Raw genomic sequence first — 72,089 nt, 5'->3', positions numbered from 1 at the left:
AACTGGCCCAAAACAGACGCTACATGACACACCGCTAGCCATAAAGGGCCATGAGGAAGAAAAGTAGTCCTAAAACTTGTAATAGAGCACTGAATTTCTCTCTTAAGAGTCTGGAACAACCTGAAGCTGGAATTTTCTGAAGGAACAGATGAGTATGGATGACTCTGTGGATGTATGAACATCAACCGGTGAACGCTAATGAAAGTGAGTTTTCTGCTTTCACAGGCTCTGGCTATGCCAAAGTTTCTGTGTGTGTGAAAAATGGAAGACTTGTTAAGAATAGTGCAATGAGGGTTTATATGTGTCTAGGTGTTGTGTGTGTGTGTGTGTGTGTGTGTGTGTGTGTGTGTGTGTGTGTGTGTGTGTATGCATGTGTGTTTGTGTTGAGCTGTGTGCAACAGTAAAACTGTGACGGTGTTTGAAGTTGACAGATACTCTGATTAACGCGCTGACTTTCTTCTTCAAAGTTTCCGTCAAGTTCCATCGCTCAGGTACAAGCATCGCCAACATGAAAGGCTAAGTTCAATTAGCCAATCAGTGCATCTGAGGCATAGGCTTAAGGAGAAGAAAAAGTCCCTATTTGACAAGAATAAAAAAGGAATTGCAGAATACTTTTAAGAAGTTAAAGCTGTCCCCCTGTAAATTTCATGAGATAAAGTTCCCAAAGTTCATAAAATCCTTTTGACAGAGATAGATTCTTTCAGATTCAGTGCAGACACAGTTCAGAATGCCATCATTAGTTAAAAACAAACAACACAATATTCTCTTCAATAAGACTGACTTGTGATTTAAGTATATATCACTTTGCCCACAATTTTGGTCATTTTTAGACAAAGATTCAGTTAGTTTATGCAACAAGTATGCAGCATACTTTAACTTTAAAAACCCAATATTTCTCCAGTCTAAAAATAATTGGTCAAAATTCAAGATTTATTAAAAGTAATCTGCAGGAACAGTTTACTTGTTTAAATTAGCTTTTTTTTTTCTTCTAAGCACATATATATGCAGTGATAGCATTGTATTGTATAATGAGTTAAAAAAAATCTAATTAAAAACAAAGTATTTTTTATTTTTTTTGCTTTAAAGCAGCAGTTGCTGAATAAAATGGGCATTAAATATGCATGTAAAAATGTACAGTACTAAGGAAACGACAGTTTAACACCATAAAACAGCAATGTTCAAACTAAATTATGTAGCAAAATATATTTAAAGCACAACTGTACATAAATAAGAGCATCATGTCAGTTTCAGTAAGGTTTATATTCATAAGCCTGATTAAGCTGCTTACTTTACTTAATTCAGTTCCCTCCAATGTTAATTAATGATGACAGACCATACATACATATATATATATATATATATATATATATATATATATATATATATATGTATGTATATATGTATATATATATATATATATATATATATATATATATATATATATATATATGTATGTATATATATATATGTGTAATGTATATATATATATATATATATATATATATACATATATTTATATATATATATATACATACATATATATATATATATATATATATATATATAACTATATATATATATACATACATATATATATATATATATATATATATATTTTTTTTTTTTCACTTTCAATCGACAAGAATCTTACAAAGCATTATCTTGATGGGTGATGGTAAAGAATTTTGACATTAAGAAAAGTGAAAAAAAAAGACAAAAAATAATAATTCAGAGACAAATGAGAAAGAAGATTTTACAAAGACAGCCTAAAAACTTCTGTCAAACTCACATTAAAATATATGTATAATTTATATAATATACAATTTATTTTAGTTGCTTGGGAAGAAAAAAAGAAAGAAAAAGAAATCAAGCAAGAGACAAAATGTCATGCCACTTGTCATATCTAGTGGTTGTGGATTGTGAGGACAAATACTGATTTACATGGTAGGGATCACTGGACACTCCACTGTGTAAGATGTAAATAGATAAACTCTCTCTGAAGCAAATGCCACTCTAGACACAAAGGTACATACTCTTACATCAACTTCCTCTCTCTCAGCCATCCTGCTAGAGTGTATGTCCTCAGTGTATGTCCTCTTCAAATACAGACACACATACACAAGTCAAATACACACACACATAAGTCAAATATACACACAAATACACAAGTGTGCCTGAACACATAAAGGGACTATAATGTCCATTTATATACCCTTGAGGCACATCTGCAAAAATACTCTATTTTCATTAACTGTGAAAGGAGATCAAGCTTTTATTCAATTAAATACAAGAAACTAGTGTCTTTAAAATTTGGTTTATCTATTTAACAGCAAAATTCTCATTCTCCCACATAAAATATCCAATCAGATTACAGTGTTGATGACTTTACTTTTCTAAAACACAGAAAATTGGCATTATAAAACATTCAATTACATGCTTTTAAGAGTCCTCAAAAGTAATCTGTACAGGTTGAAGCATGTTATAATATAATTAATTATTTTTGGTTTACATTCCTGGCAAAAAACTATATAAATAATAATAATAATAAATTGATTGATGATGATGTTTTTTATTTTATTTTTCCAGAATGGTGCAGTTCTGAATAGTTCAAAACAGCAAGGGCACTGGAAGATCATGTTAACCAGCCAAACATTGAACTTTTGCTTTGAATCAAGAGTAAAATAGTGTAAAAACAACAACAAACAACAACAAAAAAACAATAAATAAATATATAAATATATACATATATATATATATATATATATATATATATATATATATATATATATATATATATATATATATATATATAATAAAAATAAAACTTCAGTGCATAGATCCATTCAAAATATGATAAAAAATATGAAAAGTTATGCTTTGGGGTGTGTGTATTTGAAGTGTAAGAGAAAACAGAGTCTAAGGAATTAATGTGTGTTTTCGAGGGTATTAATACCTGTGCATGTGGTGTGTGTGTGTGTGTTGAATGGGGTGTGGGGGGTGGTTACCCAACTCGCATTTTCTGCATCTTAATTAACTCCCGCTCTGGGGAAAACTTCAAGTAAACCATTTTATTTAGAGATTTTGTATTTTTGTTGTCTCCCAGCTAATACTTTCTCCAATCAGCACCTCAGAGAGCAATAACAAAATAGCAAAATAAATAAATAAAATACTAAGAATGCTTATGTGGTGAAAAAAGCCTTTGAGTAAATTTCAGTAAGCCACAAGGGAATATGTCCTCCAGAGAATTTCAAAAACTGTGTGAGCACTTGTGTACGCGTGCTTGCCTTTTCAAAGCATCCAAGCAGCCCAGAAAGTAATTACTCTCTCTGCAGAACAGAATGAGAACAGAAACGGTGTGTGTGTGTGTGTGTGTGTGTGTGTGTGTGTGTGTGCTTGTGTGTGTGTGTGTGTATCTGCTTTTCAAAGACACTGTTCCTATGCAGGCAGGCACACGCACACACCCCCACACACTTAGAGAGAACAGAGAGCTGATCTTTAAACTTTTAGCATACCTGAAGGTGATAAGGAATCATAATAGTTGTAAACTGCAATTTGTGTGTGAGAGAAAGAGAAGGAGGCAGCGCACAGGAGAAAGAGCAAAACTGTAAGTTTAAACCCATCATTCTAAACTGCAATATGTATCTGGAATTTAACGTGATTTGCTGTGATGTTCAACATTCACATTTGAATGTTGAGTACGACCTATTATTTTTGAAAGACAGCAGTATGCATACAGTGTGCAGTATACAAATTCTGGATGACCTACTATAGATACCACTGTACACTGCATGTAAAATTGTACCATACATTGCAATGTGCTTGACTTGACCTTCCATTTTCAATGTGACGAAATAAATTTAAAAAAAAAAATAAAAAAAAAAATCAGATTTTTAAAACGTACATTTTGACTCAAGTGATCAGACATATTTAAGCATACTGTATACTTCTCACAAACAAAGTAAAAAGTATAAATAATACAGTTAGCAGAAGCATGTATTCCAAAAAAACAAGCGAACAAACAAACAAACAAAATTTTTTAAAACTATTACAATTTATTTCCATGCTACTAGGACTTGCTGGAATTTGTGAAAGGAATTGGATAGTATATAAGGTATATCAAAATACTGTGTTAAACATTTAATTTTTGGTTAACTTTGACAGCCCAAACAAATGAACACATAAATAAATTTTGCAATTGCTTGCAAAGGTGCATATCTATCCAACATTGCTTTCAAAATCCTACAATAAATTAAAATAAATATTCTGAGGGGCACACAGTTTGAATGGGCATGATGCTTTAATACTATGATCAAGAATCTCTTTACTTCATACCGCTCACTGGGTGTCACTCCCTCACTCTCTCTCACATAATCCTCTTCTCTTCCTCTCTTTCAGTCACAGCTTTTTTTCCGAGTGACATCGAGTCTGCCTTCTGCTCGTGGCTTAGGTCTTTAAACTAACGCAAAACACACTCTTAGTGCTAACACATGCAATTTTTAAGTATACAAAATCAGCTCCTAAAAATATCCCAACATTAAGACAATTACTAAAGCATAAAGTATGTGGACTCACACCAATAAAAATATTCTCTGGGGGGAACAAGAATGTATTAAATTCTTCAGATGTCTGTTCTTTGGATGTGTGTGTGTGTGTGTGTGTGTGTGTGTGTGTTTGTGTGTGTGAGAGAGAGAGAGAGAGAGAGAGAGAGAGAGAGAGAGAGAGCGCGAGAGAGAGAGATGCTTTGACAGCACTCCATCTCTGCTTCTGACATCAGCAAATTTACTAGCTATACCCTTAGGGACAAGCTTTAAATATCCATAGGATCCTACATATACACTGTGACACACACATAAACTCTGATGGTTCCTGTGCTTTACTACAGCTGATTATACAGGAAAGATCAAAAGAACACTTAGAGTTTAATCTCTGTCAAAGTGTGAAGAAGGTGTCTGTCACTGTCAATCTCTCCCTCTCTCGGCACAAACTGTACAGTACATGCAGCCTACCATCACTTTTACATACAAAAATGTCTAAATGCATTATGTCAGCAATGACAATAATTATTCCCTGCATGAAAAGTTGACTTATTTACCCAGAAGCTAACTTTATTGCTCTGAGGTTGAGCTTTCACAGCTCAGGAGACTTTAGCCGCGTTTCCACCGCTAGAACGCTACCCGGGAACTAAGGACTTTGGCCTGGTACTCTGTGTGTTTCCACCATAAGAGCCAGGATCTAAATAAAGTTCTGGGTAAAAAAAAAAAATGCCCCTCAGAAAGTCCCTGCTGGCGAGGTAGTACTTTTTCAAGGTTCCGGAACTTTCTAGGGGGCGGGACTCGGGCACTAAACATGTTAATTGGTTAACAAAGACGATTTCAGAGACAGTCAGCTCCACTCGATTAGCAGGAGTATCCACCTATAGAGCAGTCTTAACTCGGCTAGTCCTTCTGACATTTGCAGCTGGCTCTGATGTCTCTTTAGTGGTTAAACATAAAATAACAGGTAATTTTTCATCTGTATTCAATTTATATATATATATATATATATATATATATATTGTGGCGGGGTGAAGAAGGACACGAGTAGGTACAGGTGTGTTCCCCGAAGGGTGGATTTTTATTGACAGCGAGTGGGCCCGAAGGCGGTGGCGTGAGGTGGTTTGGTGCAGGGTGCTCGGCTTCCTCTTCGGATCTGTGTGCTGTGGCGGTGTGGGTCCATTGTGCTCTCCCGTGTGCGGTGGGGCTGGCAGTCACACACTGCTCTCTGTAAGCAAGACGGATAGTTGGGATTAGCCGAGTCTCGTGGAGACATCTCTCACCTCTGTGTTCGTTTGCTGTGCTTAAGTAGGCAGCTCTTGATGGGGCGCAGGTGTGGCCGCTCAGCCCGTGACGAGCAGGAGCAGGTGTGACTGCTCGGTTTCCAGGGCGACGCTGATGAGAGCTCGGGACACGTGTCACACTCCCCCCCCCCCAAGCGTGAGAGGATTGCTGCCACCTTCTCTTGAGGTCTAATTAGGCTGCGACCCACCTGGTACCCCAGGTACTTAGCTTCAGAGAGGGCCAAGTGACATTTCTGGGGGTTGGCGGTCAGGCCAGCCCGGCGCAGTTCCGATAGCACCCTCCGCAGCCGCTCCAGGTGGCCCTCCCAAGTCTCAGAGTGTATGACGACGTCGATGTAGGCCGCCGCGTAGGCCTGGTGCGGCCGGAGGAGGACGTCCATCAGCTTCTGGAAGGTGGCCGGTGCTCCGTGGAGGCCAAAGGCAAGGACCCGGTATTGCCAGTGTCCATTTGGGGTCGAGAAGGCAGTCTTCGGCTTGGCCTGTTCCGACAGAGGGACTTGCCAGTAGCCCTTAGTGAGGTCGAGGGTTGATATAAACCGGGCCCTTCCCAGACGGTCCAACAACTCATCGACGCAGGGCATGGGGTAGCAGTCGAACTCGGAGACTTCGTTGAGGCGGCGGAAGTCGTTACAGAAGCGGAGGGTGCCGTCGGGCTTTGGAACCATGACGATGGGGCTGGACCATGGTCTGCGAGATGGTTCAATTACCCCTAACCTCAGCATCTCCTGTATCTCCTCCTCGATGGCGTGTCTCCGAGCCTCCGGGACACAGTAGGGCCGCTCCCGGACGATGGTTCCGGTGGCGTGCGGACGTCGTGTTCCAAGACCTGGGTTCGCCCAGGATGGGGGGAGAACACATCCGGAAACTGACTGACCAGGTGCTGCAGCTCGGTCTTCTGGGCGGCGGAGAGTTGAGAGTTCAGCAGCGGCCCCACTAAGTCCATCCCGATCCGCTCGAAGGGCACCTCAATGATGGGCAGCGGTATCAGCGGGCTGGGGGGAGGGGTCTGTGGTGAGGTCCGCTGGCAGGTTGGGCAGGCTTGGCAGAACCGCCGGACTTCGGCCTCCGGTTACGGAGGCGCTGGATGCCGTTCTGGACTCCTAGGTGTCCTGCCATAGGGTGTGCGTGGGCTATCTCCATCACCATTCCTGTCAGGCCATTTTTCACTATGAAGTGAGGGGTGCCAGTTGGATTTCTCTCCCGTCCACCACTCTTACTTGGCCCCAGCAGTGTTTTAATCGGTCGTCCGTGTGCTGCTCTTTGGAGACCCCTCCAGCCCCCCGTCACCTGTTGGTACAGATCATAGTAGAGGTTAGGAGTAGGAGGGGTGACTCACCATCTCTGGGGCTGTCCGAGGCCAGCAGCACGGGACCCCCGGCCAGTAACCAGTGCTGCGCGAGACAGGAGAGGTTGGCCGCTTGAGCTCGGGCCGGCTGCAGTGGATCGAAGGCCCATTCATTGAAGAGCTGGGCAGCACTGATCGGTGAGAGCCGCATCCGGCCCAGGATTTCCTTTTTCAACTCCTCATAAGACTCGTTGAGCGCTGGGGGAAGCATGAAGTAAGCCTGTTGTGCCTCTCCCGTCAGCACCGGGGCGATGATCCGGGCCCACTCCTCCTTGGGCCATGCCTCCCGGGTGGCCACGGTCTCAAACATCTGCAGTTAAGTGGTAACATCATCGTGGGATGTCATCCTCGGCAGCAGCTGTGTGGCCTGGACACGGGGGTCAGGCAGCGGAGTACGTGCGCCGGCAGCCATACGGAGCGCGGCGAGTTCCCGTTCGGTTTCCCCTTGCCGGGAGGCCATGTGCTCCATAATTTTTTGCTGGCGGATGCTCACCTCGGTGAGGTGCTTCAAGATTTCTTCCATCGCCGGGGGAGTAGCGCCACCTGGGGAAACCAGAGAAGACACGTGAGCCAACAGGGCGTGGGGCAAAAGAAAAACCACAAAAAACAACCAAATCAGTCCAACTGGGGAAACACCGCGTGGGAAGGGGTTGTCGGTGTCTTCTTCACTGTCCTGCCTGCATTCTCCACCAGTGTGGTGGGGTGAAGAAGGACATGACGAGTAGCTGCAGGTGTGTTCCCCGAAGGGTGGATTTTATTGACAGCGAGTGGGCCCGAAGGTGGTGGAGTGAGGTGGTTTGGTGCAGGGTGCTCGGCTTCCTCTTCGGATCTGTGTGCTGTGGCAGTCTGGGTCCGTTGTGCTCTCCCGTGTGCGGTGGGGCTGGCGGTCACACACTGCTCTCTGTAAGCAAGACAGATAGTTGGGATTAGCCGAGTCTCGTGGAGACATCTCTCACCTCTGTGTTCGTTTGCTGTGCTTAAGTAGGCAGCTCTTGATGGGGCGCAGGTGTGGCCGTTCAGCCCGTGACGAGCAGGAGCAGGTGTGACTGCTCGGTTTCCAGGGCGACACTGATGAGAGCTCGGGACACGTGTCACAATATATATATATATATATATATATATATATATATATATATATATATATATATATTTAAGAGGAAATTTATATAATGTTTCGTTTCATTATAATGGCTGTATATAAACATTTCCCTGAACAAATAAGATTTCTGCGGCTATAATTATGTTTAAATGAAAAACGAAATGACGCAGTGGTATTTCATGTCACAGAAAGCAACAGGTCTGGGGGGAAAATAGTTCCTGGGGAAAAACATTCCTGGTACAATTGTTCTGGGTAATTTCAATGGAAACGCAGCATTTCTGTCCTGAGCTGTCATTCTGTCATCATGTGCTCACACTGATGTTGTTTCAAACCTCTGTGACTTTCTTTATTTTGTGGAAAATGTAAGGTCCAAGCACTCGATCCAAGGAAGGTATCCAGTGCTGGCTGAAGGTTTATTGTGTGTTCAGTCTTTTCAGCACGCAAAGTTATTCAGTTCAATTCTGATCTGACTCTAATTCTAAACTGGTTGCTTGACTGTCTCTAATTATTAAAATTTTTATGACATTTTATTATTCTAGTTTACTCTTTAATTTATATTTACTCGTTCATTAGGAATCTATGTCGCACAGGTTGCCTCACGCTGGCCATTCTACGTGTGCTCCATGATCACAAACTTGCCAGTCTGATCATTAGTCAGAGGTTATGACTAATACTATTTAATAGGTCGCCCATGCTTACCATTCTTTAAATGGTAGATCTGTTTATTCCCCTACAGTTAAATTATAGTTACCCATGTACAACATAGTTAAAGCTCAAATCAATTATCAGCGGTTATGCTAGTACCATATACCTAGCCCCCAATAGTAATATAACTACATACCACTTAAAGGGATAGTTCACCAAAAATGAAAATTATGTCATTAATAACTCACCCTCATGTCGTTCCAAACCCATAAGACCTCCGTTCATCTTCAGAACACAGTTTAAGATATTTTAGATTTAGTCCGAGAGCTTTCTGTCCCTCCATTAAAAAAATTATGCACAGTTTACTGTCCATGTCCAGAAAGGTAATAAAAACATCATCAAAGTAGTCCATGTGACATCAGAGGGTCAGTTAGGATTTGTTGAAGAATCGAAAATACAATTTGGTCCAAAAATAGCCAAAACTACGACTTTATTTAGCATTGTCTTCTCTTCTGGGTCTGTTGTGAGCGCGTTCACTGCAGTGTAGTGATATCCGGTTCAGGAACGAATCACTCAATGTAACCGGATCTTCTTGAACCAGTTCACCAAATCGAACTGAATCGTTTGAAACAGTTCGCGTCTCCAATAAGCATTAATCCACAAATGACTTAAGATGTTAACTTTTGTAATGTGCACTATAAATGCAAATAGTATTCCTTACTATAAAAACACTAGTATGTTTACTTGATTTTAACCAAAATGTTGACTTTATTAAAAAAATATTATTGTTGCGGAAATATTAGAACATTTAGCTCACATAACTAATGTAATTTAAGTAAAATTACTCAAAATGTCTAAGACGTGCTGTTACGCATGCGTACTGGACCACAATTTCCCCTCCCCCTCACACAGCACAGGAGCACATTGAAGACTTGAGACGAACTACTTAAGATTAAGGTAAAATCTTTTCCTTTAAACTTCATTTTCAGATTTTTTTTTTTTTTTGCTAATCTTAATAATTGTTACATCTGCGCATTGTTAGTTGCATCCTGTTTTATGGAATTTATTAGCCAATGTTAAGAACTTGCACAAACACGTTTAGACCACTGCTCATTATCTGAAGCAATTTCTACTCCAATTAGTTATTATCTGCTTTATATCTGTAAAACCAGCTGTCTGGCTGCCTATTACTTAGTATTAATTCGTTAATTTGTGTGATGGGAAGGAGTTTTACAGTAATTGAGTAACGTTAATTTGAACTGACGATTGGTCATGACTCATGATTAAGCGAACGCGAATGTTTACAGAATTCGAAATTCAGTGACAATTCTACAAAACGTGTCACGTTGGGGCTTCGTTTTTAATGTTGTGATTGTTACAGAATGGGTTTTGATGGCGCTCAGCATATAACGTTACGCGCCACTTTCAAACGAGGCAGCTCAGAGACACATTGCTGCATTAACATTCGCGTGCAATCCGGCTAGAGTACAAATGGATGGAAAAGACTAGTACATCTTCAGACCAGTTATTTTAAAATAACTTGACACGATGCATTAAAAAAGCACAAGACGACGAGTGATGAACTCTAATCAAGTCGGTTGTTACGAATGTGTGCTTATTATAATAATGGCAATATGCAGGCAGCACAAAAAGAAGACCATTGTGAGGTGTTTTTCAATTAACGTTAAGTCTTTAGCATAACCCTTCACCACACCTCCTCAAGCAGAGTATTAACAACGTTGCAACTAATTTAAATATAAGTTGGCACGTAAACTTTAACAGTCTTATTTTTTAAATAATACCTTTATAAATGTTATGTTTCCATTTAACTCACTGGCCACCTGCTTTGCATGTGTCCCACAATAAAAAAAAAAAAAAAGAAACACTGGTCTATGTATCTGACTGTTTTTTGTTCATTAACTTTTGATTGACCTTTTTTTCTTTCTTTTTTAGAATACCAGAGCTGCTATGCAGTGGAAATGTAAGTTCTGCACTTACACATCAGAAAGAGGGCACCACTTCATAAGCACTACTGCATAAGCCATGGAACATATTCATCAATTGTTCCATTACCATGTCTTCATACTGAGTGTCCATGTACTTTTAAGTCATTCAATGCATTAAAAGTGCATTTATCAAAAATCCATTCCCAGCATAGAATTGCAGAGTCAAGTAGCTCTGGTCATGCTGTAGTTTGTGACAAGTTCCATGTTTGTGACTTAACTGAGCCATGTAGCAAGTCAGATTATTTTGACCATTTGCGTACTCATTTAAAGAATAACGAGAAAGTTCAGTGTCCTTTCAAAGACTGTTCATTTGAGATGAATGTGTACTCCACGTTTAATGCGCATAAAAGTAAGGCACACGAGCACCACTGCTATGAAGATTTTAAACTGGGGTTTGTGTTAAGTTCTCAACATAGTTACTCAGAAGAAGATGCAGCTTGTCCACCTGTTGACAGCTCAGGCAGTGAAGATGAATGTAATGTGACAGAAGAACAGGGCAATCTGGATGACACAAAATGAAAGTTGGAACACAATTTGGCATCACTTTTCCTAAAAACGCAAACAATTTTGCATATTTCTGATAGTTCTACGCAAGAAGTTATCCAAGAGTTAAATCAAATTCACTTATTGTCTGAGCCACTGTTATATAACACAATACAGCAGTCTGCTTCATGCTGAATCACACATGCACAGTTATCATCAGCTCCTCGGTTCTCGAATCGGACGCGTCCGACAAAAATGGTTCTTGACTTGAGAACAAGTCAATTTTTCGTTCGTTATCTGGCTCGGCTCGGTGTTCATCTTCAGTTCTCTCTTCACAGCAGTTCAGTCAGTGTACTGTTTGAGTACATGAATTACTCCGGGATACTGGTTTTAACTCAGAGGGAGTGTCAGCCATGTTAAAAAAGTTAACAGCTTAAGTGATTTGTGGATTAATGCTTATTGGAGACGCGAACCGTTTCAAACGATTCAGTTCAGTGTTTTGAACGCACTCAAAACAGACATGGAAGAGAAGACAATGCTGAATAAAGTCGTAGTTTTGGATATTTTTGGACCAAAATGTATTTTCGATGCTTCAAAAAATTCTGACTGACCCTCTGATGTCACATGGACTACTTTGATGATGTTTTTCTTACCTTTCTGGACATGGACAGTATACCATACACACAGTTTCAATGGAGGGACAGAAAGCTCTCGGACTAAATCTAAAATATCTTAAACTGTGTTCCGAAGATGAACGGAGGTCTTACGGGTTTGGAACGACATGAGGGTGAGTTATTAATGAAATAATTTTCCTTTTTCGGTGAACTAACTCTTTAACTAAAGTTGAGACAATATTCAGTGGTTATGCCAGTAATATGAAATATGTTTATCTAGCCCCCGATAGTTAAAAAATCTCACCTGATGTGCCCCATGCTCCATCTAACCTGAGATATAGTATGCACTTAACCTTGGATGCAGATTTGTAATCTACTTGAGAAAATTATTAAGTCAGAATAAACCAAATGTAACAATTCATTATCAGTCAGCAGTGTTGGGGAGTAACTAGTTACATGTAACGGCGTTACGTAATTTAATTACAAAGTTAATGTAACTGTAATTAGTTACAGTTACTAAGAAAAAATGAGTAATTAAATTACAGTTACTTATGAAATTTTTAACGATTACAAAGGGGATTACATTTGAATATTTACACACATCCACATACAGATTTAACTGATTTCTTTCCCAAATTGCACTGACTATTCTGAGACATACCGCCCTAATAATTTCCGGGAAGCGGAAATACAGTCTGGTTCGTAGAATCCAGTCATAAAAACGGAATGCCTAACGCGGACGGAATATGCCACATTTTGGATGACTAAATCAAAAGTAGGTCAGTACACTTGAATCAAAACATGATATGGACTAGTGTCTGTGAATATTAAGCCCCAAAAATGCAATATATGACTCCTACATGTCTGCGTGTCTGTGGAAATCAGGTGCGGACTGGACACCGGGAGAACCGGGACAATTCCCGGTGGCCTGGCAGCAAGCAAGCATGGTCAATTTTTGTAAGGAAAACATGACTCGTGTACAGTATTAGGATTTTTCTATAAAGATATTGTAGTATTGTAGAGTATTGTATTGTAAAGTATAGTTTTGTTCAATCTTGAGTATTAAAGTCATGAGAGAGATGGATAACAGGGCAAAATAAAGAGACTGAAGAGAAAAATGGAAGTGAAGGTGCAGTTCAGGAGAGAACTTTTAATTATTTAGCATGTCCCCAAATTAAAGATTTAAACCTTTTTTATGTCAGGTCCATACAAAAAATAGTTTTGTCCGTGAATTTGTTTGTATGAGTTTGAATTTTCCAGTCTGAATTTTTTTCCCAGTCTGCCCCTCCTGTAAATTAATGGCAAAGACATGGCTTCATTTACTACACATAGGCCTACTGAAGCTCGCAGTGTTTTCAACCCCTGCCGCCTCAATATAGGAGTACACGAGCACATAAACATAATTTCTAGAACTGTTCTGTGTCACTTCATGTGCATTTTACTTATTTTGAGAAAACTATCATCATATCATATACAAAGAGACAGCTGTTTAAAAAAACACCAATGTTTCAGGAGTTTATTACACAGAATACGACACATGCTTATTAGATAACTGTATTTGAGTTGATGTATATGCTTTTATTCATTATTCTTTAATTTTCACAAATTTAGAAAAGTAATCAAAAAGTACTCAAAAGTAATTAGTTACATTACTTTAATAAAGTAATTGAAAAAGGTACACTACTATTACATTTTAAACAGGGTAACTTGTAATCTGTAACCTATTACATTTCCAAAGTAACCTTCCCAACACTGTCAGTCAGGTAAGTATTATGCCAATGACATAGTCAATTCAGAGATATCAAATCAATACAAGACATCAAATTCTCAAAGATGAATCTAAGAGTAAAAGATGTAGAACATTATATTCTGCTATTGACCATTCTGAGTGAGCTGGGTGAAGGGAAGGATGGGTGAGGGGAAGGAAGGGGATTAGGGGGAACAAGTGTATATGTGAGAGGTGTTTTGTGAGATGTGGAAACAGATGTCTGTATGTTAATGCACCGTGTCTATTGTATGTCTCCAAAGATCAAAGTGTCTGAGGTTCTGTAATTCTTACAAACACAAAAGACACGTTTCATTTCCTTCGTGTATCAAAAACGAAGGAAATGATAATAGACCCACAAAGATTAGGTGATTATAGCCCAGTAATCATCTATGATAACATCATTGAGCAGGTGGATATCTATAAGTATCTAGGTGTGGTCATTGATCGTTCATTTACTTGGAAAGCCCACATTGATTACATTTGTTCAAAATTTCAACAACGCTTATATTTTTTGAGACGACTTAGGCTGTTTGGTGTAAATCAGAGAATTATGCAATTATTCTATTACGCTGTCTTAGGTAGTCTTTTGAATTATGGGATGCAAACTTGGTATGGCAATCTTTCGGTCCAATTAAAATCACAGCTTGCTCGTAAAAATTGCAATGAAAGTTATGGGTGTAAGAGAGTACTCATCACTTCAATCAATTTACGAATCGTTGATTTTTAAAAATGCACAGACAATAGTGAGTGATTCAAGCCATGTTTTATTCCCAATGTATCAGCTTCTGCCATCAGGGAGATGGTATAGAGTCCCATTGTGTAAGAGCAACCGTTACAAAAAGTAATTTATTCCTGTATCAATTAATATGTTAAATAGCAAGATGTAGTAATGTAGTCATGTTGAATCGGATCCATTTTTTATTTTTTATTGTCTATATGGTGGAAAGAGGTGACTGTTGCTGCTGTTAATATTTTAGCTTTTTATTGGTTGTGTGTGTATATGTGTATGTATGTATATGTTGTGAATCAATGCAGCTTGAGTCCAAGACAAATTTCCTTAAAAAGGACAATAAAGTATACAAACAAACAAACAAAAAGAGGATACTTTGAAGAATGTCAGTTTTCTTGTCCATATTGTAAAAGTGCAATGAATGACAATAAATATAATATAATATAATATAATATAATATAATATAATATAATATAATATAATATAATATAATATAATATAATATAATATAATATAATATAATATAATATAATATAGTATAATATATGCGCTACTCCACCGAGCAAGGACACCAACAAGACACTAATTGTTTTAGTCAGATGTACTCACTATGTGCTTTCAAATCTCTACTGTAACACTTGTAAATCGTGCTCTTTACATTGGAAGCCCTAACCAAACACACCTGAACCAGCTAATCACGATCATACTTGACATGTCCAGGCAGGTGTGATGAGGCAAGCTGGAGGTAACTCTGCAGGACACTGGCTCTGCAGGACAGAGTTTGGTGACCCCTGCTCTATGGTCAATCAGAAACATGGCATTACCTATCACACTCAACTCCATCACCATCACCAACCATCACCTTCAATTCAACCTTGCTAAGACATAACTGCTTGTGGTCTCAGTCAACCCAGCACTTCACCACAACTTCTCTATACAGCTAGGTTTGTTAACCATAACTCCTTCCAGGACAGTCAGGAACCTTGGAGTTGTGTTTTATGATCAGTTAAAGGAACACTCCACCGTTTTTTGAAATAGGGCTTATTCACATTATTTCCTACATTTAGATAGGTGGGCAAATGCATTTTTGTGTCAGTGCATGCATTGTTTTAGTTTGACTGGGTCGGCGTTAGCTTAGCTTAGCACAATGAATGGAATCCTTTGTTGCCAGCTAGCATGGCCTGAGTAAAAGTGATCAAAAAAAAAAAAAAAAACCCACCTAATTACTTCTTGTGGCCTGCGTATTCACAACGAGTACAAATAGCGATCCAGATTAACACTAGGCGATTTCCTAGGCAGATATTGACTTGGGACTATATTATGGGGAAGCACAGGCGAAGCACTGCTACTTCGGTGCAGAGATATCACGCAACACATGAAATCCCACGAATTCCGTCAACATAGCGGGCGTGCAACGCGTCAAAAAAAACAGAAGAAGAAGAACATACCGGCGTGACCTGCACCGAGTGTCTTCGCTTTTGGATGATTTATTTTGAGAAGTTACAGCAAACATGGTTATTACCTGCATAGCAAAAGGTTGTGAGAACAAGCAAAGGACATACACGAATGTAATGTTTCACAGAATTCCATCTAATGTGGAACTGAGAAATAAATGGCTAGCAGCTCTGGAGATCTGTAGTTCAACGCCTCTCAACAAAATAAAGCAGTATCGTGTTTGCGAAGAACATTTTGCACCAGATGACTACTTTGAAAACACAGGAAGAACAAAGTGCACATGTAAGTTGTCTTTTATTTCTCTTCCTATATAACCTATATTGCCTGTGAAAACATCAACTCTATGTGAATACAGCTATAATATGGGTCGATCTATACATGCGTCATGATTAAAATAATCACTTACTCTGTGGACAGCTGTCCATTTGGTCCATTCGTGGTGGGGCGTTCTTTCCAGTTCACTTTGTCACACCGGAAAAAAAATCGAGTACTGCAGAATGGATCAGCGCCGTGAAATCCGCTGTAGATGTGACACAACTTCGGGCACGCTCATCTTGATCTGACGTGTTGAGCCCGGTCATCAATGGCAAAAACATGTCCCACTCTCTACAGCATAGACACTCTATTTCCGTCTGCATAGATTGGCATATTCCCCCACATTCACACCACCAGTTCATGTTTGCTCTCATCACGAGCGATCGCAACCTCCTCCTCCTGTCGTTCTATTTCCAAAGCACGCAGCTCGTCTTCTGTAAACTCTGGTTCAAATAGGTATGGTTCTGGTTCTTGACTGTCTGAGAAGTCACCCTCTTCGTCTCTCTCAAAATCAGCCATGTTCATCGCCATTCGTGTACTGTAAGGAAAATAGCCAGGCAGCTACTATTCACGCCGGTATGTTGACGGAAGTCGTGGGATTTCATGTGTTGCGTGATATCTCTGCACCGAAGTAGCAGTGCTTCGCCTGTGCTTCCCCATAATATAGTCCCAAGTCAATATCTGCCTAGGAAATCGCCTAGTGTTAATCTGGATCGCTATTTGTACTCGTTGTGAATACGCAGGCCACAAGAAGTAATTAGGTGGGTTTTTTAAATTTTTTTGATCACTTTTACTCAGGCCATGCTAGCTGGCAACAAAGGATTCCATTCATTGTGCTAAGCTAAGCTAACGCCGACCCAGTCAAACTAAAACAATGCATGCACTGACGCAAAAATGCATTTGCCCACCTATCTAAATGTAGGAAATAATGTGAATAAGCCCTATTTTAAAAAACGGTGGAGTGTTCCTTTAAGCTTCACAGACCATATTCCTACAACGGCCCTATCAGAGCAGGCCACGCAACTTGTTGTCCTAGCTCTTGTTCTCTCCAGACTGGACTACTGTAATACTCTCTTGGTGTGCCTTCTGGTATGTACCTGTAGTATCAAGCATCTGCAACTGACCCAAACTGCAGCAGCGAGAGTGGTCTTCAACGAGCCGAAGATAGCCCATGTCACACCTGATGAATTAATACTGGCACTTACTTATTCTATTCTATTCTTTTCTATTCTATTAGCTTTAAAAAAAAACAAAAAAAAAAAACCTTGCTATGTGTACTGTGCTAGACTAACTGAGACTAGTCACATTACTTGTATACTGCTGTTCTCTTGTTGGTCTGATTTCTCCTATTGTTCTCCTTATTTGCAAGTCTTTTTGAAAAAAGAAAAAAGTGTCTGCTAAACGGTTAAATGTTAATGCAATATAACTTATATAAAATAAGAAAAGTAAAACAAATCAAACAGTTCTTGACATATTGTAAAGAGGTTTTCAGCAACAACTGGTGACTGGCAATTTTCGAAAACGAAATTTATACAAATGAGCAGTCATGTGATATAGCTACTACCAATGGGAGTAAAGAGACATCTTCTGTGAGATCCCAAAGTTGAATAATGGTAAAAGATACAGTAAGTCAACACTACTTTAAGTGATTGCACAGCTGTATGATTTATATCTGCACATATACAGTGATAAAATAAATAACAAACTTAGAAGTCAGAAACTGTTATCATGATGGGTGAGTTTTATTCATGTATCAAAAATCTGTCTTCTTTTTCATATGCATTATGCACTGCAGCAATTCATTTGCAAAGGATTTGCCATCCAGAATATCAATTTTAGCCCACAAGAAAATTGATGCCTTGTCAAAATAAAATGACTTCTTTATAGCTCAATACTCTTAAAATGTAAGAAGTCATGCTTATTCTTATTGTGGCATGAGGCATGTGCACCCTCAGGGTCTTTCTCCATCTTCCAAAGAGTTTGTTTTTCTCTGTAACTATCTGTCTGTCAAGACACCAAATACTGCGTTCCAGGATGCCACTGATGTTTCCTTATCCTAAATAAATAACAAAAAAAGGAGCTATAAACTGAATGTGGACACAACGACATAGACAATCTAGATAGTTTAGACTTGAAATCTCATACTTTTGTTCGCAAATTCTTGGAAGAATGTCTTGAAAGATCTGGTTTGTGATGTCCTCATTATGGGTGTCACCCAGAGTCCTAAAACAAAAAAGGGAAGAACAGAGGACAGGAAATATCACCTATCAGTTTCTATTGACAAAAAACGCATGTGGAAAACAGCAACGCTACAAAACTTTACAGACTGAATGAGAGCCAGCGCACATGTGTGCATGAAAAAGTAGAGAAAAATTGAATGAGTGTACTGTAAATATTCACGTATCTTTTACATCTGACAGTTCAAAGAAACGGAAACTGACAAGCTTCAAAATGACAAAAAAAGTGTATCATAAAAGACAAATTTTCATTCTGTCATCATAAATCCAGTAACCTACATATGAAGAATGGGAGCCTGCAAAACTACAAGAACAAAAACAACATTGACAAAATGCCACAGTGTGTGTGTGTCATCATGATATTTGCAGTCGCCAAGTCACTTCTTGTTAATACACAGGTGCAAATGAACCGCAAGAAAGGTTGTGTCACCACGGAAACATAGATGTAATTTAGGTGACTGCTGGACCTGATGTCAGTTTCCTGGTTAGCAAGTTGGAATTTACTGTGTAGATTAAAACATGCACAAATGCATTTACACGGCCATCTAATTTCACACAGTTCACACACTGGCTATATTAAGAAGGGAATGCTTTTTCATCTATATTTATCACTCAATTCTTGGCAGTTCAGTTACATTAGTGGTATGGAAGTATGCTTTTCTGGACCATATACTGTTCTCAAAACTTTGTCTATTTTTTTAAACCTTTTTGTTGCTAAGGTAGATTAAAGCTAACTGAAAGAATCAACTACCAAAGTAGCATTAAAGAAATTCTCTGTTTTTGTATTTGATTTTTTTTTTTCATTATGAGATGCCATTTCTGTGGATCTCTGGAACTATAAAAGGTAGAATACTTTGTGAACTGTTTACAATCTAAAATAATTTATTTTGATGATCTATAAATGGATAGAATTAACACTGGTATGATGCTGCTGTGGGTAGCTGATATTTCCTTGCAACAGTGTACAGATTTCCAATCCAAAAACAGATTTTCTGAAAAGCAGCTCAGACTAACTGGTTCACTGTTGTCAGGGGAGTTTGCCATTCTGCAGTACAAATTTAATAATTTCAAATGCATCTATTTTTATATAAGCTTAGTCTATCTTATGTAGGGTCACAGCAACTTTTCTACATGACAACACAGATTATATGCTCTATGCTCAACTAACTAAATGTCACAGAACATTAGTAACACAACATATGCACAGAATTTGATTTTAGCTGTATTTTCAGTAAGTAAACATCAATGACTGGGGTAACAAGAAGGCAGCATGATTGTGTGATAGATACTGTTTTTCAAAACAGTGAATGCCAATAAACACAAAGGTAGTGATGTGACATTTGAACCGTTGCATCTGAGCTTGTGTCGACAATAATTTGGCGTGCCAGATGAAGCCTCGATTCAAGGCTTGTGTTGTTAACGTAGAAATCATTTGACCAATGACAAATGAAGCATCACTTTCTGTTCAACCACATGAGTGATTCACTTTGTGTGGCGAAATATTTGAATCCCCAGATCATACTTTACAAGTAAGTTTTCATTCGGACTTACTCATTTACATTTTTAATTAACCAGTCAAACAAGTAATATAGAGAATACAAATTATTTCAGGAAAATAAAATATTTGCCATATGTATTTAATTTCTTTTGACATTATTCTTTTATTACATTATACTGGTATTCGTACTGGCATTACATGCCACAGTTTATTGGGTAAATGAATTTATTTTAGAGAAATTCAACAAACACAAACAAACAATCACAGACTTTTATTTGTGCACATAATATGAATCGATCTATTAAATGTGTGGTGCGTGCTTCTTCCAAAGGAACTTCTTTCACAGACTTTTGGCTGCTTTATTTTTTACTAACTACCAAATAGCACTGTTTTTGACACTCAAAGCTTTGATTCTTTCCCTGAAACAATCAGAGGAAAGCCTCAGTGCTTCCCAAGGCTTAATTTAAGCATCGCTACACAAAGTTGATCATGAGTAACCTACATTTTGTCAAATATGTTGTTTTTTTCTCCACCAGCAAAAATATTTCCAAACAAAGCCGCACTGTGGGTGCAATGCTGAACAACACAAGTCGTTTGCTCCTGAATGATTCAATTTCTTTGAACAAATTGGCTAAACGAATGATTCAATGACTCATTCAGTTTTGTTACATTCCTGAATGAATTGGTTCATTGAATGAATCAAATGACTCATAAAAACTGTCATTTAACAGATTCAATGACTAAACAATATGACTATCCATGAAATGTGTAAATTAACTGAATTGAAAAATAAATCAACTGAATCAAAATCATGAGTGTTTTCAAACAGGTTTCCTAAGCAGTCTCTCTTTCATACACTGGTCTTTCACAAAAGCCCCGCACAAACTCATTCCATTAGTTAAAGCAACACTATGTAAATGTTGGCGCTCTAGCGGTTAATAAACAGAACTGCATGCATCCCGCAGAAGAACATTCTAACCGGAGCTACTTCTCCAAGTTTATGTCTATGGCAATTCACACAGGCATGTGTTACTCTGCAGCGGAGATGAAAAATAATCCCTTATTATAAATGTACCGACAAAAAGATGGTTTGGTAGATTAATTTATATTTGTATTTACTTGCTCATTATATACACTTTGCAAATTTTGAACAAAGAAAAAGGTACATAGTGTTGCTTTAAGCCAATGTTGTTATGCCAGGATGCTCACATAAATAATGTTTTTATTATTTTTATTTATTATTTACTTTATTATATTTGCTTCTGCATATTAAGCTGGGATAGGAGAATAGTGTTTTAAAAATTACATACTTCCACTTTTAGAAAAAATGTTTTCTGAGAATATAAATGTCAGTGGTTTCCTTGAGATTATCTGGTAAATGGTCCTTAACCATTTTCCTGAATGCCTTTTTTTCTCATTTAGTGAATTGCAATCCACAATTTGTGTTTAAACACATCCTATTCATGCATTTTTCCTTGCACCCATACATGTTCAACCTTGACGTGTGTATGTGTGCATCTGTCTGTTACAATAATGGCAAGACACACCGACATGTGCTATAGCTCAAGCTGCTCTCTAAGAAAAGTCTGTAAAAATATGGCCCAGTGTACTGTGTATGAAGGTATTTTCTGTATTGAAATTTTTTTAACCTGTTTATTAAATTACACATTGCATTTTTGTGGTATTTTTTTATTTTTATTTTATTTTTTTGGGGTGGGGGGGGAGTCTGGGGTTGGGAAGATGAGCTTGAAGGAAATGTTTGTGCATTTAATGGAAAATGTAATGGTCATTTTCTGCCAGGATATTATCGCTCCTTTTTTTTAATGGATTTTTTTCTCACACTGTAGCACATTCCATAAAGCTTTTTATTTTATTAAGGCATTAGAGGCACAAATAAGCTATTTATTTTCAGTGTTGACAGCATTCAGCATCCTTAACTATTCGACCCTGTTACCCAAATTATAAGGTATTTAAAAATGTTTCTTTCTTTCTTTGTTGTACACTGTACAAAAATATTTAAGATGAAAAATAGCAGGTTAGCTTTAGCATTGTGCAAGCACAAAGCCTGAGGGAAAGGCAAATATATATTACAAATTAAATAAACTTTTATTTGTAGTACAAGTAATGTAACAAAGGGTTAAAAGTATTCAATAGTTATGATGCTGTGAGAGAGAGAGTGTGTATGTGTGGCATTTTATAAACTGAACAAAATATCTAATCACATATAAGAATGTCGAAAAAATGTGCTAATGGTGTCCTTCAGCAAAAGTCAACTATAAACTGAAGGTAGGTAGTCGATCTCTCTTTTATTCATCTTTTAAAAGCATTATAAAGCAACTAATAAACTGGTCACCTTGATCGACTAAAAGACATTAGTAATTGTAAGAGTGTTTCTGGGAGAGATTTAAAAAGAGATTTTTTGCAGGATACATGAAAAGCTGATTTCTTAAAAAAATTTCAACAGAGTCCATAATGTGATTCATATGTTGTTGTTGGTTTTTTTAATAGGATTAGCTCAAAAAAAAAAAAAAAGGAAGTAGATAAATAATCCTCTATGGATAGTGTTTTCTGTCTTTTCTCCCTTCTTCCAAGTCAAAAAAGAACAGAAAGGGAGGTCGGAGGAATGGAAACGAATATTAATGTTCTTTGGTACCAGTTCAAGGCTTATTTTAAAGTGAGTTGAAGAGGGTCCAGATTGAGAGAGTAAATGAAATAAAACAGGTTGAGAGAAAGAAAAGCTACATGCAGAACAAGGCCACCTCTCATGCGTGCCGCGTCCTTCACGCAGTTTAAATGGGCTGGCCACTCATCCGAGAGAGAGAGAGAGAGAGAGAGAGAGAGAGAGGTGAGGTTGCCACATTTTTACACAGAAAAACAAAAGGATAGATTTTTTGGTGAAAAGCAGATGACCCCTTCTATACTGCCATGGTCTTGTTTTTTCACCCTGTCAGTTCAAGGGAAGTAGAGAAGAGGGAGCGATAACAATGAGAGAGCTGAAAAACTATTATGGCATATTTACATGATAACACCTCTTATCATCCATCACAAACAATCCATAGCATCCTATAATCCACCCAACATGCATCACCGGAAACATCAGCTTCCTCTAAACCCCCATCTGATGCAGAATGCTTTCAGTTTATTATCTTTAGAACATCTAGGATTCCATAATGCTGCCATATAACTTTATGAAATTACATGTGTTGAAGAGCATTTACAGTAGCGTGTGAAGTTTTAATCTATTCCAGAGAGCATTATCACCACGGTTCTCACTCATTCTTACTCATTTTCTTCAGTAGGTGTTGGGGACTGCTTTGCAAGATCATTTTATTCTGACCCCTCTGCAGGAACCTTATTATGGTCATCTGCAGCAGTGTAAATATGTGGCGTGCACAAGAGGATGAAATGCATTCAGACTGCAGGTTATGGGCCCCTGAGGCAACAATGTTGACAAAAGCTCTGACAGAAACATTGTGTATCAGTTAGGCTCAAGGAAATGTCACTATTTTCGGCTTCCAGTACATACTTTGGGGCTATTTTAATACAAAGTTGACAAAATAAACCTTTAGCACAATTAAATGTATTTTATATTTTGTCCAAAATACTTTTTGTGCGACTGTTTATATAGTTGCAAAATGTAAACAGTATTCAACAATAACATTCGCACAAAGAAACATCAAGGATGAAGTGAAGAAATTCTGAGGCAGTGTCTCTCCAATCTAAAGCTCCACAGAGCTTTAGTGTGGTTTGTCAGAAATTAAAAATGAAATAAACTGATGGCGATATTCAGGTGCTGCTGTTATAATGTGTACTTGTGTATTCACTGTGTGGCATAATGCACAGAGGAACTCAACACTCCAACTGCTTAGTGAAGAAAAAGCTCATTTAAATCTCACACATGCTGTTCAAAACACACTTTTGAAGATAATACAGTATGCTTGAGGAAAGCCAAATCGGGAAAGAGTTTTCATCTAAAATGTGGTTATCGATGTGGGAATTTATAATACTTTTAAATAATCCATAAAAAGAGTATTTTAAGAAACCTCAGAGCACCGTGCTTCGAAAGGCATGACTAAAATACATCTGAAATATGATTGATGGTATTTTTCCTGCATGCGTCTGGTTGTCATGCCCACATTTATATTCATTGCAGTCTGTTGAGACTAATCAATTTCTAATTCATTTCAAACATGCTTACATTATATTTGCATTCTGTAATCTGTGTCTCGCACTTTACATAGTGACTTCCACAATTATGTGTTTAAATGGTGCACTTCACATTTGATGTTGCTGCTGTCTTGCACCTGAACTTCCCCTCAGAAATCAATACAATATTGATTAGTTATAGAGTACATGTCTATCATCTGTCTTGGGCAAACTGGTCTACACAATCCCCACATGCATTAGTTAGTGTGCACTTCTCTGATATTCTCTGAGTGAGAGTTTTCTGGTCTGACCTTCAGGGAAGCCCTGAGGTTAACTGAATATGATATGACCAACTTTTATTATTTTATTCTTAAACCGAGTTGTTATTACAGTGAACAGAGTGTGCTCTGTGTGCTGCCTGCATTTGTTCACATTGTGTATATTGTTGTACGTATCAACATTACGCTCTTTTTCCACAGGCCACCTACACCATCTCTCCATACTGCTGGATGAAAGGACTTTCTTTCTTTTTCTCTCTCTCTGATTCTTCCATATTCAGGATGAGATTTGCAGTGCTACCAAAGAGGATCTTTTCTGACTACATAAGGTATTTCTCTTTCTCTTTTGAACCTCATTGATCAAGTTACAGTTTATAATAAATGGTAAACAAATGTTATTTCCTGTTTCTGTATCCTGTTGCTATAAGCACAGCCAGCCTGATCTCACGGCAATTTATTACATTTTTAAGAGGTGGCTAATTCGTATGAGTTTGTATGACCTCATTCGTACAAATTCATACGATTTGTGCTTAATTAAGAAATGCTTAATCATTTAATCATAGTGATACATGCACTACATGTCAAATGTATGAATGTCGCTGCATTTGAATCAAAGTATCACCAAGTCTCATTTATGATGAATTGATACCACGAGAAAATTTGTTAAGAAAATCTATTTTTACTATTAAATGTGGATATGAATATTAGATGGGCTAGCATTAAAACTACCATTGTTTTGTGTTATTTAAGCTATGATACCACTTTTGTCAGATTTTATTCCTGTTTTGAAATATGGTATTTAAATGTCTTCCATTTAATTCAGGTATGTATGAGAAAGCCTTTCACATTACGACTTAGCAATAGGAATACATAAGGACAGTGGGCCACAAAGCACAATGATCTATGAGTAAATTAAAGAAAATTAAAGAGTCAAAGATAAGAATCATATTTCCATCAGGTCGAGTTCCAATAGCATGAAAAATGTGTTTCACAAACTCTTCCTTCCTCTCCCTCGCTCTGTCTTCCCTGCAGCACACAGAATCTGGATGCAAAAAGTGCATTGTTTCATCATGATGGAGATGTTAAACTCGATGAATATGTTTGTATTATGCGCATGCATTAAATCCACCTCAGTGCCTACGTGGGATAATTAAATGGTGAGGTGCCTGGAACAAAAGCCGGACACAAAAGGAATCAAACTTCTTAATGACTTCAGCCAAAAGCTCTGCATCTCTGGGTCGCACATGCTCAAATAGCTCCATCCCCCTGCTGCTCCCGCCGGCGCACCCTTGACCTTGTTCTAAGTTTGTTCTAAGTGTAATTGATTAAAATCTGGAGCGGCGTTGACGCTTGATGGAGTGGTTCTTCTTGTTTGTTACAGCTCTGGTGGTAATCGCAGAGTAGCACTTCCCCCTGAAGCTGCCTGCCTCACTCTCTATATATTTATTGTTACGTCAGCAGTCTCTAAGAGATTCAAAGTAGGAGTCAGTTCAATAAAGAATAACATTGAAAAACAGACCAACACACAAAAAGATACACCTTAGAAGCTATTTTAGTGAGAACGTCTCAGAGACACAATGATTTTCTTGGGTCTATACCAACTACCCTTAAAGCAAAAGTTCACCCAAAAATGAAACATTTATGAAAATTCGCTCACCATTAGGCCATCCAAGATGTCGATTAGTTTATTTGTAGATTGACTCAGATTTGGGAAGGTTTAGCATTACACCACTTGTCATCAGTGGATCCTCTGCAGTGAATGGGCGAAGTCAGAATCAGGGTTCAAACATCTGATAAAAAATCCACAACTAATCCACACAACTCCAGTCCATCAAATATCATCTTGTGAAGCAAAAACTGTTTGAATTATGAAATTCAACCTTCACCTATGGTCAAATGCAAGTCCATTAGAATGGCTTTGGACTTTTTTATTTAGTTTGAAAATAGTGCTTTATCTGTGAATTTTTCTAATCTGATTCAGACAAGATGACTTTTTCACTGGAGAAAGAAATATTATGGATAGAGGATTCACATTTCAGCCAGTAGCTACAGAATGAAGGTAAAAACAATATAACTTATTGATGGATTTGTTTAATACAAACACGCAGATTTTCACTTCCCAGATTTTAATTGATGGACTGGAGTTATACTTATGGATAAATGGGATGTTTTTATCAGCTATTTGAACTCTCAGTCTGACAGCACCAGTTTACTCCAGAGTATCTATTTGGAGAGCAAGTGATGCAATGCAAAATTTCTCCAAATCTGCTCCAATGAAGAAACAAACTTATCTACATCTTGGATGGCCTAAGGGTGAGTAAAATGTTCAGCCAATTTTAATTCTAATGTAAAATACTCTATTAAACCCTAACCATTACAGAAACCTGCTAAAATATTTACAGCTTTTCAAATAGGAAAGACCACACAATAGGGAAAGTGTCATATAACTGGTATAAACACTTAGCATCTTTATCTTATAGTAACACGCATGTTGTGAGATCAGTGTATGAAGCACCTGAAAACCACACTTAGGTAAAAGTATAGATATCTAACCAGAAAATTACTTTGGTAGAAGTTAAAATCACCGTTTCAAATATTACTTGAATAACATTTGAAATATATCAGTTTGTGTGTAATGAATGAACATAATATACAAGTTTCTCTTTTTGAATGAAATTAGTGAAGTAAATCAACTTTTTGATGATATTCTATTAAGACCAGCACCTGTATGTATGTATATATATATATATATATATATATATATATATATATATATATATATATATATATATATTAAATAGGAAAAGTCTTTTTTTTCAAGTATTAAAGTTCATTAAGTATTGAAAGTAAAAGTACAAGTAAATTCAGAATAGAAAAGGAGAAAATAAATATTAAAAGTCCTTCTTTACCCAGTGTGAGCAGCAAGATTCTGTTCAATTTTAACTCGTTCTTCCATTTTGTATCTTTGGGATAGCATTTTTTGGGATAGCATTTTTTTTTTCCAAGCGCCAGACCACTGATTCTTCAAACCTGCTTTCTTCCAGTCTGTGTTCATCCAACTTTGTGGTAAGTAAAGAAGTATTATTACATTACACCACTGTATGAGATATGGCAGATGACCTTGAAGTAAGTGCTAAACATAAGTTACATCCATTACTGATACACACTAATTAAATTAATTGTTGGATGTTCAGGGTCGCTCTGCATAAATCTCAATGGTGCAACAGTCTTATTCAGAATGAAGAACACCAACACCCTCACCTTATCTATCAATCCTACACAAGCATGCATACAATAGAGGATTGGCTATTCATCTTCTTACTTATTCATCACAGAGAGAGAACCCACTCCAAAAGCCAATTAACCCACACATTCATGGCGCCAATGACAGCTATACAGATCCTACACCTTAAGCGAGAATGAAATCTGTGATGAAGTCTTACCCGGTCAAACATTCGCTGGCTGTTGTGAGTGTAATAGCCCATTTAACAGAGAATTGGTCCGGCTTAGTGTCAGTAAACTTTGACTTCAATCTCATTGTTCTCACATCATATTTGAACAACACCGTTATTCCACACTGAGTAGTGTGAGGTGGGATTTGGGAGGGATGAGTGAGGTTTAAATCTTTTAAAGGGTTTGATAGTCACTGCACAAAATCAAACATATCAAGGCCCATCTCATTCCAGACATGGTTTTACAGAATGATGTTGCTGAGAAAGAGAATGTGAGACAGATATGAAAAGAGAACAATTGTTGGTTGGATGCTGGCGGAATCAGCAGATGCTCATCATGTCATATCTTGGCAACCGTCATTTCATTTCTCAAAATGGCACAATATCATTAGCCCTGATATTGTTAAGCGCTGATTTTAAGCAATAGATATGTTTAGTGCATAAGGTCAAGCAGGAAGAGAAAGAGTGGTATAGTCCAACACCCATCATCCTCCTGCTGTGACGTGCTGATTGATGAATGGAACACAACTCACTCCATCTGAAAAAAAGAAAGAGTGTGTGTGGAAGAGAGAGGCATGCTGTCAACCAAATAAAACCTACAAATCTTCCAGTTCTAACATTTAAGATCTTAAAGGAATAGTTCACTCAAAAATAGAATGCTCATGTCATTCCAAACTGGTTTCTTTCTTTTTTGTCCATACAATAAAAGTCATTGGAGTCCAGTCTTTTGGACACCCACTGACTTTCACTGTTGTGGTGGACAAAAACAAGTTCAAAATATCCTTGGTTGTGTTCCACAGAAAGAAAGTAAGTCATACCATTAAATGATGACATTTTTTTTGTGTGTGTGAATTATGTCTTTAAATCTATCTGTATTATTTATTATTCTCTCAATATTTGATTGGTCAACTGTGGCTTTCCATCACAAAGCAAACATTGGGGCCCCGCTTTGAGTAGGTGATAGTTCATCAAAAAAAAAAAAAAAAAAAGAAAAAAAAATTATTGCAAACAATGACTGTTGTCCAGTGCAGTGATGTATAAATGATTGCTCATCTGGGAAACCATGTTTTCCTCTTGTTCTGTCTCTCTGTGGTCTCTGAAAGCAAGCTAATAAAACAATTCCAACTCAGATCAATATTTCATGCCCGTTTATTCATTTATATAGTAAGTAGCCATGTAGGCTAATAAGTGATTTAATAATCTACAGTTGGCAGGACATACACCCCCAAAAAACCCTTCAGGATGATTGTTTACCCAGTCAGAGTTTATTTTGTGATAATCTACTTTTGACTGCACATTATTCATGACATATTTTGAGCAAACTACAATTCCCGCTGTATTTTAAAAAATCTCATTTTTCCATTAATGACTTCATGTATCTGTGTCTCTCTTAATACTGTACTAAACATCTCCACGCTTCCAGAGTTACAGTGTTAATCATAAATGCTTATTTTACAGCTCCTCAAAATTACTTTCGCATTATAGCTCCTTAATTTACACATCTCCTAAAATAATCATCTCCAGCAGTGTGACGGTGTGAATATCCGAAGATTTAACAACCGCTTGGAGGCGCTGTCGTTTGCTGAACTTTCGTCTGATGACCAGAAACAGACGCCTGGGAGTTTTCTAATGTGAGGCCAATTGTGAATAATAAAGGGCAACAAACAAACTCTAACGTCGTGTCACACGTTTCAGGAACATAGATGCTTTTTGAATATCGCAATGTCTGCTGAGAGCTTCCTCTCACAATAAGAATCACTAAGAGAAAAATACTGTTCGTTGATTAGAACTGCCGACGAATTAAACCAACAGTAAGATCAGTAGCCTACAACATTATAATATGCATTATTCATTATATTTGGCCTTGAGGGGACAATTAAAACACATTATAAATGACTATCCGTCTTGTCCCAGAAATCCCCCTCTCACCCTTCAGCCTACTGTACGTACATAACAGACCGGTAATTCGCTGCGCTTCCGCTAGAAGGCGCATAGTGCACGTAGAAGAGACGAACAGCGCGAGAGCTTTCAACTCATTTCGACACGAAGAGAACTTGGTAGCCGTGTGACATTAGCTCAACACAGCACCCACACATTACCGTGTTAAAAACAGAAGAAAAGCAAGAGGAGAGCATTCCGAAATGAGGGTTTGTTTCTTGATAGCAAACAATAAGTTTAGCCTGTCGCAGACATACGGCAGGCTAGAATAGGAGATCAAACGGAAGGAAAGACGGAGAGAGATAAATCTTGTTACCACTGATATGAAGCTCGCAGGTAAACAATCGGATGACAAAATCTCATTAGTTGCAAACGGGACCGGCGCAGAAGCTACACTATAAAATGATACATTTTCGTTTAAAAACCCTGCTTTCGTTGCTGGAAAAGAAGGCATTATGGAACGTCATGTAGCCTATTTTGTCATTGAATTGTGTAGATGATGCCAGTATGCCCACCAATTTGAGCTATTAAAATCTATTTGTTACTGTAAAATGTAGGCCTACTGATAATAACCCTGTTGGTATAATGGAAGGCCACGTCACTCAAAGTCGGTTTCCAACCAATAATAAAAAAGACAAAGCATAACAGTACTGTTACAATAACACCAAATATCACCAGAGTACCACACGCTTAAATAATGCAATAAACACCAAAATATAACAAAACACTAAATGTATAGTTAAATTAAATCTCTCTCTCTCTCTCTCTCTCTCTCTATCTATCTATCTATCTAAAACATTTGTAGAAAATTTTACTATAGTAACACGTAGCTTATTTTACCTTATACTGTATGAGGTGACATCTGGTTAACAAGTTTTTAAACGAAGCATTTTTATCTTTTCTACCACTCACCTTGAAATTACTTTTTTACAGATTCCTCCACATACACGCGCTCTCGGCATGCGCGTGAACTGCATACTAGAGTTCTCTTTCCGTGCTTCAGATTCAAAACATTCAAATATCATCATTAAGAATTGCTTCTTAAATCACATTCATCGTATATATATAGTTATATACACAGACACTTACATTTCTTATAATAAATGCTAAATGACGAATTAATTGGTCAAGACTAAACTGACAGACAAAAACAACGGATTTCTGTGCTCCTTGATTTATGCTCTCCCGTGCCTTGAATATTTACCTTAAATGAGACTGTTTGAGTTTTTAAGACATGTAAATCAGTTCACATTCTCTGTTTAAAGAGAGCTGGAGTGGCAAGGTAAGGGCGCACAGAGGAGGGAGGGAGCATCTGATTGACGTTGTCTAGGTCGAATCAGGTGACGCAGCGCTGGCAGTCCCGGGCGTCCATTGGCTGCTGGTGGCAAGAGCTCTGCGCAAAACCACGCACTGACGCTCATTCTCCTTTTAGAACTCGAGAAGAGGGGACCTACGGATTTCTAAGCATCCCGCAGATATTATGGACTATTAGGAAACTATATGTAGAAAAGTGTTATTAGTCTGCAATAGCTCGCGTTCAGAATTTTATTTCAAAGTAATCTACTCTCTCACTCAGCAAAAGAGTTTTGGAAACATTTTGCTTTTCAGTAATAAGGATCTGGACTTCTGTAGCTTTTACAATGTCTTGCGGTGACGCACGGACTACTAAATTCTGCTCTTCTTGAGACAGCATTATATGGCTTATGTTATGTGGCTGTACAAATGGCTGTAGATCTTGCGCATTTGGCGACATGGTTTCAGGCTAACACCGTACAACAAAGGAGCTTGCTGGTTCGTTTGGGAAGTTGCACAGTGCATATGTTTTCTTGGACCAAAGCGATGGGTTATTCCTAAACTGTGTCTGGAGAAGAAACGGTGTCAAGACAGAGCGGGGGAATAAAGAGGAGTGCACTTGTTGTTTGGAGATGATCTTGATATTTCTCTTTTTCTCGATCTTGGATGGAGGGTTATCGCAGCTGCACTTCTCGGTACCGGAGGAGCAGGAGCTCGGGACGGTTGTGGGAAATATCGCCGAAGATCTGGGGCTGGACATCACAAAACTTTCCGCGCGCCGTTTCCAGACCGTTCCTAGCGTGCGCACGCCGTACCTGGAGGTCAACTTAGAGAACGGAGCGCTGGTAGTGAACGAGCGCATCGACCGAGAGGAGATATGTCGCCAGACCGTCCCGTGCCTCCTGCACCTCGAAGTGTTTTTGGAGAATCCGCTAGAGCTTTTCCGCGTCGAGATCGAGGTCATGGATATTAACGACAATCCGCCGAGTTTCCCGGAGACGGACATCACCGTGGAGATCACCGAAAGCGCCACACCGGGCACCCGCTTCCCTGTGGAGAACGCGTTCGACCCTGATGTTGGGAGTAATGCCTTGAGCACATACGCCATCACCACTAACACCTACTTTTATTTGGACGTACAGACGCAGGGCGACGGCAACCGCTTTGCGGAGCTCGTGCTTCATAAACCCTTGGACCGCGAACAGCAGGCGGTGCACAGGTACGTGCTTACCGCCGTGGACGGAGGGCAGCCGCAGAGGACCGGCACCGCACTGTTAGTGGTTAAAGTGCTGGACTCAAACGACAACGCGCCCACGTTCGATCAATCCGTTTACTCTGTGAGTTTGCGCGAGAACTCCCCAGTTGGCACGCTCGTTATTCAGCTCAACGCCACCGATATGGACGAGGGCCAAAACGGAGAGATTGTTTACTCTCTAAGTACTCACAATCCGCCGCGCATTCGGGATCTGTTTAACATCGACTCGCGCACTGGGAGGATTGAGGTGACCGGTGAGGTGGATTACGAGGAGAGCAGCACGCATCAGATCTACGTGCAAGCGAAAGACATGGGCCCGAACGCCGTGCCCGCTCACTGCAAAGTTCTGGTCAAACTCATCGACGTGAACGACAACACGCCGGATATTTTTTTCAGCACGGTCACGGAGTCGGTAAGCGAGCAGGCTGCCCCGGGCACTGTGATTGCTCTGCTGAGCGTCACGGACCGTGACACCGGTGAGAATGGACAGATGACCTGCGAGCTGCACGGCGAAGTTCCGTTCAAACTCAAGTCGTCTTTCAAAAACTATTACACGATCGTCACGGACGGTCCACTCGATCGCGAGAAAGTGGAGTCTTACACGCTCACGGTGGTCGCCAAAGATAAAGGGGTGCCGTCTCTCTCTACAAGCAAGTCCATCAAAGTGCACGTGTCGGACGAAAACGACAATACTCCTAGATTCATGCAATCAGTTTACGACGTGTACGTGACGGAGAATAACGTCCCAGGTGCTTACATTTACGCGGTGAGCGCCGTGGATCCTGATGTTGGACAGAACGCCTATGTCACTTACTCCATATTGGAGTGCGAAATACAGGGTATGTCCATTTTAACCTACGTGTCTATCAACTCTGAGAACGGCTACTTGTACGCGCTGCGCTCTTTTGATTACGAGCAAATAAAAGAGTTCAGATTTATGGTCCACGCCAAAGACTCCGGTGCGCCCGAGTTAACGGCCAACTCCACCGTTAACGTCATCATAGTGGACCAGAACGACAATGCCCCGTCTATAATTGCCCCTCTGGGCAAAAACGGCACCGCGAGGGAACATTTACCCCGCTCAGCCGAGCCGGGATACCTGGTCACCCGTATTGTGGCCACGGATGCGGATGATGGTGAGAACGCGCGCCTGTCATACAGCATCCTCCGAGGAAACGAGCTCGGTATGTTCCGGATGGACTGGAGAACCGGTGAACTACGTACCGCGCGCCGGGTGTCCAGCAAACGGGACCCGCCGCTACCGTACGACCTGTTGATCGAGGTGCGCGACCACGGGCAGCCGCCGCTGTCGTCCTCCGCGAGCATCAACGTAGTGCTCGTGGACAGCATTGTTGAGGGCCGGAGCGGCGACCGGGGTTCGGTCAAGTCCAAAGAGGGCTCGCTGGACCTCACACTCATCCTCATCATCGCGCTTGGCTCCGTGTCCTTCATTTTCCTACTCGCCATGATCGTGTTGGCGGTGCGCTGTCAAAAAGACAAGAAACTGAACATCTACACGTGCATGGCCGGAGACTCGTGCTGTCAGTGCTGCAGTCGCCAAGCGCGCGGGCGAAAGAAGCTCAGTAAATCGGACATTATGCTCGTCCAGAGCACTAACGTGGCCAGCACCGCACAGGTGCCGGTGGAGGAGTCGGGCAGCTTCGGCTCGCACCACCAGAACCAGAACTACTGCTACCAGGTGTGTCTGACACCGGAGTCTGCCAAAACCGACCTGATGTTTCTTAAACCATGCAGCCCATCCCGGAGCACAGACACAGAGCACAACCCGTGCGGGGCAATCGTTACTGGATATGCGGATCAGCAACCAGATATAATCTCAAACGGGAGCATTTTATCAAGCGAGGTGAAAACACATTTTATTACCTATCTAGACAACACTTTATCTTAATCCAGTATGAAATATCTGCATCATTATCGTCAATTAACATTATCGTATTAAATCTTAGGTTTTTATAACCTATATATACTTTCATATAGTCATATACAATTTAAATGAACTCATATGTGTGTATGTGTGTGTGTGTGTGTGTGTGTGTGTGTGTGTATGTGTGTGTGTGTGTGTGTGTAGTCTATATTGTTTTTGACAGTGTTATACAGTGTTTCAATTTATTTGCTATCAAATTACACGTCGTGAATTGCTGTATTGCAAAGTGGTGCCAGTCGCAATCTTCACTGATAACTTAACTGCATTTCAACATTCATTACGAATGCAGTAATGTGAGACTCAGAAATCTCAAAATTGAACCGAACTGATCAAAATTCTTGTGAGAAGTTCAGTGGATGTAAAAATCTCAGTATATGCACCTAAAGCAGCTATTCAGTGGTGATCTTTGAGCTTCCTGTGTTTGTAATGTCAGATTGTAATCATCTGCTTGCTTATGACTCACCCAGTGCCTTTAAAGGTAGCTTGGGGCTGTAGTGCTATTTTCAGGCACTTTAATTGCATACAGCACTTAAGGGTCAATTACATATAAGGATGTAACCACATATTCAAGATTAGATAATAACCAAATGTAAACATTTCAGAATTGATCAATGAAAATCCTGTATCGATTGATCAATAATAGGAATATATGAGCGGCATGAATATTGAGGGTAGATACAAGCTGGTATAACATTTCTGCTCTGATACTACCATTTTCCTTTTTGCTTCAGAGACAAGCCATGTTATCTTAAGTGAGCCCCCCATCTGACAAGTCTACCTTACTGTCCCCTGGCACTCTCTGAAAGGGTGTAGCCCTGGAGTCAATCTGAGTAGGGAGGGGGGAGTGTATTGGACGAGGGTTTAAGTATGCCAAGCACACAGTCGCTGGGTATCAGTGGAACAAAGGCAGTTCTATGGTTGAGGTGCTCTAGTGCATGGACAGAGCAGAACAGAGGCCTGCCCAGTGTTTTAATGACAAATGTAGAATATCAAATGAACTTAATCATCATAATAATCTTCATCATCGTTATGATTATTACTATTTATTATTGTTGTTGTTGTTGTTGTCGTTTAGACCAAGCACCAGAGAAATGAACTCAGCTACCTGGTGGACAGGCCCCGTCGTGTTAACAGGTGAGACCAGTGGCGGACTGGGACAGTAAATCAGGCCGGGAATTTGACTCCACCCCAGGCCACCTCTGTTGCTGCAGTCACCACCCAATTCATGTGTCCACCAGACTGCTAAACTCTTTGGCTCTCTCAGTTGTTTGAATTGGGTTATACTTAAAAAATCCTTAGACTGTGGATGGGTAAAATAATCAAATGAAGTATCAAGAAGTATCAAGGCATTCACTGTCTCTATCATCTTTCCCTTAATCCCCCTCTCTCTCACTCTGCACATTGAGTTTCTCTGCAATATGAAATAAGCACTTTCAATAATCTATATTAATTATGCAGCCATCAATTGTATGTCCCAATGATCACAATCCTACTACTGATAACCTTATAAATCATAAAAGCACATATTTTTTATGTGAGTAAAAAAAAAAAAGAGTATAGCCATGTTTAGTTTTGCTTATAGCTTAAACTTTACCTGAAGGTTCCTGCTCTGACTCAAAAGCTGAACTGTCCACCCTCTCTTGTTCAACAGCATGAGCACTACCAGCACTAGTGCTACTGTTGCTTCCTTCATCACCTTCAAAATAAATAAGCATTTTACACTAGGCTACATAAATGGAAAATTCATTTCTGGTCAATTAATTTTCTTTGGCACTAAAAATATACTGTATCTTCATATGTAAAACAGTGTGCTAGTTTGTCATTAAGATGCTCTTTTAAAACATCTATCATTATATACGTTTTATATATATATATATATATATTATTTGTGTTTTAATAGATTTTTATCTATTGTAAGTCGCTTTGAATGAAAGCGTCCATCTACCAAATGATTATGTAAATTTTAGGGTGGAACAGTTCAACTTTTTCACAGTTCGGTTTGTTTCACGGTTTTAGAGTCACAGTTTCGGTATAGTTGTATGTGCTATGTTTATGGAAACACTATACTTTCAAAAAATATATATATATTATCATATTATTAAGAATATTCTATCTACAAGCAACAGCACAAATAAATACAATAGAGTAAAGATACAAATAAAATAAACTGACTTTTTTATTAGGTAGGTCTTGTATTAGTTTTTAGGTACAGAAATTAAAGTAATCAAATGTAAAACAGCATTGCACTTTGGACTATAAATTAAAGATTATTCTTTATTAAAGTAAAAAAGCTTTTTAATCAAGAGCAGTGAGTGATTTCTCGGTTGATGCTGTTCGATTAATATAAAGACTGTCACTTTAAGAGAATGCACGGATACAGTGTTCGTATTAGCATTGAACAAGAGTGAATGATTTGTAGAGGTATTTTTCATTGCTGTTGTTGTAATGTCTGGGAATCCAGAATGCCCATGAATCAACAGAAACATATATTTTTTAACCCTGTTTGTTTTACGTGTTATTTATAGTAAACCATATTACAGATGCTTTGTCAGATTTAAGTTGAACAGCGGTCCCAGCGCGTGCCGAACCGTGTGTGGTGAAAAGAACAGTTCGTTTTTTTCAGTGAACCATATTAAATATGGTGAGACGACTGATTAAATTCAATGTGCACATACATTGTATTTTAATATCAATACACATAAATATATTCTAACCACTAACACCTAACCCCCCCCCCCCCCCCCCCCTCAAAAAAAAAAGTACTATAACCTAACCCTAAGAGAAAACGTCATTTTTACAAAGAACAAAAAACAAACTTTATATACTTTATCTTTATATACCGCTTTAACAAACAAGGATGTCCCCAAAAGAGGTTTTGTCAGCTTTGTCCACAAAATTTGGGTATATAGGACACTCCTGCACACTGAGCTAAATAAAGAACAGTATAAATTATGTGGACCCTAGCCAAAATTCCAGTATGCATTGCATGTGTCATCGTAATGTTTGATGCTACACAGCACAAGTATGATAAAAAATTTGATACTGAATTTAATCAGCAGTCTAAGCTATGCCAAAAGTGTTAAATAACCAAAACAATCAATACTTTTAATGGGAAAAAGCAGTACAAAAAAAGCTCCAATTACCAAATGACTACTAAACTGTAAAAATTCCCTTGTAGTTCAGCATTTCAAGAGGCAGATATCGTCAGCTCTAAAGACAGCGGACATGGAGATAGCGAGCAGGGAGACAGCGACCATGACGCCACCAACCGGGGCCACACAGCAGGTGAGTTGAATATGAGTTTGTCACCTACTGTCGACCTCATAGTAGGTTTGAAAGAAGCGTAGACGAGTTAAAGACCCCTGGGGAATGAATGCTGAGGAGAAACATAGGCAGCGATAGACATTTAGAAATTGTTCGCATCTTGGCTTTGAAAGCAACGGGACAAGCCTTCAACCGATTCCAGCAGTGGATCAATATAGGGACTGCGTGGAAATTATACATCTGTCAACAGAGTTAAATGGATTTCTGTCAATGCTGCGAACAAGACAGTCTTGTCTGATGGACAGGCTTTCTGAAGCATTTAATGAGTATTTGAAAGCTTCCACCGTAGCGAACTCAAACAGCTGCCCACCACCCCAGCTACACCATCCAAACACAATTATTTTTCCGTTCATATCAAATGCTATAAACGTCTGAGTCAAGCATGACAGAATGGCAGTCATTCATTGGAGACGAATTAGATTATATTTTGTTTATTCTTTATTTATTTATATTCAATTCGATGAGCTTTTTTGACTTTCAAGTTCTATATTTCATTGCTGCTCATTAATTGATAAAGGTGGATGAGGCTTTGACCTTTCTCTCCAAAGAATCATGACATTCAGCCTTTGGTTTGGCAAACAGTTAGATGATGGGTTGCCAGATATTACGTGTGTGCCGAACACAATGGAATACAAATTCTTGAAAATAGCATGGATTCGCATTTAAGGTAACTACAGTATGAGAACATTTTACTGTAGGAAGGCCTATGATCCTTTCTGGGAGGAAAATCACAGGAGAAAGGGTGAGAGGGATTGAGATTTTTTTGGAAACTTATTAGAGCTTCAAAGGGGTAAAATGAGAAGATATGTGTGTCCTTTCCTTCCCTGCTCTCCTCTGGGTGTGTGTTGGCAATCGCAGTATCTGCACTCCCATTTCAGTGCCTGTCTCCGCATAGCCAATTATCACAGCAAGGTTAAGATGAAGGCCTGGGACACTAACAGGGGTAGAACCACTGCATTAACAACCACTTACATACACACACTCTTATCTCTTTCACACACCCCTACCTCACCTCCTCTTGTTCTTACAGTGCCAATTTGGAGACATGAGTCTGAATTAATAGAAGAGAAAGAAAAATGAATGTTGTGACCCTCATATTCTGTTGATATTGAGTGTATTGCTCTTATGTTTAGTATCCCAATAGTGAAAATGTTAAAAATAAGAGGTAACACTTTTTTATCATTAGTTTACTATATTAGTCAACATCAATTAACAAAAGATTTATTAAGATTTATTAGTCTTAAGAACTAATATTTATTAATCTTATTTAATGGTAGTTTTCTAACATTTTCTAACACATTAGTAACATCAAAATATATATCTGTAAATATTAGATTATGTGTTAGCTAAAGTAATGGGAGCTTATTGTAAAGTTTTACCAAATAACGGAGTAAATTTCTTTCTCTTTAAATTCTTTAATGTACTGTACATTTGACCTCATCAAAACTCATTAGGCAGACATAACTGAAGTGTTATCCTTCTTCTTCATATATATATATATACATATATATATATATATATATATATATATATATATATATATATATATATATATATATATATATATATATATATATATATATATATAATTTAACACAAACTGCCTGGGTATTTTAGGTTTTGGTTTAATATGACCTTTTCAAGACACATGCAATTTGTAGTAAAAGGTGTATGCACTGATGTAAGTAGTGTGACATTTTAATGACACATTATAAAATAGCTGAAATTTTCTTTATAATTCTTATAAGATCAGAAAAGCCTGGTACTTTAGAGCGAAGCATATCTTTCAAGCTATTTAAATGGCCTCAGGGTCTCTCAGACAAGCATGAGGGTAAAGCTAGAAGAGCTGAGGTTAGAGAAAGGCACTTTTCCATGATTTAGACTGTTAGATCTGCATTAGTTTGCAAAGAGACAGAGGCGTGACAAATTGCACAATTAGATTAACACGAGTGAGTGATAGATTGATGATTATCTATAAATGAGGAATCTGTGGTGATGACGTTAATCAAATCACTCCTGTCGCTCTAATTTAATGCTATCAGATCCCAATCAGAGCAACTCCATTTGCTCTGCACGCGCAAACACAAACACACACACACACTTTGTAGCTATAGTGAAAGCCAATGCTCGGGGAATAAATTGGAAAATGTATCTACAAGCTGTTCTTAATTTTAGGTATTTCAACTAGTCAAGCAACCCTTTTTTAAAAGTATGTATGCAGCTCATTAACGGAAGGTAGCTAAATACTGAGGTATTATCAGGGAGCAGTATCTTTCTGTAACTATCTAAATATATATATATCAGATGATTCTGGAAATTATACAATAAAGATCTCAACATTTTACATTAAATACAATTAAAATTACAATTAAAATACATGTACATTATGCCATACAGTCGAAAATATAGTCATGAACAACCCCTTTTAGCATGTTTTGCTACACAAAACAAAACAGAAAATACCATGCAGCAACTTTAAACGAATTAGTGGATTTTTTTTTAATAATTCATTTAGGTTATCCATCCAAACAGCTGTTTATTCTTTGGATTATTGCCTCAGCTCGCTCAGTATGAAGTTCTGTGTTCAATACAATGTGACAAAAAGCAGTCATGCGTTGTTTTGTCGCATTACACCAAAACTCATTAGAAAAAGCTTGTTACTGGAAAAGTACACAATGAAATGACTTAACATTACTGAAAAATGTTCAAGTTTAAGTTAGTAGAGTCACTCCCCAAGATTGGTGATAAGGTTGACCATTTAGGTGATTTCAGTATCTAGTAGTTAGTTAGTTTTGAATGAAAACCCACTCTGATTGTTCTTCAAAACAATTTGGCCAAATTTTCCTCCCAACACTAGCAAAAACTCTTGTCCTCAGCATGTGTGCTCTGGTCTTTGGTCAGCCCGACGACAGGTGTTCTGAAGGGAAATTCTGCTCATCAGGGCTTTGGCAGTGTTTTTCCTTTTTTTGTTCTTATACTTTTGCACACCATTGATAAAAGATGTGATGAGGTCTCCAGAAGAGAAAATGCAAGAGAAGCGGAAAGAGACGAAAATAACACACACACAGTGGGATGCAGAGCACTTCCTGATGGAGAACAGCTTAGTTAGTCAGTGTGTTTGTACTCAGCGCAGCATCTCTCTCTTTTTTTTTTTTTTCTATAGATGTCTACAGCCCCAGAGTCCAGCATCTAGTCGGATCATTAATGTTTTCAACAAAGCTCCCAGCTCCACTGAGGATATCTAATATCTAATCGAATACAGGTCTGCAATTATAGGATTTCATGGGCAATTATGTAGATATTTTTATTTCTGTATTTATTTATTGGCTATGAAGTGCAGGTGTTAATCTATTGTACACAACCTGCTACACTAGTAATTGCGAGGATGTATTGTATCGCAGAATAATGGAATGAACCATGCAAATGCAGTTTGCTGAACCATATCACTGTTAGATTTTAAACACAATTATTCTAACAGCTCAAATTTCTCTTGATGGCTAAAAACAAAATCATGAAATCCTTGAGGTCAACCACTTGCAGTGCATAATGGATGCTGCATTGTCGTGTTCTTTTTATCCAAAGAGCAGTAATGCTGAACTTTCTGCCCAAATTTTTGAATTTAGCTCTGATTGAACCATTTAACAACTGCATTCAAACTCTGTTTTATAGATAATTTCAACCTTAATCCTTATTCGAATAGGATTTGTTTTCCCTGAGGATGGTCATTTTGTGTTCCAGTGATTTAAACCCTGTCTAAATTGAAAATATCAGTTTTTCCTTCACAACCATTGCTGTTAACTCAGGGTCCTCTTAGAAATCTAATCCTGTTTGTATAGAAACATCTGTGATTGCGGTATATTACTGTTTCCCTTCAATTTTTGATCTTCGAATACTACAGCTAAGTTTCTTTGTAACTTTACTAATGATTTAAATTTGATCATATATGAGCTTTTAATGGGTTGTAAATGGGAGTGAAAGCTACAGAAATTTCAATCCTGCCCAAATCAATACATGAAATCAAAGATGTTCTGTGTACATAATTGTGACAGTATTTAATACGTAAAAATCCTGTCAAGTTTGTTGCTTCTGTGTGCCAGCATTTGCATATATATCCTCTGTCTTGTCACAATCTTCATCAAAATTGGTTTCTGTTCTGGTGATCCCAATATGATGGTTCAAATCTATATCAGGATATAATTCTACCCCTTAATTCCCTTAAAACACTAGTATTTCCATCAGGACATGACAGTCTGGTAGTATAATATGTTATTAACAGCAGACCTCAGTTAGATCAGACAGTATCAGGTCCTACATGAGTCTCTGCGTGTGACTGTTATATTGATGTGAACGTCACGCTGTGAGCTTCTATCTGCTCGCTCAGTGGGGATATTTAGAGGCCGCTGTTCTAATTACATTGAGTTTGATTGTACGAAGTCAGGTTTATCTGTGTACTTATTATTGATGATGTCACAATGGCCTTGGAACCCTGCTTTAACAAGATGTATGCCTCTGTCTACACCCACATATTTCTGTGCATATATATCCCTCCGAAATAAATAAGTGGATAGGTTGTGGAAGTGATCTATGGATTTCACAACAGAGATGTGAGCCGAGTATGGGTTCAGATGTTGCACCTGTAAGATTAGAAGTACTGAGGAGCACGTAGGAAAGAAGAATCACATAAAAAATCTCTTTAAACTTTTCGTTTAAATCGCTTTTCCTTGACAGCAATGATACAGAGAGCAAATGGAGACTTTTGCTTAAGCTTCTCAGGTAATCTCACATATGCCTCTTTTAGGATTTAAGCAATGTCAAAAACTGCTTAGATGTACTAAGACACCCGATTCTGCGATCAAAAACAGAGATTTCAAGATGACGTAAAGTATCTTTTAGCATTTTATAGCTCTATTCTTACATTGTTAACACCAATTTTAAGGCAAATTTGATAAATGATTTGATATTTATATAAAAACGAACAACCTATAAGTGAGACAAGTACAGGCTTGGGTGTATCATGTCCTGCTGTTAGTGAATGTTTATGTCAAGCGTTTTTTGCATTTTTGTGCTGTCCAGTAAATGAAAGAGTCCATACAAACAAGCTGATATATATATATATATGTATATTTTGTTTTGTGTGTGTGTGTGTGTGCAAAGCATAGCCAGACACTTTGATCACTAAATAATGCTGCATCATCTTTTAGAGTCTCCTATAGCGATACTAATAAGCTCTGAACTCTGGGTCAGTGTATTTAATCTCCAGCGCTTTATGCAGTATCTGCAGGCCCCAAAGCCACGCTAGTAACATGTTTCCTGGTCACCTATGCAAATCATTATAACAGTTCTACACTAATCAAAAGTCATTCCACTGTGTGTTCACTTCAGCATCAATACACACACACACACACACACATAGTATGGTCAGGTTTATCAGAAGGGCAGATTTGTCCTTTGATCTCACTCAGAAAAAGCTTCTGCCACAAGGAATTAGAGATTAGAGATCTGACATGCATCCACTCCCTCCCTCTCCTCCTCGGTCAGCCTTTGTCTTTACATGTGTCTCAGATTTCCCATATCAGCCTACAGACTCTTTCATCCTCACTGCCTTTTTCCTTCACTTCACATTTCCTCTCTTAAACTGATCTTCCTTGTTGTACCTGTTTGAATCTGACCTTGCTGCATCACTACCCGCTCCTATATGGGTCTTTTTATGGCACTCTGTAACAAAAAAATAATAATTAAAAAATAATTAAAATAAAGAATATACTTGTATTTTAAGTAAGAATTATATAGAAATATATAGAAGATGTGCAGAAATACACCCAGTCGTAGGTACTTTAATCAATTATAACTTGATTATTTATTACACAGTGAGGGAAAAACTATTTACAGACTGATGCATGCATCCTTTAAAACTAGTTATAGTATCATAAGGATTTCTGTACTTTAATCAAACAAGATTAAATATTTTAAAGCAAAATAAGACAATAAATGCCACAAAATGTCACAGAATTCATAAAATTAATTGCTAATACTTAAAGATTTGTGTGCTGCTGCTTTCCTACCAAAGTTTTATAACCTTCTGAAGGATAATATTATTAAGGACCTGGCTCTTTGTAATGGACTTTGTGAACAGTTGCTTCTGCATTTAGACTCTCTGGCCACCGGAACTCCCAGTGCAGTGTATGGAAATTATAAAATAAATAAATAAGCACAAAATTAAGTTTTGAAGAAGTGTCACATGACAGGACAATATTGATATGATCCGACTCTACAGGAAAGGTATTTAAAGCTGCTGGATCTCATTACTATAATGTTTTTTAAGAATATGAAATATCACATTTCAAAATATGATGTCATGTAGCACTTTAGTTTTAGTCTATTAAAAACACTAACAGGATAGAAAGTGATATTGTGTACAGAGGCAAAAACTACAAAATCACTGACAAGTGTTTACCTATGTTCTTATTGGACATTAGCACAGAACACCTACTGACATACAGCAGTAATACCTTATTTCATAGCGATATTATGATAAAAGAACTAATATGATTTCCATCTTTAATAAAAAATTAGGAGTTTAATATTTCATGTAATATATTAAGACAGGGCATGCGAGTGCTGAATAATAGATCATACCATGCCGTATTATTCTGCTCACCTTGACTTATTTTGCAGACTATGCTCCTGGATCATGTTTTGTTGGTCCTGGAACAGGTTTATGCTTGATACATCTGCACAACCAAAAAGGTGTGCACACCAACAGTGACATCAGTGGGTGCTTGCAATTTTTTTATGCAGCAAACCAAAGGTTGGTTGAGCAGATGGAGCTGTATTGGACTTTTTAAGGCAGATAATGACTTCCAATAATTTTAAAACACAATTTTTCTGCCTGCACTGTGAAATTGCTTTTAATAGTTTGCCTGTTTACCTGCACTTATATACTGGTGTACTGAATAAAAATATCACTTCTTAGTAGAGAACCGTGCAATGCAGTGCACATGAGGTATAAATGCTGTGAAGTGCACATGCACTTGTGATCAATGTGTCAATGTAAACCAGGCTTAAAAATGATTCCTACTCTACATTTTCTCCTAGTCCAAACGTTCATATCCCTTACCTTGATCTGAAGCTTAGCATATATTTTACAAGTGCTGATCCTAGTCTGTTGCAAAGGACCCACAGGTAAGAAACTGTACCTACCATTAACTAATCCACCCCCCACCCCACCCAAATTGTTTTTCTGTTTGTTTGTTTTTTTTAAAATAGAGGGAAATGACAAGATATTAACAACGTTGTTAGCCCATGACTGCATCTCATGCTGGGGTTGAATGCAGAGGCCTTTATTAGAGTTCAGTGTGATGCCACGTTGCTCTATGCCCTTCTCTTTCATTTATTTCCCTTTCAAGCTCTGCTCTCATTCTTTTTCTCTGAAACCGGCTAATTATCATGTTCTGTCTAGTCATTAGTCAGAAAGGAAAAGTGTCTGCCTGTGAGTGTGTGTGTTTGGAGGACGGTGTGTGTTTCTCCCAGTGTTGTTGGTTTTGGTTGTGTTGCCTTCTATTTGTATGAAGGACTTGAGAAACCGGCAGATGAGAGACACTGTGAAATTAACAGCATGAAAAGAGCATGAAAACATCATAGCAGATTCGTTTAATATCGGTTAGTGGGAGGGGCATGGAGAGGCAGGGAGGGAGAAAAAAAGGGCTGGAGAGTTCACTGCTTTGTGTTTATAACTATCCTTCTTTCAGTGGGCCGCCTTCCAGTCAATTACCGTGCTTTGCTGAAGCCTGACAATGACTGCAGTTGGTTATAAAACGGGTAAAAAGCTCGCAATCTGTCTGGTTAAATAATCATCTCCATTCAAATATGAATAATTTCAGACTCTGTGCTCTGGATAATTCATAGTAATTTTGCCTTTGTGTTACTGTTGACATCGGATTGTTACACAGAAGAGCAGCAGATAAAGTGAAAGCAGAAGATTTTGATGTGAGGAAGCGTGTAGCCTCCACAAAACATTTTTTTTGCTAAATAGATCTCGGAACACATACAAGGGTGACATTGACGCTCCCACGCACACACTAATTTAGTTCATTTTACCATTATGCATGGTCATTTTTGCTTTTATATCTAAGATATTCTGAAACATAAAAAAGAAGAAAAAAAAAATAGTGGCTCCAATTGCTTGGAAATATACCAATTACAGAGATAAAGAAAATGAATACTAAAATCTCTAAGCCTAAATGGAATGTTCACCTAAAAAAATTAATTTTGTCATCATTTATTCGCCTTTGACTAATATTTCCTCTCATCGTTCCTCTGTCTTTTACAGGAGCTGATCTTTTCTCCAACTGCACTGAAGAGTGCAAGGCTCTGGGTCACTCTGACCGATGCTGGATGCCCTCCTTCATGCCTGGCGACAGTCGCCAAGGCGCCGATTACCGTAGCAACCTGCACGTCCCGGGAATGGATGCGGTGCCGGACACTGAGGTACAGGAGAGCGTGGTTCCGGGCGATGCGTGCATTCGGGCCGATGATAGATCATTCTCTACGTTCGGCAAAGACAAGTCACACCACGGCACGCTCACACGCCATGAGCTACACACACTCTTACCAAGCGCCCAAGCGCCTTACAAACCCAACTATCTGTGTGAGTACTCACTCAAAATGTACGATTTCTGAACCCCCCCGATCTGATCCACTGCCGTCATCTCTTCCAAATCTAACCCTTGGCTCTGTTTGTATAGAACTATTTATATTTCTAAAAAATATATATGTAATCTCATTTTCTCTAAACACCCTTTCTTGACCTATTCTCTCACTTTTCAATTTGTTTCCCCCTTTCCTTCAAAAGCAAAGTGACAAAAAACAAAAACAATAAATGTGTAATATATGGACATATCAATAAAGGACTTTCTTGAGCGAAATTGTGGAGTTGTGTCCAACATTTTGTCTTCTCCTTGCCCTCTAAATTCTCCCCAAAGCATTTGAAGACACTGGTGAAAACCCATTACAAATTTGGCTCATGAATGCTGAATTTGCAACTAATTTGTCATCCAAACCTACATAACACATACTTTGTGCTGTGACTTTTCCTTAAGCTGAAAGTTATCTTCATCGTAATCATGTAATACACATGGTATGTCTGTACAACATGCCTATATCTCATCACAAGGTTCTACATCTCACATAATCATGATTTAGCACATTTTCAGCCACTGTATCCATCATATGACATAAACAGAAATACACAGCATGCCATATTGTATGGCAGTGGTTATTTCTCGGGTTTCATATACATCCTACAAAATTATCTACATGTGTTTTTCATCTATGTCTGTTCTAATCACCATACGCCACAGCTCTACTGTAATCACACTTGTGACTGCCTCTTCGCCTCTCATTATAGCATGCAAAGTGTGGTAGTGTATGCTCACAGCTGCTGAGACATCCAGTATCTTGTCACTGTATCTGTTTTAATGCAGTACTACTACCTACTACTACTGGACTAAAGCATGGACTAGTGTACACTGGGTGCTTTCCTGTGGGCGGAGACAAAGTGTGCATGTGCATGTGTTTGTATTCTCCCAAAAACATGGATATGATGGTTCTTATATCCCAAGCACCACCTCTAGTCTAGTCTAGTCTATCCGCAAAAATGCACACACACACACACACACACACACACACACACACACACACACACACACACACACACACATATATATATATATATATATATATATATGTGCATTAAAATACTTTTGCAGAGTACTGTATATATATATATATATATATATATATATATATATATATATATATATATATATATATATATATATATATACAGTACAGACCAAAAGTTTGGAAACATTACTATTTTTAATGTTTTTGAAAGAAGTTTCTTCTGCTCATCAAGCCTGCATTTATTTGATCAAAAATACAGAAAAAATGTAATATTGTGATATATTATTACAATTTAAAATAATTGTTTTTAAATTTATTATACTTTAAATTATCATTTATTTATGTGATGCAAAGCTGAATTTTTAGGATCATTATCACATGATCCTTTAGAAATCATTCTAATATGATGATTCATTATCAAAGTTGGAAACAGTTCTGCTGCTTAATATTTTTTCAGAACATGTGATACTTTTTTAGGATACTTTTTAATGAATAAAAAGTACAAAAAAAAAAAAACTTTATGTTTATGTTTTTAAAATATAAATATTTTGTAATAAGAATATACACTACTGGTCAGTAATTTGGGGTCAGTATTTTTTTTCTTTCTTTTTTTAAATAAAATCAATACTTTTATTCAGCAAGGATGTGTTAAATTGATAAAAAGTGATAGTAAATAAAATATATTATTAGAATATATATTATTAGACATTTTTTTTTTATTTTGAATAAATGCAGTTCTTTTTAAACTTTTTTTCATCAAATATATTAGACAGCAGAACTGTTTCCAACACTCATAATAAATCAGAATATTAGAATGATTTGTAAATGATCATGTGATAGACTGGATGTTACATGTGACACTGAAGGCTGGAGTAATGATGCTGAAAATTCAGCTTTGCATCACAGGAATAATTTTTTTTTTTTTAATTATATTCAAATAGAAAACTATTATTTTAAGTTGTAATAATATTTCACAATATTACTGTTTTTTCTGTGTTTTTGATCAATTAAATGCAGGCTTGATGAGCAGAAGAAACTTCTTTCAAAAACATTAAAAATAGTAATGTTTCCAAACTTTTGGTGTCTGTACTGTATATATATATATATATATATATATATATATATATATATATATATACAGTACTGTGCAAAAGTCTTTTTTCACCAACAAAAATGGTTTTAAGTCAGTTATGTCTATGTTTTGCTGTAGTGTGTCAGTAGGAAATATCAGTTTACATTTCTAAACATTATTTTTACCATTAAATGTAATAATCCAGTGAGATTTTTGTTTGCACAAGGAGTCTGACAGCAGCCAGTGCTCCACACAGAGATCTGTGATCTCACCATCATCAGTCTGTCTGGAATAACATGAAGAAACAGAACAAACTGAGACAGAATCAATCCAGAAGAACTGTGGCAATGTCTCCAAAACACCTCTAGAAACCTGCAAAGCTACAGTACTTACTGTGCAGTTTTAGGCAAAAACTTTGGTAAAAATACTGTAAAGTGAGGATGCCGTCAAAAATAATGCCATAAATAGATTCTATTAACTTAACTAAATTAAATCAACTTTTGGTGTGACCACACTATGCGTTAAAAAAAGCTTTTGTCCTAGGTGCACTTGTGCATTGTTTTTCAGGTAGCTTTGCAGGTAGGTTTCTTGAAGTGTCTTGGAGACATTGCCACAGTTCTTCTGGATTGAGTCTGTCTCAGTTTGTTCTGTTTCTTCATGTTATTCCAGACAGACTGATGATGGTGAGATCAGATCTCTGCTGTCAGACTCCTTGTGCAAACAAAAATCTCACTGGATTATTACAATTAATGGCAAAAATAATGTTTGGAAAATTAAACTGATATTTACTACTGACACACTACAGTTAAACATAGAAATAACTGACTTGTTGGGGAAAATACTAGTGGCACACTAGTTCATCGAAAATATGAATAGTCTTTTAAAAATTGCTTATGAATTTCTCCTTATGCTATAGTATTTCCAAATACTAAATTGAATCTTTTTATCAACTTGTTTTCTTTCAGTTATCCTAATTTATCTGAAATATTTTGAATATTGCCAAAATTATCCACAAATAATGTTTTTTTTTCCCCCTCAAAAACTGCATGAACTCAGGACAGATTTTCAGGACAGCACAAGGGATATAAAGTGCATTTTACATGCAATAATTTACTGAACAATCACACAATAAATCATTGATACAGTTTTCAAACACTTGATTTGATTTATATACAGTATTAATGTAATTGTCCAAAAGATAAAGTGATGTTTTTGTGGTGAATGGATAAACGTAGTTTAAGTGATGCTTTTACTTCATCAACTCAATTTGGGAAATTATGTTTGGACTGGTAAGAATCTGATTTTAATGATTATCGTGTTTTCTTTTTTTTTTTGCCCTATAGCACGCAAAAGGATTTCCTAGCACCTTCCGTGTGGACATTCCTGAAAAAGTGTGAGTTTGCACAGTAATGTAACCGGCCAAAAGCATCAAGGGTTTCTTTTATAAAGTTGCCTTCATTTTTTTTTTTTTTTTTATTGAACTCAATCACGCCCGATCTGGTCGTTCCCAACTCTGTCGGACATCTGAAACAGATTATATGGGATGCGATCTGATGACATAAGGACCCTGAGAAATCTCAGCAGGACTGAGAAACCTTGCCAAATCTCCTCCAAAAAAACTGGATGAGAAGAGGGAAGAACAGAGGGAGACAGTTTAGGAGTGATGGAGAGACAAAAGGAGAAAAATGGATGATCAATGGACACTGCTGTTTCCTCGCTCTCTCCGCTCTATGATCAATGTGTCTCTGTTTACAGTCCACTGTAAACTATTCCAACTATCTGAGCCCTTTACCCATTTTGACACGCACACAGGCAAACATAAACACACATGCATACACACTGTACAAACATACTGTACAGAGAGCAGCCCAAACTATGTGCATTATAAACTCAACTATCCGTTTTAGACTTGACTGTTTTCTATAGTCGTTTATTTTTTCTTCTTAATCAGTGTGGTCAAGTGTTGTTCTGAAGTTACTATCTTTAGAAAAGCGTGGATGCGGTGGACAAAAAAAAAAAAAAAGGAAAAAAGACGATTCTGTTCTCTTATTGGCCTGTGGATACTTCATCTGACATTGTGGTTATCTTCATGTGTGCAAGTGTGTACTGTTCTCTCTTAAAGCTTCAAATAACTATAAATCGAACTATATCTATAACTATATATATATATATATATATATATATATATATATATAAACACACACACACATATATACAGTATATATATGTATGTATATATATATATATATATATATATATATATATATATATATATATATATACACACACACACATATATACAGTATATATATATATATATGTATATATATATATATATATATATATATATATATATATATATATATACTTTTTTTCTGAACCTGTGTAGCCCATTGGATAGTTTCCTAAACACCATATTGCCATAAACCAATACAAAGTGCTGAAAAGACTTAAAAAAAAAGACATTAAAATCGGGGCTTCAAATTGTGTGGCCTTTCTGTCTATAAATGCAGAATTATTTTATGCTATAGTTATTTGATGTTATTCTCTCTCAAACGCACAGATTACATACAGTATACAGGTGAGACCAGGGCTAGTTGTCAAATCTGTTGTCAAGTCTTAAATACAAAAACATTTTACAAGGTTATAACTCATGCAAAATATATGTTTTATTATATATATATATATATATATATATATATATATATATATATATAACACACATTGAAATTTAATGACAACATGCTCTACAGTTGAACTAGTTGAACTAGTAGAACTAGTACCAATTATGAAACACAAAATGAGAATATACAAATATGTTTTGGTTTTTGTCATTTGCGCCAATATAAATGTGATAACCGACTTGCTAAGGAACAAAACATCCTTGTTCTAAAAACCTGTTCTATCATAATCCTCTTGTTTGATTATGTGTCAGTGTTGTTGTCTCCTCAACAGGAGAATATGCTATATTTATACATTTATAAAATATTTATAAAATATGCTATTAAAATATTAATTTGGAGGACAGAATAAAAAAAAAAAAAAGATCTAGGAATAAAATTCGGTGTCATATATGTTCACTGCTGGCAAAAACATGTTTTTGTGATGAGATAGTTACTGAGATCCAGTCTTTTGTGACAACTCACCTGTCTCTCTCTTTCTCTCTCTCTCTATATATAACACACATTGGATCACAGGCTCATAATTACATTCAAAGCAATCCAGAACATCTTTTTTGCTTCTTGGCCTGAAATGATAAGCACGAGAATGAAAGACTCTGATTGCGGATATTTATTCAGTCCTGCCACACTGACTGTGATTAGAGAGTTTTTTTGAACATTAAACTTCTGTGGCCTTTTATCCAGTGTTCCTGATTGGCTGTTAGGGGGGAAAATTTGAAAAAAGAAAGGAGGAGAAGAAGAAGAAAAAAAGGCTTTGAATTGAAAACTCCCACATGACTAATCAGCAACAGAAAAACACCAAGCATTCTTTTTACTAAGATGATAAATAATGGTAGAAATTACTTTTCACTTGCGCAAAATTGACACAATAAGTATTCAAAATAACAGATTGATGGCTTTTAAGTAAAGACGAGGACTCCATTTAGTCTTCATTTGTGGGGTTTATCCACACCACTGGATAATAAGATTTTTTAATGATTTTCTTTATTTTTTTTTTTTAACCAACATATATTTACACTACAGCAAGGCTGAAGAAAAAATTGATATAAAGGGAACATCAAACATATTGGCTTACATATACATTAAACCACTTTCTGTGCAGGATTAACTTCCTATTTTAACCTACCGTATTTTTCGGACTATAAGTCGCACCTGAATATAAGTCGCATCAGTCCAAAAATACGTCATGATGAGGAAAAAAACATATATAAGTCGCACTGGACTATAAGTCACATTTATTTAGAACCAAGAACCAAGAGAAAACATTACCGTCTCCAGCCGCGAGAGGGCGCTCTATGCTTTCAGTGTAGACTACAGGAGCACTGAGCAGCATAGTTCATTTCTCTCGGTTCATGTCAATTTAATTTTGATAAATAAGTCGCACCTGACTATAAGTCGCAGGACCAGCCAAACTATGAAAAAAAGTGTGACTTATAGTCCGGAAAATACAATAATTACCACTGGAAGAAATTGCCATGACATGATGTTACAGCATCTTGCTCAACTCTTGAATAATATCTGACGTCAAATTGAATTAAGGTGCATGCTGAAATTTTTTTAAAAATAACTTATTGTGACGAGTGGGGCGGGACCGAGAGCCGTGTGAACGGAGCGAGGCCGGTGGAGTGATTGGAAATCAGCGACACCTGCGACACTCACCGGTCTCGAGTCCCACGGAGATGGAAGGATATAAAAGAGGAGCGACGACAGTGAAGAACGAGAGAGGACCAGGCCTGGGTTTTAATTTATGTTTTGGTTTTGTTTGTGCGCGGCAGTCATCCGTGAGGGGCTGTCGCGCTGTTTTGTCTTTATTTTATTATTAAAGTCATTTGATTGTCCGCCGGTTCCTGCCTCCTTCTTCCCACGAAAGAACTGCGTTACACTTATATTTTCATTTTCAGCAGCCTTTACTCCAGTCTTAAGTGTCTTCAGAAATCAATCTAATAAGCATTTATTTTATATAGATTTTTTGTAACATTATAAATGTTTTGTTCGCCACTTTTGATAAATTTAACATGTTCTTGCTGAACAAAAGTATTTATTTTATTTTACTTTATATTACTTTACCCTGAACTTTGGAATGGTAGTGTATAATAGTTTCCACAAAATGTTTAGGTAGCACAATTTTCCACACTGATAATAAAAAATATTTCTTGACCACCAGCATATCAGCATATTAAAATGATTTCTGAAGGATCATGTGACACTGAAGAAATGGATGCTGAAAATTCAGCTTTGCCCTTGCAGGGATAAATTACATTTTAAATTGAAAACAGAAAATTTACTATAAATTTTAACAATATTTCCCAATATTTATTGTATTTTTTGATTCAATAAATACAGCCATAGTGAGCATAAAAAAGTTCTTTATAAAATATAAACATAAAATATTTTATTAGATATTCATACTCCCCCTTACGGGGTTTATATGCCAACACACAAACACACACACACACACACACACACACACACACACACACACACACACACACACACACACATATAATAAATATAAATAAAACAAACTAAAGAAATACAAACATATAAAAATAAAATAACAGACAGGTTGTCCAAATAATTTAAAAGGTAATCCAAAAATATCTACTAACTAGATAAATATAAATCCATATGTGTGAACAATTTAATTGTATTTTGTACAAAATATATTTTATATTAATCTATAATTAAACTAACTAAAAATACCACTGATTGAAATTAGTGCTGTCAAACGATTAAAGTTTTTTTCAACTGCTTACACACAAAATTATTACTTGTCACACAATTTCTAAAACCTGACACTCAAACACCAGAACCACAAACTAAATCTGCAAAACCATACACAAATTTTTGGCCTTTTACTCAGTTTTCAATTTCATTTAACACTTTTTGCAAAACACAACACACAATTCTCTATGTAACACACAAAAATCTAGCAGGAAGTATCTTGATATCCTTTTTCGAACAAAACCAATCAAAATGGCACACTTATTCATCAGTGCCTCACACTAACTCCTCACATGTGCAAACACTTGTTGCTTTACTTAACAACAACCAATCATAACTTTAGTAGTTGCCTATAAATAGGCCAAAGGTCAAGTAATAGCTTTTGGACAATGGATGCAAACAATGCAGAAAGAGTAAGAGGAGTTGGAGGGAGAGCCAGAGGACGAGTTCGACTAAAAGGAGTTGGAAGGAGAGCAAGGGGAGGAAGAGGACGAGTCAGAAATGGAGGAGGACAAGAAACAAGAAGAGTGGTCTCGAATGAGATTAGGGCTACAGTAGTCGATCATGTGATAAACCATGGTTTAACAATGAGAGAGGCTGGACTGAGACTCCAGCCTAATTTGAGTAGATTTACTGTGGCGGGTATAATTCAAACTTTTAGAAATGAGACAGGTATGTAAGGTATCAAACTGTACAATAAAACAGCCAACTTTAAGATAATCTGACCATATTGTTAAATATTATATACTGTATATTGTTACAGTTTATGGCACACACTTACTGTTCCTGAATCTTTTACAGAGTGGAAAGGCAAAGGATTCATGGTGGGCGAGGTCACATGTTCACTGAAGTGCAGGAGACAGCTATAGCTAATTTGGTTTTGGCCAATAATGCTATTACAATCCGTGAAATACGCAACCATATCCTTAATGATGCCACAATTTTTGCGAACATAAATGCTGTGAGTGCCTCAATACACCGCGTCCTCCAGAAAAATCAAATGAGAATGAAACTGCTGTACAGGGTCCCTTTTGAAAGGAACCGTGACCGAGTCAAGAATCTTCGACATGACTTTGTGAATGTATGCATTTCTCCAATATATCAGACTTGCACCTACAAAACATGTGGAGACATTGATGCTGCCTCCATCCAAGGTTGGATACGCCATACAAGAAGGTTCTTTCCACGGTGTCTGGCAAGAGAGAATATAGCATGTGACGTGGATGAAGTATGTTGGTAGGACCCAGCCCGGAGGAGAGATGGAGCCTAGATACACCCAACCATCTCCACATGCAAGCACACACATTATGTTTGGTTTTACACTACATGCTACAACACTACATATTTTTGATGTATTTTTTTCTTTTCAAACTATGTACACTAAAAAGCCGAATCTTGACCCCTCAGAACCTCATAACTATAGGCCCATATCAAAACTTCCATTTATTTCAAAAATTTTGGAAAAAGTGGTGGCAAGCCAGCTGACCTCCTTTATGGAGCAGCACAACTTGTTTGATATTTTTCAATCTGGTTTTAGAAAATTGCACTCCACTGAAACAGCTCTTATTAAAGTCTCTAGTGATGTGATGATGGCAGCGGACACTGGCCACTACACTGTACTTCTACTTCTCGATTTGACTTCCACTTTTGACACGGTAGATCACAGTATACTGATCAAACGGCTTCACAATGAGATGGGACTATCTGGATCTGTCCTCCAGTGGTTCTCTTCCTATATTCATGACAGAACCTTTAATGTCGCGATAAACAATGTACAGTCAGATGTGACCAATTTGACCTGCGGAGTGGCACAAGGGTCAGTTTTAGGCCCTATTTTGTTTTTACTGTACATTTTGCCACTTGGTCATATTATGGGTTGTTTTAAGGATGTTTCGTATCATCTCTATGCCGACGATGTCCAGTTGTACTGTTCTTTCAATGATGCTGAGTTCCATCGTTTATCACTGTTTTTAGAGTGTGTGTCCTCCATCAAAGACTGGCTGGCCTCTAACTTTCTGCAGATAAATGCAAGTAAAACTGAAACACTGATCTTTGCTCCAGACCACAAGATCCCGCTGATCAAACAGCACCTTGGCTCTCTTGGCTCCTCTGTTAAATCCAGCCTCAGAAACCTGGGGGTTGTGTTTGACCAGGCCATGTCTTTGGAGATACACTCAAAACAGCTTGTCCGAAACTGCTTTTATCACCTTAGGAATATCTCTAAAATACGCAAAATGTTGTCAAAGAAGGATCTGGAAATTATTATTCATGCTTTTATATCAACTATACTTGATTATTGCAACTCTGTTTTTACCTTCTTGAATAAGTCAGCCTTGAACAAACTGCAAATGGTTCAAAATTCTGCTGCTAGACTTCTGGTGCCCCCAGAAGGTCTCATATCACTCCCGTTTTATTAGCTTTCCATTGGCTCCCTGTAAAATTCAGGATTGATTTTAAGATTTTAGTGTTGACTTATAGGGCATTACAGTTTTTCTCGATTGTTTACACACATTTTCTGGTACTTGAGACACAATGATCACAACATGTAACTCATTCACCAACCCCCTGAGCCAATTCTGTTAAACTACAAGCACAATTACTGCTTTACACTCAAACTGCAGTTCTAAAACACACTTTTTTCAAAACACTACACACAATTCTCTGCTTTAGGCACAATTTTCATGCGGAAAATTTCTTGTTTTCACAAGGAACACACTGCCATTCAGATATGCACACTGACTCATCACATGGGCAAACACCCGTCACACAGTTTTACAATTAGCAATCAGAGCTTTAGTATAAAAGGGCAACAGGTGAGCTCTTCAATGGAACAATGGATGCCAACATTGGAAACAGAGGCAGAGCCAGAGGAGTGAGAGTAGGAGGAGGAGGAGGAGGAGGAGGAGGACGGGGACGGGGACGAGGACGAGGACGAGGAAGGCCAAGGAACATAATCTCTGATGAGATCCGAGCCACTTTAGTTGATCATGTGGTCAACCATGGTCTAACAATAAGGGAGGCTGGGCAAAGAGTACAGCCAAATTTGAGCAGGTACACTGTGGCATCCATCATCCGGACTTTCCGAAATGAGAATAGGTAAGAAATCTACTCTCACTAGAAAATTGCAGTACTACATATAAATACAGTATTCAATGAGTACAGTAGTACAGTATTGCCTGTGGACTGTTCTGTAGGACTGTAAAAATGCTGTTAAGTATGCTTCATGTATATAGGAAATGTATACCTACTTTGTATTTACACTATTTTACTATGTATTTGTTTGGCAGAACTGAAAGATTACCAACAGTGTTTTACACTGAGCACATCAGTGTTCAAATGGTTCTTATAAATGTCTATTCATATGATGGTTTGTGTGGGTCATTTGAAAACAAAATACCATTTTGAGAAGAAATAACATTGTTTTGAATGTAAAGTTTCATTTTGCAGGAGCATTGAGGGGTTTTGCCCATTGTGTGTGTGTTTTTGGATTTGTGTGTAGAGTTTTGAGAATATGAGGCATGCTTTCAGAAAATGTGTGTAAACAATCGAGAAAAACTGTAAAGAGTCAGGCCCCACAATACATCAAGGACCTTTTGACCCCGTACTCCTCAAGCCGCACTCTTCGGTCCTCTGGCCAGAACCTGCTTATGGTCCCAAAAACTCGCTATAAGACCCGAGGGGACCTGTCTTTTCAGTCTGTTGCCCCCAGACTGTGGAATGCCCTGCCCCTGTCTCTGTGTCTGGCATACTCTGTTGACTCTTTTAAAAAAGATTTGAAGACTTGTTTATTTAAGAAAGCTTTTGGTTGATGGTTTTTTTTAGTAGTGTTACTTTGATTTGACTTATCTATATACATTTTTATTGTTTTGTTCTACTTTTCTTGTGTACAGCACTTTGTGATTTTATCTGTGAAAAGCGCTTTAGAAATAAACTTTACTTACTTACTTTACTTACACTAATACTACATTTACAACCACAAAGAGCAAAAAAATAAAAACATAAATAAAAAGTTTGGTTTCAATTTTGCTTTTGTTTTTACTATATATATTTAACAGCTCTCTCCCAATTACATTCAATCATGTACACGTGAGCTTTTAAAAGAAGAGCTTTAGGTTTTGAATAACAGTGTGTATATGACATAATCAAAAATATAACATTATGGTAAAGGTGTTTACAACGTAAGACAAATGTTTGCTTTTGAAATATGTTTGTGATATTTTGACTGTGGTGAGAGGAAAGAGGAGGTCGGAACCATGGAATGTCAGACAGGCACAGCACCCAGATAAAAACGAGGTCAAGAGATATCAGTGAAACGCTCAATGACCACAGACAAAGACATGTTATCAGCCAATCTGCCCCCTCCTCTGGGCCCGACTATCCCACACAGACACTGCCAGAGCTGGGGAATATCATCCCAACAAGTAAGTGATTTTAGGAGGTCGGGCTCCTCTTATCTCCTTTCATTCTGGAGTTCATCACAAGACACACCACTAACCAGAAAGACTATCTTAGGCATGAAAGCATGTGATAGAGGGAGAGGGGGAGGAATGTGAATGAGAGCAAAAAGCAAGCAAACATGAGCATACAAGAGAGACGCAGCTTCAGATTGTCCTGTGTGGTGTCTGGTTCCTCTCTCTCTCCCCCACTTTCTCGCTGATTAAAGTTAAAAATGTCACAAATAATCCCTATATAGTACAGTAATATGGTCATTCTCAGCCAACAGAGCAATCAGTGGCATGATCATTTTACATTTCTTTTTTCTTTCTTCTTCCAGTTACAAAGTTACCAACAAAAAGAAAAAAAAAAAAGAAAAAAAAAATATATCTGTGTGTGTGTGTGTGTGTGTGTGTTCCTTGGAATAGATCAAAAACTGCAATCAGGAAAAGAAAGAAGAAATTAATAACCATGTTCTTTCAAAACATGTTTTGTGCCAACCTGGTTAAATTTAGATTTTAAAGTTTTTTTAGTTTCTTAAATTTAAATAGTTTTTTTTTGGTCTGAATAAGCCAAAAATGCTCAACAGCACATTATAATGTATATAATACATATAATGACAATATTATTGAGTTCTGTACCAAATAAACTTTCTGTATATTTGTATTTCTTTATTTATTAATTAATATTTTATTCTGTTAATAAATCACTATGTTGTATTCTTACTGTACAATACTGTAATACAATACAAACATTTTTCAACATTGATAACAATAAAAAATTCTTCTTCTTGAGAACCAAGTCCAAGATTTCTGAAGGATATCGTCTTCGCCATCACATGAATAAATTACATTTCAATTAAAAATAATAAATTAAAAATAAAAACAGATCTTTTTAATTGTAATTATATTTCAGAATATTACAGGTTTTTTTATCAAACAAATACAGCCTTGGCAAGTATTTAAAAAATTCTTACAAAATAAAAAAAATCTTACTGAGGACAAACATTTAAATAGTAAGCTCAGTCTCTTGTTCATCTCATCTTACCTTACCTTATCTTTCCTTTTTTTTTTTTTTTTCAGTCTCAGTATCTATATCGTGCTATTCTTAAATTCTTATCTAGTAAGTAACAGTGACACACAAATGGCAGTGTGTTCCTGAGAATGACCAGCAGCAGCAACTTTCATAATACTAAATACTTGACCTTAATACTTGTCTAATCATATAGACCCTAACATAAAACAGAGCAGCTCACAGACATGCACACACCTAAACAGATATTCAGAAAATGCAAACACAAATGCCCCATGGCAAGGATTGATGTCTTCAGCATTTAATGCTACAATCCCCAATGAGTATGAGTCAAATAAATACGACCCTGTTTTACTCTCCATCACAAACTTATTGACAGAAACGCAATGGTTTTTTACACGGGATCTCACGTCAGCGAGCACAACTAGGCAATGTGCATATTTATAAAGCAATATCACATCATTCATTATGCTTTACTGTAAGCAGAAAAGGCTCCTGCTGCTGCTCATCCACATCTACACTTTTCAATAATGCCGCTCATCAGGAGCACTTTATGAGGGAAATATGATATCAGCTTAGCCAGAGATGAATCGATCAGCCCTTAATGAACACCTGGGTGGACCTCATTTCTGTGGAGAATAAGTGAGCGAGAGAGAGATATGTTTGGACTTACATCCAAATATATTCTGAGTACCTGCATAAAGAATGACTAAAGAACCACATTTGCATTTCTTGAAGGAAATAACAGTGCTTGCAAGGAAGCAAACACTAGCAGCTAAAGGCAGGCGGGTCAAAGGCCACGGATCTAAAGATCAATACCAGTAAGACAGAGATTTTTAAACTCATTTTTTTTAGTTTGTTAGAAAAGCATAGAAAGGTTAAAATAATTAAATAAATAAATAAATAAATAAATAAATACATTAGGCTGAAAACAACATAGCAGCTGGAGATCAGTTTTTTTTTCAGCATTTTTATTACATTTTTAGATTAGATTATAATATTAGATTAAATATTTATTAAAACACAGCTTTCTGGAATACTGATCGATCAAATATTTTTGCATAATGATTGTTATAACTGTATAAATAGCTATTTTTAAGAGGTTTTTTTTTTTTTACATGCTATTGTATGCTAATTTTGTGTCTCTTTGTCTTTCATATCAGTGCCTGTCTTCCCTCTTAATAAAATAATTTTGACTTAAATCAATATTTCATGTCCATTTATTTATGTATTACTTAAGAAGGCATGTAATAAGTCAGATATTGCACAGTCAGCCGCTCATCATGTCAAAACAAAACCCTTCAGGATGATACAAGATACATCAGATCACCATTTTTTTTTTTTTTTAAATGGGCATATATATATATATATATACACACTTACACTTTTAATGTTTTTAATGGTATGAGTGGGCAAATAACTATCCTGTCATCATAATGTAAACTTTTCTAGAAAAGATCAGTTTGTTTGCAGTTTTTGCAAACCTTGAAAGGACACATGAGGGACAAAGAGCTATTCAGAAGAAAGACGAACCTTTGAACATTGTATTTTAGCCATCCCAAGAGAAAATACAAGCAGATGCATGATGCAGTGCCTGTCCGAGGACAAGAATAACAAAGAGGCAGCAGAAATAAGCTCTGTAGCAGCAACATGGAAAGAGTGCCGACAGGGTCAGTCTGCGGCCCGACACATCAGCATATTCACACACACACACACACACACACCTGGTGAGCGCACAATCGCTGAACATTGATTCTGACTCCACCTATACACGGTGTAAAAATCTGCTATACAGTCAAAATCAAATAGCCTACTGCGCTGTCAAATTAAAACAGTATAAAAGGCAGAGCTCCCTGCAGGGTAAAGGCTGTTGCTGATCTGAGGATCTCTGAAATAAGAAAAAATCTGAGATCTGAAATCTCATTGGGACTAACCTGCAAACAAAGATGTGGTTTATTTAAAGGTAAAACGTGCTATAGATGATACACTGAAGTTAAGTGTTAGACACTCAGAGGGTCTCAGGGTCAAATCCCAGTTGGAATTGACATTGAATTATACCTCCAAGCAAAGACAGGAAAACGACAGAGCAAGAACTTATCCTCCTACTATCCACCTTTTTCATCTACTCGTTTATAGTATTAAATAATATCAATTAATGGTATTTATTTTAAGAACAGCTGCTGGACAGTTTCATATTCATAAAGCTATTAAGCTACGCATTAGAAGCTTGTGCTTGGTGTAAAGAACAGAGAAACCGCATGGATTCAACTAATTATGCATCTAATATTCAACTATTTTGTTGCAGTAGTTTGTTTACCAATCTATGAGTCCGCTGATGAACAAATTTAACACACGTGAATCAGATGCTGATAAATATTTTAACTTTACAGTCTTTGTCCCTAAAAATGCAAATATATGCATTATCTAGCAAGAATTTATCAAATCCTATTGAAATAAAAGCTGCTTAAACCAGCTTATGCTCATCTGTTGTTTTCCCAGCCTAGCCAAGATGGTTTTTAGCAGTTCTAAGTGGTCTCCCAGCTAGGCCATGAACCTAAACCCCCTTTAAAACCAGCCGCCAGACCAGCAAACCATCACATTTAACACAATTGAATAATATAATGTAATGATTTACATTTCTGATGATCTACTTTTTAATTATTTCTGTATCTAAAAAATTGTTTATGCTTGTGGTCCAACCTGATCTCATGGCAATTCATACATATTTTACTAGGTGGATAAATCATAAGAATGTCCACACCTAAACCCGCCCCTAAACCTAGCCTCACAGAAATAATGCAAAATCGCGATTTACATTTTATGAACATGCGTTCTCTTGGATCTAACCCATGATCGCATGCTTGCATATCGTCATACAACATAATGCGCTACCAACGAATCCCAAAGTATGACGCAGATAAAAGAGTACAAAGCATTAATATGAAGTGTACTGTAGCTTATAATGGATAATATACACTTTTGATGGGTCGTTTTTCAAGGATTTTGACAAACGACATATACGGGCGTATTGGTTGGAGGACATGTTGTTAATTACATATAGATATTTACCAGTTAACATTAAGATTAAGCATTAGCTAGACTCATGAACCAACCAAATAAACAAACCAACAAAAACATCTTAAGAGTTTATTGTTGGAGTCAGTATGATAAATGTGCCTGACATCTGCAGCGGATGCTGAGACAGTCTGGCTGCACTTCTACTGATGTTTCCTCACTGTGGCTGGGGAAGAAGAGACAGAAACTTCTTCAGACTGCAACAATACACACATAAAGGTATACGGTATACATATAATGATTTCATATTGAAACAATATAAAACTTATAAACTTGGTTTATATAAAATTATTGCTTTAAGCTTTTGAGAACAAACATGGCATTGTAATCATTTTGAAAACCAAAACATTCTCCTCAACACAGTAATAAGAGTTTTCAGAACAATATTTTTGGATTATCTTTTCTTCCCCTTTTATTCCTATTGCAGTCGATACACACACACACACACACACATGGAAAACAACGATACATTAACTGAAAGAAAAGTATGAGGCACTTATAAACAAGAATTTCTGTGACACGAACACAGAGGTGCATCTGTAAATAATCAGTGAGTGCAGTAAAATCAACAACAGGCTCTAATGAGCAGAGAGGTTGTTTGTGTGAGTTAATGTGTTATAAGTGTCTGACAGGTTTGGTTCATACTTGTCCTGTGTTTCTCCTAGGAAACAATTACTGGTCAGATCACACGCACCCTACAGCAGTGGGACAGAGAGATGTGTGAATAACATAGGCACAAATATATTCACACAAACACACAAACACAGGATTAGTTCTCTTCCAAAATAAAACTTTGCTGATGATTTACTCACCCCCCATGTCATCCAAGATGTTCATGTCTTTCTGTTTTCAGTCGCCAAGAATTTAAGGTTTTTGAGAAAAACATTCCAGGATTTTTCTCCATATAAGGGACTTCAGTGGAGGCAAAGCTGTAGGTCCAAACTCCAGTTTTCAGTGTATATCTCAATATTTGTGTATTTTGAGGATTTGTGGATTTTAATGTTGTTGTTTTTTTTCTTTTCAGTCTGGATTCAAAATGTGTACTGCAAAAACTTTTAAAATTCAGTTAAAATGTAGTCAAAATTAATTAAGGCATGTTTTCCACAATACTTTTACTTTATTATTTATATTATGTTTACAATAAATCATGGACTGATGTGCTTTGTTGTTTACTATAAAAGTTCAAAACAACTACAAAAATATAGCAACAATATAAAATTATTCTTAGTCACACCCATGGTGATTGTGACACGTATTAACATGAAATCATCTCTTGCATCAAGCTAAAAATGCGTTAACAAAATCAAAAACAAAAACATCACTTTCATGATCTAAAATAAAATTTACTGAAAAAATGTGACTCATGATAAGTTAAGTTTTGAGAATATTGATAGTGATTTTAATAGTGATTTACATTTTATAATACATTTAGTGCTGCAAATTAGATAGGATCATGAAGAACGATTTGGAGTCACACAAAAAACACTAAATGTTTCTGTAACTGAGTACCCACAATGCGAAAATTTCAGCGTTGTTGATTCAGAAACATCCCACTTCACAGGCGTTGTGTGTTCAAACACCTAAAACCATGTCACGTGTGATATAAAATGCATAAATTCTACAAAAAATTTACACACACATGCTATTTCTATAACAGCATCCGTTCGGCAACCATTCTTGAGCAAATTCCAACAGTTCTATTTTCTTTCTGTAAGTGTGACATCAACAGGAACTACATTTTTCACACATGCATACACACACTCACATACACACAAAGAAGGAATAAACAAGAAACAACATGGGAATAGAAGAAAAAAGAATGCGAGAGAATAGAAACTGGAAGTCTTGCCTCCGTATGAAAGAATAAAACAAACTCCAACCTCATCTGACAGCTTTCCACAACGATTACGCAACAAAGGAGATACAAGACTTGTCTCTCCATTTAAGCGTAATTCACTCATGCACTGCTCTCACACACATACACAACCCATCCCTCTGAAAGATGCGATGTATGAAGGCCTGCCTCTGACGAAAGTGGAGATTAAGGAGAGCAGTGTAGCAGTGTAGGGTAACCACTGTGCTGCTGTAGTAACTTAGAATCTCTTGAATGCCTTTATAGTATTTCATGCAAATTCTACATTTTTGCAGAGGAAAGAAAACACAGATATTGTAGTATATTAAACAACCCCCCCCCCCCACACACACACAGATTCATGCAGCGTAGAACAGGGCAGGAGAAATATGCTAGCCTAATAAACACACATTAATTACACTTACAGTATGTTTATCAGTACATTTATACTAACCAGATGCTTTCATGCGAAGCAACTCACAGTGCATTCAAAGTACTTTTTATCACAATGTGCACCCTGGGAATTAAAACCTCACGACTTTGGCATCACTGGTGTCAGCTGAGTTACAGCAACATTTACTTTTATGTGTTTAGCAGACACTTCATTCACTGTGACTTACAGTACATTCAAGTATTTTTTTTAATTTTTTTTTTTATGTGTGTGTGCGTTCTCTGGGAACTGATCCCATGGCCTTGCTGTTGTTAGCGCACATATTTACCATATTCATAACTTTGCAAAACGTAAAATCTTGAACATGTTGATGTAAATGCATCTCAGCTCCCTCATTGTCATGTGTGATTCATGTCTTTAAGAACCTCATCAACAAAATTATAGATAGGTTCTTATCTGTTCTTTCAAACAGATAATTTCACATAATCAGTTTAAAAAGATGATAAAATGCTTAGTTTTATTTTTCACATAGTTACATATGAATTATTATTCATATATTTATTTATTTATAGAGTACTTGAGATCACACTGTATTGTGAAAATTGTGGAAAACATGCTTGGTTATTTTTAACATCTACATTTTTGTAATTTCCATTTTGAACATATGTACAAACATATCTTAAAATAAAAGTCAATGTAAATACACAAATATTGAAAACCATTATACCTGAATGAATACAAACATACCAAAACAAACAAATACATAAATAATATCTTAAAAAATGTAAGCAGTGTTTTCAACATTGATAATGATATCACATAGAAATAATGATTTCTGAAGGATCATGTGACACTGAAGATTGGAGAAATGGCTTTGCTACCAGAGGATTAAATTACATTTTAAAATATACAATATATATATATATATATATATATATATATATATATATATATATATATATTTCATAATATTACTGTATTTTAATGCAATAAATTCAATTAAATTTTGCCCGAAGCCAATGCATGAGTTATGGCCTTGTGCCTGCCAAACAAATAGCAACACGTGGAATGACTAGAAGCTGTTTAATGACTGAGATTTCTGCAGGCCAATCAGAAGACTCATGGGTAATGACTGCTGGGGTACTTCCACTTACCCTGCCATTTATTCACCCTCCTTTTATTTCCCGTCCCTCTGACCTCACACCAAAACCTCTGCAGCGAAAGAGTGAGAGAGAACGAGGGTGTAAATAAACGAGTGAGCACCTCATATTGCTCATTAGTGGTTAGCCAGAAGTAAGTTGCTGTGTCAGGTTAGGACAAGACTGTCTCATTAGGGATACAGAAACACAGCCAGGCCAATGACTGAGAGAGAGCGAGAGCGAGAGAAAGAGAGCAAGGACAAACAATTTAAACCTCCCATAGGGTGTGTGTGTCTGAGAGAGAGATAGATAGACAGAGAGAGAGAGAGGTAACAAGGACAAAGAATTTAAACCTCCCAAAGGGAGCAAGCAAGACAGAGAGAGAGAGAGAGAGAGAGAGAGAGAGAGAGAGAGAGAACCTTCACCTTAGTAATTATTATGCCAATAATCAAGTTTTCATTTAGGAGAGACACAAGTGTGTTATGCTTTTGTTGCTGCATACTTGGCTTGGGTTATTATTTGTGTATTGCATCATACCATAAAACCGGTATTGTGCGCTTAAGTGTCTATTCTAAGTACTTCACAATTCAGTTTATGCGTGTTTTCCCCGTATGATTGCAAATATATGTTGTGGTCTACAAGTCTGGCACCACTAATGAGAAAAGAGAGAAGGAAAACAAAACAAGATAATTAAACAGATATTTAGAATGTTTATAAAGACAATTAGAAATTACATAAAATATATTAGGTAACACTTTATAATTACTTTCAATAATAAATCATTAACAAACGTTATATAATGCTTAATGGGTCATTAGTTGATACATATTCAAGAGTTTTGAAATGTGACATGATGTGTTTGTTAATCTTTGCTAATAAACTTATTAAACATTATGTTCAAACAAATCATTATTTCATGTTCAAGTTAACATGCTTACTAATGTTATTAAACTTTCAATTCCAAATGATCAAGCATTTATTGAAAATCTACCATTGATTTTCACAGATGTTATAAAATGATTAGCACATTAGCTGCTATTGAGGTGTGATACGACGTGAACACGGTTCAATCTGCAAGTATTTTCTTAAAAAAAAAAATGGAATAGCTGTCCTGTTATACTAATGTGAGTGTTGAGGCAATACACTTTTTTGCACCAAAATTACAATCTGTTTTGTATTTAGCCGTCATTTAGTTAAACTTAACCAGCCACCCTTTACACAGACCTTGTTACATTAGTTAAAAGTCCACTGCCCATAAAGATACTAAAGATTAGTAATCGTTTATAAACATTTACAAATGATCAACTTTAGAGTGGCTACTGCATAAACATGAACAAATGATTAATACATGATTAGTAAAGATGTGTGAATAGGGTAAATTCAGTTCTTTTGGGACACTTTTTGCCACTGAGATGACTGTTCATAAAGGTATTAATGATTAGTAAACAATAATTAACATTTGCAAATGATGAATAGTTTTCACTTTTTTAAACCTTTATTTAACCAGGAAAGTACTCGTTGAGATTAAAAATCTCTTTTTCAAAAGTGTCCTGGCCAAGATAGGCAGCAGTACAACCATACATACAACACAGAATACACAATAACATAAGACAACTAAAATAGCAGATACAACAACCACAAATCCTTAGCATATCATGCAGAACAACTACAGCCAGATGTGGCTGCTTCGAAGTCAGTTAATATCCTCTTAAAAGTAACCAATGAGACAAGCTTATTAAGTTTCAAATTTTTCTGTAACTTGTTCCATGCAAAGGGAGCAGCAAAGTTAAACGCCTTTTTCCCCAGCTCAGTTCTAACATTTGGTACAGACAGAAGAACAAGATCCTGGGACCGAAGATTGTAAGTCCCAATATTTTTTACACTGATGTAGGTCAGAAGGTAGGATGGAAGAAGACCTAAAATAGCCTTATATATAAAAACATACCAGTGTTGAAGTCTCCGTGTTGACAGAGAAGACCATCCAACACGTTCATACAGTTCACAGTGGTGAGTGAGGACTTTAAGACCAGTGATGAACCTCAAAGCTCCATGGTATATAGTGTCCAGTGCATGTAAACTTTGAGACGAAGCGTGCATATATAAAACATCACCATAGTCAATAATAGACATAAAAGTACCAGCAACTAACCTCTTTTTAAATTCAAATGAGAGACAGGATTTGATTCTAAAATAAAACCCTAGTTTAAGTTTTAATCTTTTTGCCAGCTGCTGAATATGAGAAGTAAAAGAAAGAGATTCATCTATTAAAATACCGAGATATCTGTATTTAGAAACACATTCAATCTTCTTACCCTGAGAAGTGATGATTGAAGGCAGATTTAATTTGGATTTTGAATTTGAAAAAAACATTACTTTTGTTTTTTCAGCATTTAAAACAAGTTTCAGATCATAAATGTTCTGTTGAAGCATATTAAAATCAAATTGTAATTGGGAGAGGGCCTGGACTGCTGTGGGTGCTGAGCAATACAGTACAGTGTCATCTGCATAAAAATGAAAATTTCCTTTCAATATGTTATGATTTATGTCATTTATATATAGAATGAAAAGCAGTGGACCCAGCACTGATCCCTGTGGCATGCCTTTTGTTATTTTGAGATAGCTAGAGGTATTTCCCTCTGCCTGCACACACTGAGTTCTGTCTGTAAGGTAATTAACAAACCAACTTACAGTTTGTTCAGAAAGTCCAGCCCTCCACAGTCTGTGCTTAAGCACTGTGTGGTCCACTGTATCAAAAGCCTTAGAAAGGTCAATAAAAAGGGCTGCACAATGCTGCTTTTTTCTATGGATTAAATTAAGTCATTTAAAACCTTAAGAGCTGCAGATGTTGTACTATGCCTTTTTCTAAAACCGGATTGAAAGTCAGATAGAACATTTTTACTGTTTAAAAAGGTCTTTAATTGATCACTGACAATAGACTCTAAAACCTTGGCCAGGACAGACAATTTAGAGATCGGTCTATAGTTATTAAATATAGCAGGGTCACCAACTTTTAACAGGGGAACCACAAAAGCTGATTTCCAGATGGACGGAATGACATTTGTGTTCAAGCACCGATTAAAAAATTAGTTAAAGGCATGGAAATAAAATTAGCTGCTAACTTTAAAAAGTAAGGATCCAATTTGTCAGGGCCTGCAGATTTTGTTTGAGGGCTTTATCTACTTCTGTAATAGGAAACTGTAATAGGACTAAAACTAAAACACTGAGTAGAAGGTTCGAAACCAACAGTCTCCACTATAGGGGAACACTTGTGTTGAGTATTTAGTGACTCAAATAAAAATCCTGAGGCTATGAAATGTTCATTGAAACAATCAAGAATTTTGGTTTTGTCAGTAATTGTTTTAGAGTCTATCACAACACTTGAAGGAAGCTCCTGACCTTTACTGTTTTCTGATAATGTTTTGATAGTTTTCCAAAATTTTGATGGGTTAGTCAGGTTATGAGTGGTTTGAGAAAGAAAATGATCAGCTTTGGCTTTTCTAATTTTGAGAGTACATGCATTGCGCAGCTGCCTGAAAACCAGCCAGTCAGAGTTCTCATTAGATTTTCTGGCTTTTGCCCATGCCACATTGCGGTCATGGAGGATATTTGCTAAATCCAGAGAAAACCAAGCATTGTTTCGGACTTTAACTATGTATTTCTTTAAAGGAGTGTACTTATTAATTATATTTACAAAGCTCATTGAAAGAGATTCCAGGCACTATCAACATCTGCACTGTTATAAATTTTTTCCCAGTCAAAATTAAATAAATCATGGAGAAAGTCATGTTCTGAGAAGTGCTTCATATTACGCTTGACTATAATACATGGTTTGGTTTTTGAAATTTTAGTATTTCTAACTGTAGCTATGACACAGTGGTCACTGATGTCATTTGCAAATATGGAAGCAGTGGAGTACTTATGAGGAACGTTAGTTAAAATTACATCTAATAGACATGATTTTTCCGGGTTTTTAAAGTTTGGCCGTGTGGGACTGTCAACAATCTGGAAGAGTTTTAGTGAATCACAATTAGCTCTAAAGTCATCAGATATTGGTTGTAACCAATTCCAATTTATTTTGCTACACCCCCACCTCTATTAGGGCGGTCAGTCCTAAAAACATTATAACCGCTTATATTGGTTACTTTATCTGAAACCGATTTACTTAACCAGGTTTCAGGCAAGACAATTACATCGGAATCTGTAGAGTGAGCCTAGATATGCAACATGTCCATTTTAGGAACAAGACTGCGTACATTCAAGTGAAAGAAATCAAGACCTGATCTTTCTTTAAAATCTGCCGGGGTGTTAAAGCCTATAGGGGTGTCTGGGCCTGGGTTTGGCTGCACATTTCCTGACATCAACAGTAATAAAGCAATTAGACATTTTATCTTAACTGATTTCTTGTACGATTCATTGCTTCTACTTTTAAAATGGGAGTCATCATGGTGCACACAAGAAACAGTGGTAAAGTTGTCATATAACGTCATGAGACTAGACAAACAAACCAAGTCAATGGTGTCAGAAGGGAAGAATAGGCAACATGTGACATTAAGTGAACAGTCAAATGCACACGTGCCCTTATGTGATTTACATAACATTGGGAACGCTGGACTGGAATATCCATTCCAGTAATAGGTATCCCGAGAGATAAATAAGGACAATGAAAAAATAAAACAAAGAGAGGCAAGGAGCAACCACTTCAAGCCTATCAAACTCTGACACGTCTGCACTCGAGCTCCAGTAGATAAGTAGGCTCCCGGCACCGACCAGTCAGCATGAAACAGATCCTCCAAAAACAGTGCAGTTCCATGTAGATTTCCGTGCCAGCTTGGTGGTTCAGACTGGGATTTTATGGATACCGTGTGTTTGCAGACAGCACTGCTAGGATTAGCACAATGCCAGTACACTGAGGATATCAGACCCGACCTAAACTATACGGATATGTGTCATAAAACAACCATCGAGTATGACAAATACCGACTCTACATTATAGTTATATTGTAAAAAAGCTCATAAAATGATCAATTTGCTATTTTCCCATAAACAAACAAATATCAATCACAGACAGAGAGGCTGCCATCTTGGATTTGTTTTAAAATCAATAGATTAGATTAGGTACTGCAAAAACATGAACAAATAATTAATAGATCATTTGTTAAGATGTGTAAATAGAGGTCTACACAACAAACAAAGACCAACAAATTAAGACCATATGAACTGAAAGTTTACTAACATTTGTAAGCATTTCAATTTACATTTAAAAATCATTAGGCAATGTTTCGTAAGTTCATTAATAATCATTAACAAGAACATTATCTCAGATTTCTAGCTGTGTAAATATATATTAACTAATGATCTGTTAAGCATAATATAATGTTTGTTAATGAATTATAAATTAAGGTTATTATAAAGTGTTACCATATTTTACCATACCATACTTTAAAATGTGTGTTTTTTTTTTTATATACATGTTTGTAAATGCACATTGTGGTCCAAAAGAGACCACTTGGAGGGAAAAAAGTAGGAAAACAAAAAAGTATAATATAAAATATAACTTATAACTTTGTTTATAGTTATTATTATGCTAATCCTATATGTCTTGCACATTTTACACCATAACTTGAGAATCGACTCTTCAAATTTGCCATCACTCTGTGTCAACCAGTTTTCTGTAAAACTGCTTAACACTGAGTGCAAAACTAATGCCAAGGTAAAAAAAATAAAGTATATATAAAAATAAAAAAAATACTTCACAAATTGTAGTGTTATAAATGCACATTATTATTATTGACCACTATATATCCAGATGGTGACAGTCCCATTTGATTGTTACAATATTCCTGCCACCCAAGGTAATGGCGGGCCTCTTATCCGATTTATGGAACTTAATTTGCCGACTGAGGTCAACCTTGTTATGGGGACTGATTTGACCGTCGCACCAGAACGCCAGGAGTCCTCCTGATAAGCCAGATGCTCTCTCTCCCCTCACAATGTCCTTGTAACCCAAACCCTAAGCCCTTTATCTTCACCTCAAAACATTTATACTGACCCATGCCCCTCAGAACAGAATATCAGTCATGATTCTAAAACAACCGCAACACACAGATATGCACCCAAAAACAAACACCCACCCAGGAATGTTCTGAGGTTAAGCTTTAGTTAAGCTCTAGTGCATCTGTGGCAATTCCTTAGTGTACAAAAACAAAGCATTAATACATTTACAGCGGAAGTCTATGGGTAAGGCATTATCAAGGGTTTAATAGAAATGTGTAGCTCTTATTTTTGCTAAAACACTCATTGATTATCTTGTATAAAAAGTTGTGTTGTTCAAGCTGTAAAGTTG

General features: G+C 37.1%; 1 protein-coding gene across 3 annotated transcripts; it reads left to right on the top strand.

Moving 5' to 3' along the window:
* Positions 1 to 31,570: 31,570 nt before the first annotated feature.
* Positions 31,571 to 50,391, top strand: LOC132142285 (protocadherin-10-like). 3 transcript variants are annotated; one of them, XM_059552048.1, is made up of 5 exons: positions 31,571 to 34,257; positions 35,414 to 35,472; positions 37,517 to 37,623; positions 45,992 to 46,149; positions 49,762 to 50,391. In XM_059552048.1, exons 1-5 carry the CDS (start codon positions 31,771 to 31,773, stop codon positions 49,813 to 49,815), a joined length of 2,865 nt encoding a protein of 954 aa, XP_059408031.1. In that variant the 5' UTR covers positions 31,571 to 31,770; the 3' UTR covers positions 49,816 to 50,391. The 3 variants fall into 3 exon arrangements, with proteins under 3 accessions (XP_059408031.1, XP_059408030.1, XP_059408029.1); XM_059552047.1 differs by having other exon boundaries at positions 45,992 to 46,309; XM_059552046.1 differs by lacking the exon at positions 49,762 to 50,391 and having other exon boundaries at positions 45,992 to 46,584.
* Positions 50,392 to 72,089: the final 21,698 nt, after the last annotated feature.

Source organism: Carassius carassius, chromosome 6 (genome assembly GCF_963082965.1).
Source record: "Carassius carassius chromosome 6, fCarCar2.1, whole genome shotgun sequence".
Taxonomy (NCBI): Eukaryota; Metazoa; Chordata; class Actinopteri; order Cypriniformes; family Cyprinidae; genus Carassius; species Carassius carassius.
The sequence above is the reverse complement of the archived record's forward strand: the minus strand, read 5'-3'. Positions and strand labels throughout refer to the sequence as shown.

What these genes read in the sequence shown, in the direction of transcription:
- LOC132142285 (XM_059552046.1), top strand. Translation starts at nt 31,771, where the DNA reads ATGATCTTGATATTTCTCTTTTTCTCGATCTTGGATGGAGGGTTATCG. An exon ending in GGAGCATTTTATCAAGCGAG is followed by an intron (nt 34,258 to 35,413) that starts GTGAAAACACAT and finishes GTTGTCGTTTAG; the next exon opens with ACCAAGCACCAGAGAAATGA. An exon ending in AGGCCCCGTCGTGTTAACAG is followed by an intron (nt 35,473 to 37,516) that starts GTGAGACCAGTG and finishes ATTCCCTTGTAG; the next exon opens with TTCAGCATTTCAAGAGGCAG.